Source organism: Amblyomma americanum, chromosome 1 (assembly GCF_052857255.1).
Source record: "Amblyomma americanum isolate KBUSLIRL-KWMA chromosome 1, ASM5285725v1, whole genome shotgun sequence".
Lineage (NCBI taxonomy): Eukaryota > Metazoa > Arthropoda > Arachnida > Ixodida > Ixodidae > Amblyomma > Amblyomma americanum.
Genome location: NC_135497.1, coordinates 42371921 through 42443354, shown reverse-complemented (window position 1 = coordinate 42443354; position 71434 = coordinate 42371921). Strand labels below are relative to the sequence as shown.

The 71434-nt window shown below is 44.1% G+C and overlaps 4 protein-coding genes and 1 long non-coding RNA gene across 5 annotated transcripts in view; 1 reads left to right on the top strand and 4 right to left on the bottom strand.

Annotated features, from left to right (window-relative positions):
- Positions 1 to 8500, bottom strand: part of eca (transmembrane p24 trafficking protein eclair) — a 9075-nt gene extending 575 nt beyond the window's left edge. Inside the window, exons 1-4 of the mRNA XM_077645523.1 lie at positions 8256 to 8500; positions 7597 to 7817; positions 5972 to 6118; positions 1 to 2353 (exon numbers count right to left, since the gene is read on the bottom strand). The exon at positions 1 to 2353 is cut by the window's left edge and continues 575 nt beyond it. Coding sequence (XP_077501649.1) covers positions 2204 to 2353; positions 5972 to 6118; positions 7597 to 7817; positions 8256 to 8394 — 657 coding nt within the window. The 5' untranslated portion in view covers positions 8395 to 8500 and the 3' untranslated portion in view covers positions 1 to 2203. The remainder of the gene's footprint in view (positions 2354 to 5971; positions 6119 to 7596; positions 7818 to 8255) is intronic.
- Positions 8501 to 19131: 10631 nt separating this feature from the next.
- LOC144112696 (uncharacterized) lies at positions 19132 to 47654 on the bottom strand. Its single transcript, XM_077645522.1, has 4 exons — positions 47193 to 47654; positions 45164 to 45291; positions 40372 to 40575; positions 19132 to 25615 (listed from the first exon to the last, which is right to left on the bottom strand). The coding sequence occupies exons 1-4, from the start codon at positions 47642 to 47644 to the stop codon at positions 25311 to 25313; spliced, it is 1089 nt and encodes a 362-aa protein (XP_077501648.1). The 5' UTR covers positions 47645 to 47654; the 3' UTR covers positions 19132 to 25310.
- A 766-nt stretch (positions 47655 to 48420) lies between these two features.
- On the bottom strand, positions 48421 to 49828 carry LOC144132321 (uncharacterized). Its single transcript, XR_013314777.1, has 3 exons — positions 49676 to 49828; positions 48863 to 48985; positions 48421 to 48508 (listed from the first exon to the last, which is right to left on the bottom strand). It is a non-coding gene; the product is annotated as an uncharacterized LOC144132321 (long non-coding RNA).
- Positions 49829 to 50048: 220 nt separating this feature from the next.
- LOC144128409 (uncharacterized) lies at positions 50049 to 52432 on the bottom strand. The gene is made up of 6 exons (XM_077661825.1): positions 52049 to 52432; positions 51273 to 51485; positions 50839 to 50886; positions 50719 to 50778; positions 50518 to 50574; positions 50049 to 50263 (listed from the first exon to the last, which is right to left on the bottom strand). Exons 2-6 carry the CDS (start codon positions 51394 to 51396, stop codon positions 50049 to 50051), a joined length of 504 nt encoding a protein of 167 aa, XP_077517951.1. The 5' UTR covers positions 51397 to 51485; positions 52049 to 52432.
- Positions 52433 to 56583: 4151 nt separating this feature from the next.
- LOC144112695 (uncharacterized) lies at positions 56584 to 62882 on the top strand. Its single transcript, XM_077645521.1, has 2 exons — positions 56584 to 57400; positions 58357 to 62882. Exons 1-2 carry the CDS (start codon positions 57252 to 57254, stop codon positions 60035 to 60037), a joined length of 1830 nt encoding a protein of 609 aa, XP_077501647.1. The 5' UTR covers positions 56584 to 57251; the 3' UTR covers positions 60038 to 62882.
- The last annotated feature ends 8552 nt before the right edge of the window (positions 62883 to 71434 follow it).

The window sequence follows — 71434 nt, the reverse complement described above, 5'->3', positions numbered from 1 at the left end:
TTCCACATCTTCATCAAATGCACTGCACAACCAAAAAAAAGTTCATTCCCATTGCACCACACTTGAAAAGCACTGGCACAAAGCACTCAAAAGAAGAAAAAAATTCAGATCAATGAGAACATCAGCTGAATAACAGCATGAAGTGATGATGACTATGTCAGAGAACCTGTATTCCTAAGTTGGGTCTTTATAAAAGTCCTTCCGCTTAACATCGACCTGAACCAATGCAAGGCTTGCTCTGTTCAAATTTGCTCACATGCTCGTCAGCAACATGAGCAAAGTGCAACCATATTTTCCTATCCACAAAGCACCCTGAAGGCCGCATTTTGGATTTCTGTAATTATTTCCTTGCTGCAAAAAAAGTTTTTGCAAAAAACAAAAGGCAACAGAACGCCATAACAGCTAAGAACTTATACCCCTGTCACAAGGCATTCGTCGAAGGCATTTCCAGAAAAGGCATCTTTTTTCACCAAAGGAGTGAAAGCTTAAAGGAGCAGCGACGCTGCTACACAATGCAGCCCAAAGGTGAAACAGTTGTTGAGGTTTTAGTACCCAGTGCTGTGCTCGAGCCGGCTGAAGTGAGTGTTTTAAAATTAAAGTGGGGAATTCTGTTCATTCGTTTAGCTCTGACAATTTTTAAAATTCTAATTGCTTCCTTGAAAGAGCTGCGACAGCGGTTCCCATCATCAGCAGCACGTTTTGTGTATTGCCTTGGCCACCAGGGGCACTTGGCGTTGCTGCAACACTTTACTGACTTAAAATATGGGCATAAAATTTAAACATCCATACAAAAAGCAAAGCCAGACAGACATTTCATATTTATCGAAGATATTTTCAAACATTGCTGGCTGCATAATTTTTTTTTCATTGCTTTTACTTTTTGACTTTGGATGGCACTGCCATCGCAGGTTCTTGAAGACCGTGCCTTTGGGCTCCAAAGGTCTCAGATGGGCGCCTTCGCCACCAAGGCCCTTAGCAGCAAAGGCGAAATATTTGTGCCATGTAGCTGCACTGCTTAAGCCTTTGGATATAGGGACCAGATTCTCAAAGGCCTTTGCGGTGCCCGTGTGACAGAGGTATTACACAGCCAAACTTGAACCTTCAATGCGCACTTCTGCGCATCATGTATGCCCTCGACTGTACTTTACCAAGCAATATTTCCAGAGCTCACTAACGTGGACAAACTCCGAGAGCACAAAAGAAGGGAAAGAGAAAAAGAAAGACCCCAAAGTGCAATTAGTGACCACTTGAATTTGAATCGGCTGCAAAAGTGCCACACCAAACCACTTTTGTCAGAAGAAACAATATGCATATTGTGCAATAACTAACCACAACAGTGAATAAGAAAAAAAAACCTGTATCATGCGAGATATTCTATTTTTCTGCAAATTAAATGGCCATATTGTTATTAGAATTTTTAATTTTAATTTTTTTTAATTGGTTTTCTGGGCGGGAAAGGAAATGGCGCAGTATCTGTCTCATATATCGTTGGACACCTGAAACGCGCCGTAAGGGAAGGGATAAAGGAGGGAGTGAAAGAAGAAAGGAAGAGAGAGGTGCCGTAGTAAAGGGCTCCGGAATAATTTCGACCACCTGGGGATCTTTAACGTGCACTGATATCGCACAGCACTTATTTAGAATGCAATGTTTCAGTTTTGTAGGGAAGTGAAATGATGCACCAGTATTTTGCAAAACTAAAGCTCTAATAGCAGCAGTACCTTACAAATGGACAAAAACAAGTGGCACTGCTGAACTAAAAACTGCATGATGTGCAGAAAAACTTAAAACACTCAATATTACAATGGTTTACTGTCTACTTCCTCATCAACATGAAAGACTTCCTTCAATTATCTTAAATAGCAAAACTAGTAAAAAGAAAAGGGGGAAGAGGTACACTAATTGAATTTAATTCAAACTATGCTGACACAAGCTCAATTTGCCCAAACTGACAGCAAAAGAAAACTGCAAATATGTAGGCCTTCAGCTGACAAGTCTGCCTGGTTCAAAACAATATTTATTGCAAATGATGTCACCAAACTGTTAAAGTGCTTTCCACACCTTTCCTTTTCATAGGGAAAAAAAAAAAATGCACCGGGCTGCCAATGATAAGCCACCTCAATGTGAGCTGTGAGACACCCAATTTTCTAGGAAAGGCTTCCACACATGAAGGGACATCACTCCAAAAGGTGCACAGCATTCGGTTTTACACAAGCTTCTTGGCTTCGAAGAAGCTCTTCAGGTGTCTCATCTGCCAGAATCCCATGAGCAGTAGAATGATAGTTTGTCCAGCTGACCACCATAGGACTCTTGAGTTGGTGCTTTCACTTGTCTGCCGGAAACGTTCCTCCCGGAACTGAAAAATGACAAAACAAAATTCCATCACTTGAGTGCACTGAGGTGGCTAGATCTTTGTCAAAGAGTGTGCCATGTGGACGCAGACCACAAAGTACACCAATACAATTCAATGGTAAAAAGCAAATGTTATAAGAGCTCCGCACAGACACACACATGCACGCACGCACACCAAATCCTGTAGAACAAGCAGCAATAAATATCAATGTGCAAAAAAAAAAAGAAAAATGCCAGCTGAGTATTACTCCGCTATCAGGGCATGGATCAGCATCCCCACACTGCTTCTTACAACTTGCATGAAAACTTGAGCGCAGTTAATGAACTATTCGCAGTACCTTAAACATGTAGTTCTGATTACTGAAACCATAAGCAGGTGATTAGAACAAGCACAGCGTAGGCAAGATATCCTCCTCGTAAGGAAAGGAGTTTAAACATTAGAGGAGTTTAAAAGAACTGGTCCAGGTAAAACGATGTCACAAGATAATTGAGTCATGAATAGGTGAAACACACGCTTCAGTTTCCCGAAGGAGTGAGTGGACAAGTGAACAGACAGTGCTGCTTCATGAACTGCAGCCCAAATCCTGACAAAGCGATTTCAGTACCCAAAACCTGCACGCCTTCCTCTTCACTAAGCCCCTTAACACAGAAATTTTATTCCACAACGTAGCCAGCTTAACAGTCATTATCATTAGTAGCTATGTTTTAGTAGTTTTATTTTAGGTCTTGTTTGTTCTGTTCCATAAAGTTCATCCAATGACTTAGGGCCATTCCTCAAGGTGTATAACATTTTGAAATAAGGAATTAATTACTTCTTAGCATCCATATGGATGCAGCCACAAAGCAAAACACCTCATAAGTTTTAAAGCTTCAGTCTAAAAGCCTGCTTGTTTTGACACAGAACACACCCAATCATGTTCCATCTAATGAATGCATTATTTAGCAGAAGGACACTGAAGCGCGATTTTAAGAAAGCACTTCTCAGTTAGACTACAGGTTCTACGACTGTTTTACACTATGAATAAGAGTTGTCATTTTGTTTTCTGAAAGAACTAATGACAAGCCCTCACAGCTATCTAAAACACTACAAAGTTGCGAGTCATTGGAACGAAAAAGGTACCATATTTTCTGGTGTGCAGCTTTTTTTTTTTCCAATTTTCATCAGTGCATCCTACATAAAAATATTTTCAAAATTTCACTGTATATTCCCTGACCTTGCATTTTGTACTGTCCTTGATTCCGTGGGCCTTATGAAATTTCTGTTTCCACATTTTACAGCCAGCCAATCACATGAGATAAAGAGAATAAGAATACAGTGCATAGCTGGTGCAACGCGAGCACAAATTCAGCTAGGTCATCTGGCAGGGTCGTTTTGCAAGCGGACAACGGGCTCAGTCTCAACTCGTAACAATAGTCATAACCACATGCTTCAGATGGGCAGGATCAATGGTGCATGTGCATCCGAGCTTTGCAGACAAAATAAAAGTTTGCAGCAATTCTGAGGAGGATTATTTATTTATTATTTCCAAATACTGTTAGCCCCTGCGGGCTGTTACAGGGTAACAGTTTCAAAAAAGATATACCAAGTGTTTCAGGCAAGCCCGCCACTAATTTTTAAAAATGGGGTTTTTGAGGTAAAGAGAACCTTTCTACGCCGTCTCGGACATGCTGCACTGCCGTTATGCAAGGGGCCGGGACCCCGTCACACTGTTTTTCACAGCTTTTAGTCCCTCTCGGTTTCTTTTTGAATGGAAAGAAAATAAAGATGAATTGAAATGAGAAAGAGGTAGTAATACCAGTGTTGGCAGACGCCAGAAAACGGGCTAACCATGTTAACTAGTAAGGTGATCAACTAAGTTCTAACAGTAAACTTCTTAACTATTACCAATAGGCACCCGATTGCAATAAGATTTGGAGCCGGCTATTAGTAACAGCTAAATCAGTCTTTAGAATTTCAAAAACACGATTACTCCCAGTACTGTGGCTCAACAAATCTACTCCACTTTTCGCACCATTAGAAAATCACCAAAACAACGCCCACCAAATCACGTCACTTCGGGGCACACGTGCCATGATACATCCTTTGCTCCGCCCGTGCTGGAGCAGCGAAGTGGCAAACAGCGGGGAGCACCGCAGCAGAACGCATTGTATTGTACTGGGTTTTATGGCACATAAGCAACTCAGGCCATCATGCACCAAAAACCCAATCGCGGAGGACACCCAACATTTTGAAAGCAATTAATTGCTTTCAAAAATTGGGTGCCCTCAGCGAAAGTCCTTGACCGGACAAGGACTCCTAGGAGCCCAACGAGCAAATAATGACCTCAGCCTTCTTCTCAGGCCTGAGAAAATGGATGAGGTGCATCATGAAATGCGTGAAAGCACTGGGTAAGAGCTTTTGGAATTTATAGTTTTTGTGATATTATAGTTTAAGATCTCTGCTTCTATGAGGAAACTAAAAACAGATGAAATATCTACAAGTGGATTACCTGCTAAAAGTACACTGGGGTGGAAAGAAATGTGTTCATTGTAAAGTACAGTAAAATACTTTTTCCTTAGCCGTTCGAGTTCTGTACACGAAAGTAAAATGCAATTTACAGTGAGCTCACCTCCGTATTTCTCACAGAGGTATGCCTTGTTTTGCCAGTAGAAAGTTATGTGTTAGGTGTGTGTGTCCCATGTGCATGCGACATAAAATTGCCTCCATATAACATTCCTGGTACCTGCATGATCATCTCCCAGGATGGGTTTTAGTAAACGTAGTTTGTTATTTTCTTCACTATTCTATGTAGACTGCCATTTTCCTTTATTTTTTACTAACTTTATGCAATCTGGATAGGGTATATGTACAGTCCTGACTTCCTTATGGCGAGCTTCAGCAGTGCACACGTCAGCACTCTCGTTACGATTAATTCCAAGATGGCTTGGTACCCAGCAGAACTTAATTTCATACCGTTGTGTTTCAGCAGCTGTTACGTTATGCATTATATCTCCTATTAAAGGTGTTCTTACATTTGTGGCGCGCAGTGCTGTAAATACACTAAGCGAGTCCATGTAAATGATTCTGTTTTGAATGTTCTTTTTGACTAATTTCGCTACAGCCATGGAAATGGCATAACATTCGGCTGGGAAAACTGACGCGCACTGAGGCAACCTGACTGCCTTTTCCCCGCAGAAGAACGTTTGAACCAAGAGCACAAGCTGTGTACGACACACACAAATGCTCCCTGTTACAGCATCAGCCCCATTAAACTTGTAGCAGAGGGAGTGACTTAAGTCTCAGACACTCAAGTCTCAAGAAACCCACACAGCATTCCCTTAGACTCTAGTCACCTGCCCAATGTACTAGATTCAAGCCTCAGATTATGCCACGCTTCAATTATTGATGTTCATTCTTGACAAAAGCTGCAAGGCTCTCATTTGTAGTCTACTGCATGACACGCATCGGAACCTACAAAAAGATTATTATACAACAGCAGCTCACTTCTACGTAAAATTTTTTCCCCGCAGCCAGATTTTTGTGCTGTGGGTAATGAAGCCACTCTGTCAAAATAAATTTTTCTCTCAATTTACCCATTTCTCCAACCACAGTGGGCATTAACTGCCCAATTGTTCATCTTACCCTCTGGTAGTTCTGCTCTTTGGTGATCTGGTCGACCTGGTCCAACAGTTGCCGCACACGCAGCTGCAGCTCTGTGAGCTTCTCCTTCCGTGCCACGCTGCCATAGTCGACAGCATGCTCACCAACTTGAATGTCAAGATGGACCCTCTGCACAAGCAGAACATTATCAGAGATGGCAGAAAGCACCAGCACAAAAGCTGTGCACCATCAGCTACAGTACTCCAATGCTGCAAACTAAAGCGAACATGCCAACATATAGACACAAACCAAACAAATCAAGGATGGCCAGTTCAACCCAAGAGAAATTATCGTTTTTCAGCATTCCACTCGTAATAAAAGCATGGAAGTTCTGAGAATAACGCCTTGGAGGTGCCAAACTACTTTTACATGTAAATGTATACACAACTACCACCAGCTAGTGCCAGAACTTTGAATAACACAGCACACTTTTATACTGCACACACATAATTTATATACCAAGAGGCACTGTAGTTCATATACCATACCCTGCTAATGCCAAACTGCCTTTCTACACAGATAAGCACCAGCATGTCTCAACCGTGAATGAAGTAAATTTATGTTCCACTCGAACAGTTTACATGCTGAAGATATTACAGTTCACTATGTGGGCTTCGCTAAAAGCACGCAAACACCCACGTAAAAGTACAATGGCACCTATGCACCACCCCTGCACCTCCATCCACTGACCCCCATGTCAGAACACTTAACATGTATTTATACACATTCCACTTAAACAACTTAAAGGGAAATTGAAAATCTTTACAGGGTTAAGTTGAAATTCTACAAATTGCCAACAATACACGTGGGCCATGCATAACCTGCCTTCAACCTGCTTCTAAGTCCACCACACTCAGTTCACTTCAGCTTAAAATATCAGTCACATAACACACCATTAGCAGTGCTGCAGCACTTGAAGAAAACCCGGTGTGTTGCAGTGCTTTAGAGTGCAAGTGATTCATTCATCTTCCACACTAACCATACTTAAATACATGGCATACGCGCATCTGTAGGAATATAGTCTATATTCCAACACTAACAAGACATCTGCAGCTTCTGCACACAATATTACTGCCAGCATAAAGGTTTCTGCACTACACTGTACAGTTTGCAACAAGGTCTAAAGAATCTGCCACAGCCACTCTGAATTATCAGTACAAGTCCCGGCAATGTCAAAGCAGGTGCTTTGACAGTGCATTTCATTTTAACTTCAAACTGCATATGAGCCCCAGTTAAAGCTGTTTTTTCTTTTTTTTTTTTTCTACGGTGCAATTTAGATCCTGAAAAGCATTGCGAACTGCAAACAGCAACAGCTCTGCCATTTGGGGCACAAAGGTAGTTCAATATAGCACAAGGGCATATGTCTTCTTTCGCCGACTGGAGGACACACTACATCGTACGAGCAAGTTGCTTACAACAATGAGCGCCAGCATAACCGCTCAATTAATGTTCCACCTCGATTCTGTTCCACTAACAGTACTCGGGGGTGAAAGCGCCAGCTACACGTCATCGCTCAGTTGGCCAGATGCTGGCTTTCATGTGCGCCTCGTTAAAAAGCCATCAGGAGACAATTTCTGCAACAGTTCTAGAAGTAGAGCATCCCTTACCAGTTGGCTTCCACTGAACCAGCTGGAAGAGTTGGAGTACAGACAAATGACGTGTTCACCTGGCGAATGCGAGGTGAAACTGAAGCGACCCTCTGAGCTGTACACCTTCGATAAAATAGTCTTATCCTCTGGGTCACGAATCTCCACGTGCATGCCAATCCCAGGACTCGACTGCATGAATCCGCCGGTCTTCGGATCAAACAGCTGGCACTTATAGTTTCCTAGAAAGCGGGGAAAAGTAACAACGCGAGCACTTTTAACAACGCCGGTGACGTGCCTCTGAAAGTCAAGAGTTGTAAGAGTGCATCCAAAGCAACAGCCCGCGGAAAAGGAGAAATCGTTAGCACCGTGATTTGTATAATGTGAACAAATAAGCTGAACATGCAATCTGCAGCATGTAGCGAGCTGCCGCGGTAAGTGCTACCCGCCCCAACCGGCAAGCTTCAGGTGCCAGGGCATATTGCGTATCAAGGGGCACATATGTACTGCGTTGTTGAATAGGTCAACGCAATTCCTGGCTCCATTCTGCCACGACATTCACAACAGCGAGATAAGGAAACCATTTCAGAGAAATAAAACGTTATATAAGGAACAAATAAGCGTTTCCGCTGGCAATAAATGCGCAACACTGACTGTCAAGACAAAGTGCGTGAGCTCACCAACAACAAGCGTTTCCTCCGGCACTTCTTCAATGAAGCATTTTCGTTCTGTTTCGGCTATATGAAAATAAAGGCCCGCTGAATAATGTAAAAACGACAAAATTAAACAAACGATAGGATAATGCTTGGCGGCAAACATTGTGGAGGTGATACGCCGGCCCTAAGAAATGCGACGGACCGCGGTCCACGTTAGATAACCAACAAACCGGTCGCCACGTTTGACACACAGGGTGGCTATGCAACGCTAGCCGCGCGGAATCCGCTAAATACGTCGCGAATAGCAGCACTGACGGCTATTCTCCTGGAACCGTAAGTTAAAAAAACAAGCGCTTTAAAGTAACAAACGAAAGGTTACAATGCATTGATTTGCGTATTTAAGATCTACACCGTTTGGAACAAAAAAAAAATGCTCGAGTTGAGATATACGGTAAACCATCAGCAACACAGGCGCGGCGCGTCATCTGTGATTTCAGTACGTGCAACACCACTGACTGTTGCGTTATTATCGAAAAAATTCTCTTCGCCTAACCGCTTATCCGCCGCGGCGGTTCAGTGGTTAGGGCGCTCGACTGCTGATCCGGAGTACCCGGGTTCGAACCCGATCGCGGCGGCTGAGTTTCGATGGAGGCGGAACGCAAAAGGCGCCTGTGTGCTGCGTTATGTCAGTGCACGTTAAGGATCCCCAGGTGGTCGAAATTATTCCGAAGCGCTCCACTACGGCATCTCTTCCTTCTTCCACTCCCTCCTTTATCTTTCCTTACGGAGCGAGACTCTTAACTCGGGTGTCCGTCGAGATATGCGAGACAGCTACTCGGCCGTTTCCTTTCCTCAAAAAACAATTTTCATTTTTAACCGCTTGCTTGCTCGGGCTCCAATTTCGCATAAAAGTGGCATTTGGCGGTCAGTTTTCGTTTAAACTTCGTTTGGGTGGGGTACTTGCCTGATTCGGTCAGAATTAATCAAAAATATCCATCGTCTGCGGTGACGGAGGACCGAAACTGCAAGCTATCGCAGCAGCCGTACTCGTAGCGCCATCTGTGCGGCGAAACGCTAAGGGGGAGAAGGCGGCTGCGCGGTTGGTTTGAAAGTGCTGTCTCGGCTGTTTTGTCAAAATTGGGCGCAGATTAAAAAAAAAATTGCACACAACTGCACCCCTCCCCGCATCTTGCGTTTCTCCCACGAGTTTCTACGCAGCCTTCCTGCACGGTGGAGTGCTCGTTCGTCTGGAAGACGCATGATAACGTTACTGGCATCATTACTGCGATGCCATTAATGATGCCATTACTGGCATAATTCATGCTTTATATGATTAATATGGAAAGAAGGCTACAAGGAAGCAATCTCAGTTATAATCTGTCGTACAGATTAGGCGGAAAGGTTGTTGAGCAACGACTACCGGGTTTAATGTATGCGGACGATGTTGTACTGTTAGCAGATAGCCAGGAAGATTTGTAAAATCTGGTTAATTGCTGTGAAAATGAAGGAGACACTTTGTTTCAGTTTTAGCGCAACTAAGTCAGGTGTGACGATTTTCAACGATACAACTGATCAGGTGCTTACAATACAAGGCCATGAAATACCCCGAGTGGCCGAAAACAAATATCTTGGGGTTATGGGTAAACGAAGGGCAGAGGTACACGGAAAAGCACGAACAGTCTCCTATAGCAAAACGGCGAAGAGATGCCAGGATAATGAAACATAGGGCATTATGGGGGTACAACATATATATGATGTGCTGAGAGGTATTTGGAAAGGAATAATGGTGCCGGGGCTTACTTTCGGGAATGCGGTTCTGTGCTTATACGGGCAGAAGTTCAGTCGAGATTAGAAGTAAACAGAGAGCTGTTGGAAGATTAGCACTAGGTGCCCACGGGAAAACCACAAACGAAGCAATACAGGGGAATATGGGCTGGACATCGTTCGAAGCCCGGGAAGCTCAGGGTAAAATTATACGAAGAACGCCTGAGGAAATTGGACGATAACAGGTGGGCAGCTAAGATATTTAAATACCTATACAGAATGAGCGTTGGCTCACACTGGCGGAAAAGAACTAGGATGCTAACCAGTGAGTATGCCAGACACGAGGACGGAGAAAGAAAGATATTAAACTAGGGGTTAAAATGCTGAAGGTAAAAACTGGATAAATTCAAAGGAAAAGAAGCATAGTGCAGAACTATATCGATACTGGAAAAGGCAGATCAGGAAGGAAACGTGTTATGATAACTCAAGAGGCAGTGCCCTACTCCTTGAAGCTAGGCCAGGGTGTCTTAGAACGCGCAGCTACAAAAAAAAGTTTAACGAAGAAGATGACACGTGCTGTGTGTGGTAAATCTGTAGAAACAATAGAGCACCTCATGCTGAAATGTGATGGTATCCATCCCGATGTCGATGCAGGCACAGTCACTCTTCCTGGGGCCCTAGGGTTTAGAGATAATCATGGTCATGTCAATAAATCTGCGGTGGGAATTAGCAAAAAGCGACTGGAAGACTGGTGGCTCAAAACCAGAGATGTGACATAAGGTTAGAAGCGTAGGAAGACGTATTTAAAGAAAATGGCGAGTTTTAATAACAACTTACAGCACAGTTAAACAAAAATAAAGGAAAAAAAGCTGAGCATGGTGGCAACTGCCATCACCCCGTTTCAAAGGGGACGCTCGATCCTGCCTTCCATCCATCCATCCTGCGAAAGCTCGCAGTTTTGGTTCGCCGTCGCCACAGACGATGAAGATTTCCGATTAATTTTGACTAAACCGATTCAGTCAAGTACTCCACCCAAACGTAATATAAAACAAAAGTGACAGCCAAATGCTGCCTTTGTACAAATTTCGAGCCCTAACAAGCAGGCGGTTAGGCCGAGGGAATTTTTTTTTATTTTCTCTGACGCAACAGTCAGTATGCAGGGTATGCACTAGGTGCTCATCCGGTGAAAATTCCAGCCAGGTACGCCAGGAGGTTGGGGATGTGGGGATAAGCATACAAGAAGGGGCGGTTATGCCATGAGGGGTCAGCTCGCACTGGTGTCTTACAGTCATACCATATGTTCACAAATTGTCAATTCACATCTAATAAAGAAATATGCGGTATGCTCAGTCATTGGAGTGGTTTTTTTTCTGCACTGAACAATTAAGCTAAGTGCCTTGTGCCGGCGGGTCAATAATGATGAACCACTACAAGGCCCATGTGACACGAACTATCAAAATCGCTACACTGACTGTCAGTGCGGTGTGGTGTACACCACACCAGTGTACCAGTGTGGTGTACACCACACGACAGTGTACACCACGGTACACCACGGTGTGGTGTACACTGTCGTGTAGGAAAATATATGTCGGCAGACGAGCGAGCACGCCAAATTGCAAAAAGCAGGCACAGGCAGCAATCTAGCCATGCATTCCAAGGAATGTCCTTCAAAAAATTAATTGTGGTTCAACCCAGCTGAATTTAGTAAGATGAACGAAAACTCTGTTAAGCAGGTTATCCAATCTGACGAATTTCCGTATCGTAGTTATCATTAGATTCCGCTTGACAGCGATACATCGCCGAAGCGCTAGATCTGGCACGTTGCTCATTCATGGCTTTGTGTGAAGGTAAGCACAGTACGCCACACGCTCACGTGCGAGCCAGCGCCAACAGCTCAACGTGCGCAGCTGGGGCGAGACGTGGCTAGTCACGTGACATAATGTCAGAGCCAAGCCGCCGCTTCTCCTGGTTTCAAGGTCAAATTTCATAGTCACATGACCTTCAGCATTGTACGGAAGTAGAGCTTTCGCTCTACCCCTCTCCTGGGCAGCACACACATCGTAAATAAATACAGAACGAAGAAAGCCAGGGAAATCTTCGAAGCACTAATCATTGAGCAGAGAGGCCAGAGTTGCAACAGCAAGCCATCTGTTAGACTTCTTGAAAAGGAATGGGTTATCTATCCATTTGGCTTGTGCAAAGCACCTGCAGTGATTGCACCTTCTGTATCGAGGTTATTTTTGTTTGTGTTTTTGCTGTTTAGATGTTTTTTCCAGCTATATATTTCGCTTCTGGCGGAATAAAAACAAGTTGATAGCCAGCGCGTTGTGCCGTCGTGTTCAAATTTCTTCGTCCTGTGTTTCTGCACTGTCTTTCCTTCTTTAACACTTTACTGGACAGCATAATGATGAAAAATCTTGTTTGCACAAGTAGATGAGGAGTACAAAAACTGTTCTCAACAAATTTCACAGTTTTAGTACAAATAGTTAAGTGGAAAAAAGTTTATGGTTTATGGGGGTTTAACGTCCCAAAGCGAATAAGGCTATGAGGGACGCCGTAGTGAAGGGCTCCGGAAATTTCAACCACCCGGGGTTCTTTAACGTGCACTGACATTGCACAGTACATGGGCCTCTAGAATTTCGCTTTCATTGAAATTCGACCGCCGCGGCCGGGATCGAACGCGCGTCTTTTGGGCCAGCAGCCGAGCGCCATAACCACTCAGCCACCGCGGCGGCATATAAGTGGGAAAAAATTGGGACATATAGATATATATATATATTTGTCCTCCCGGCACTAAGTGAGGGTAGATAAAATGGGATGTATTTGTGCCATTGACCTACATGGGTTTCCTCACTGAGTCAGTTTCTTCTAACCACTTCACAACTTGTTCGCTTGTTGTTGAACATATGTTCGCACTACTTCTCCCGTCGTGGAACACCAACGGCGCCTATGCCTTTGTTTGACTTTCACAAGGTTGTGTTCTTTGCCAATGAGCCGAACTTCACCCTAGACGCCAATTATGTTTGGCCATTTTTTTTACCCTCTATGTTTATTCGAAAGGGCATGCAGTGTTTGATAGATTTACAAAAATGTGCAATTCTTTAGATGCCCGGTCCAAATAGTACTTTGCAACTTCCTTTGCAAAAGTCTTTTTGCAGCAAAGCTGTCAGCTGCTATACTGCTGCATTTTGAACCATGCTGTCAAGTGGTGATATTGGTGTTTTTTGAGACTGTCATCTTCTAGAAGGGATTGTATATATTATTTGGCAAGTGGTGGCCGCAAACTGCTTCGGTACAGTTAACAAATCTCAGAATGGTCCAGGGAGCTAAAAGCAGCAGCAGTGACTGTAAAAAAGGTGCTAGGAAAAGGCTAAAATATTAATTGGCCAACATGATTGGCCTACAGTCAAAGAAACTGCTTGGATTTAGCATGGTGTTTGAGTGCAGGCCTTATTATGGTCCAAGGCATTTCCAATGATTTTCCATACTTGGCCTTGCTTAGAATGGCCAATGGTTGGCTTGTCACCACATCCAAGCACAAACTTTGATTGGTGCCCAGCATTTTGCCAATCATGGAAGGATTGGCCGCTGATGATTTGCCTAGCTTGGGCCAATAAAATTTTTCTGCTTGGGTTCTTGCCCTTTCGACTCGCGGCAAACGGTTCGAAACTCCGCCAAAGGATGGATCTCACAGAGCGCGGCCCGAGTCCTGAGCAATCGACAAGTCCAGCGGGAGGTAGATTTTCAAACCAGAATTCAGTGGTTCCCAGCGCACATGGGAGAAGTATCGCAGACATATCGCAACCGAAACAAGATGGCACACGCCAAGGCGCGCGACCTCGCGAACCGCGCCGGCAACCGTCGTCCTTGGGACAGCACCAAAGACTGCTTGACCAGCTACTGGCTGGCCCGCTGAACCTTCCCTCTGCCCAGCGACAAGCTGGATACGACGCACGCGGTGGCCCTCAGACAACTGCAGACGCTCACGTACTCCAACCCGGAACGATACCACAGGCTCTACCCAGGCACATACCTGACACATATATGCAAGGTCTGCCACGCTGGTATAGCCACTTTAACTCACATGCTCGGGGACTGTAACAAAAACCCGCACGGTGCTAACTCCGGAACCCTCCCACTGTAGTGACCAACACTGGACCGTACAGCTGGCCCGCGAGGCAACGGCGAGGCAACACCTCGACGTCCCCACGTGGGAGACCTAAGGCCCCATCGGCGAAAGCTCTGCAGGACCTTAAAGTTGTTACCAACCAAACCGACAGTACTAAGAGAGAGTGACTGTTGAGGCCAAAATGGGCAGCACCTTGTGCTAATCATAAGTATGGGACAAAACATAACACACTGAAATGATGTGAATGGCTGTGAGTGTTGTCACCACAAAATGAATACTGAAAGAATGATAAATGAAAAAACCAGGGTCGGATATTGAAGTCAGCAGTATTGACATATGAGTATGAAGAAAGCATCCACCCAGCAACCTTATTTTGACAAAACTTATGACGGTTAATTGAAGTCATGCTACTTGGATTTCATTTTATTGACGGACAATTCTAATAAAGACATTACAGTGGATAGGGCTGCGTGGTTTGTCTTGAAGTCAGCAAGACAAAGAAAAAATAATTGTATTACACCCAGTGTCTGAAATGCCTTACTACATCTACAAGCGACCTTGACTCCAGCAATACAGCAAACCAAGGTCAACACAGTAGCTCTACAGAGCTAGCCACATTAATTTTTTCTGCCTTTTCTCTACTGCACGTGGCAAGTGATGCAATCAGTTTATGGGTCATTCCACGTCAAACGTCCCAGACGTTGCTCTTGACCATCTCCAATTTATTAAAAAAAATTGTGGCAACTTATCGCAACGTGCATAATCTAAGTGTAAAATATTTTGCCCCAAAAAATTCCTTCGTGAGGCGAGTTTAGTTTGAACGTTTCAGAAAGGTGTGAGGCCAGGCACCGCACAATAATAGATAAAAAAATCGAAATTTTTAGATAACACTCCACAAATTTTTAATGACATTTGAGGAGATTCTGACTTAAGCTTTTTGATATGATTCAGATCATGTATCTTTCGACGGTATAAATATCTTTTTACAAGTCAAATAAAATGTAAAAATTATACTATTTTGACGTTTTTTTTTACAAAACATCAACTTCCTCTCGGAAATTAAGAAATGGTGATCTTGCTTCCCTAGATGTCTACTGTCTATAAAAAATGTACAGCTGATGGAACTGAATACATTGAAGTGAAATGCAATAATAAAGTTGCAGAAAAGTGCGTTTTGAACCATAAACACCAATTTATTTCATCTTGATGTGGTCTAATTAAAAACACAAACAAGTAATGTGTAGTAGAACGGTTTATTGCCTTTCATTTCTGTAGCTTTAATCGAGGTAATTTGTGTTTACAGTGAGAAAAAAAAAATGGACGTTGAGCTCTCATGCCAAAAGTTGCGACGTCTCAACGCTTCTTCACGTACCGCAGAGCACGGCACCCAGCATGACACCTTTATGGCCAGATAACCAATACAGTTTGCCCTCATTCGCAGTCGTGTATCTCTACAGAGCTGGAGTTAAGGCAGATATCGCATGACATTTGGCGGGTTGTATGTGATATAAGTGAGATCGTTTTCACTTTCGAAGTTTGAACAGACTTTGCTATGGCGCCAGGCAGCCAAGAGCAGAAAAACGAGGGTATTCAATGAGCTGTCTCGTGTGGACCACAAGGAAAGCATGACCAGCTGGCACGGCAGTCGAGACACCAGTCCTTTATGTCCGAAAAGATTGCGAAGAGCGCGCACCTCGGAGTGCACATAATGGAGCAAAGATCCTCACCACGGCTTCGGGTAACGCGAGACACGCTGGCGTCGAGGACGGCCCAATCGCGCGGAGATGCCTCGCTCTCAAATGACCAAACATGCCGCAACCGCAGCACCGGCATGCAGTGTCGCCACCTCTACACATCTGTCATGGCTCTGACATCAAAGACTGAGTGCGGCATGAACACACTATAAATAACCACGGCCGCTCGATCTCCCGTGGAATAACAATCTCACCGGTGCATGTATGTACAGTGCATGTCACCCCCCCCCCCCACATCAAAAGCATACGGCCCAAGGGGTTTGCTTGTGAGGCCCGCTGTGTGCCTTGTTATGCATCCTCAGCGACTGCAAAACCTCGAAAGCGAATGCCTTCGCGTCCTCAATCCTCCCAAGCTTTTGACTACTAGATGTGCTAGGGAGCCCCGCTAACCAGCTTAGGAGCAAACCCGTTGAGCTCTATGCTTTTGACAGGGGCTGTACATACATTTCGCCTGGCCAGTGTCGACGGTGCTCTGCGGTGAATAGGCGAAAAGAGAAGACAACTTACGGCACAAGAGCCGAGCTTCAAAATTTTTTTTTCTCCCTTTAAACAACAATCACCTCGACTAAAACTTCAGAAATGAAAAGCAATAAACTGTTCTAGTAAACCTGCCATTGTTTGTATTTTTACTTGAACCACCTCAGGATGAAATAAATGAGTGTTTATGCTTCAAAACGCAGTTTTCTGCAAATTCAGTATTTTATTTCACTTCGACATATTCAGCATCATCAGCTGTAACATTTTTCAATAGGTAATAGACATCTAGGCAAGCAAGATGGCCATTTCTTAATTTCTGAGAGGAAGTTGATGTTTTTTAAAAGAATTAATGCCAAAATAGTATAATTTTTATATTTTATTTAAACTAAAAAAACATTTATATACCGTATAAAAATACATATGACCTGAACCATATCGAAAGCCACAATGCATACAGTTTGTAAATATTACCTAGAGGAAAAGCTGGCACCACCGTCTATGCGAGTTTCTGAAGGAGCTACGAAAGAGCACTTCATCTACTGTGGGAATGTCGGGAAGACAGCAAGGCGCACTTGGCTTGGCCCTAAAACATTACGACTGTAGAAATATAAATTTTCGCAAATTATATATTGCAAGGAGACATTGCTTTGCAATCACTATGTCCTGTAATAAAATATGCTTACTGTACATTGCAATAAATGAGCAGAAAAGCAAACGATAACCGAATTTGATCATGGCTAGAGAGGACTTTCTCTTCATGCCGCCAAATGCAGCTAACCATAAAAAATAATTTTTGCGTTTAAGAGACACTTTTCACAGCCAATATTCTTTCAAAAAAGTCGTTAACGCTTAAAATACTATGCTTTAGAAGCCTCTGTTTTTGCATTGTGAAAAACAGAAACGTTTCATTGGTATAGTCTGCTATTGCGGGACAGGTCCTATGTAGTACATGCATAGGCTAAGTTCGCGCCGTGAGAAACTTGCCCGAGCCCCCGCTTTTCTATGAGAAACTAGTTTGCGTGCACTAAGTGCCGGCTCTCGGCATGTCCTGGTGCTGCGCTTCCAGATTTTGCCAAGAAAAACATGGATTAAGAAGTGCAAACCTCTAGCTACCACAGGTAAGTTGCGGCCGTGTTCATGCTGACAAGTGCAACATGCACGTATTTGTGTGAATGAATTCATGAAGTGGAAGTCGTTCCTGCATGCAATGCACGGACACCGCCAGTCTTCAATATGAATCAAACGCAATCCTTGGCGAGTAAGGTTATCATAAGTTTCGCTTATCGAAGTGCTTAATTTTGCGCTTTTAAATTGACTCCGAGGTTCCTACGAGAAATGTGCAGAGTGGTCACAGCAGCGGACTGTTGCGTTGTCAGTTCGCACAAAAAAAACTTCCCTTCTTTCATATTTCAATGCACAAGTAGCACAGGTTTCCGCTGAGCAAAACCCAGCTTGCTGCATATAAATCCATGGCTCCCAGTGAGGGGGCAAACAGAATTTAGGCCTAGCAGGCACAAGACACTGTGATCAGCTCACTTTGAGTCAAGCACCTTCGGATGTTTCGCGTCTCAAATGAACTGCGTGATTAGCTGCAGTACACAACCACAAAGCTCACAAAACACCAGTGAAAACCACAATAGTGAAGCCGAAACCGTACAAAAAAAAAATTCAATCCGTAGCACAGTCAAAAAGCCACTAGATGTCAATCCAGTTTGCTGTCTTCCCAGCATGCCTCGGGCATCCATGGTGGATGAAGTGAAAAGCCGCCAGCTTTCCTAAGGAACTCTATGCCAGAATGTGTGTAAATTTGTCATTCAAAAAATTGTGGAGTGTTTTCTAAAAAAATTTGGATTTTTTATCAATTTTTCAGCAGTGCCTGGTTTCACACCTTTTCGGAAGACTATAGTTCAAATTGACCTCACCTCATGAATAAATTTTTTCAGCAAAAATACTTTAGGCTTAGATTACACAGGTTGCGATAAGTTTCCATGAATATTTTTGAACAAATCGGAGATGGTAGAGCGCAACGTCTTGGACAATTTGCTGTGGAATGAATGACCCTTATATGTTGTTGATGCGGAGACAATGGCAACACTAACCACTGTGCTGAATGTGCAACCTAGCCGTCTTTCCAATGGTCTCAAACCTCGTCTCGCCCCGCAGGCCACACTGACAAAGTTTTGCCTCCTAGTAGTTAGAGGGGGCAGAGGAGAAAGAAGCAGCGCAAAGAAAAAGTAGACAGTAAGCAAAAGTAAAGAACAATAGATTTAAAAGACAAAGTGTATGTCAGGCGCTCCAGTGAAGAACACTTGTCAACCAAACTTTCTTTTCAATTCAGTTTTAAGAGCGTTAGGTCTTACTACTTACACTTGTCAAGGAGGTGACGGTCTGCAATGAAGGTCAAATTTACCAAAACAGTAACCACATGACCACACTATATCACATAGCAACAGTGGGCACGTAGCATCTCATTTGACACTTATACTTTCGATCCATTATATATATATGTGCCAGTATATTGACCATCAAAGTGGGACCCCCCCCCGGGACCATCATTTGCACAAAATTTCGGGGCCACACCCATTTGACGCGAAGTGGTGTCAGATGACTTGGCATGTTCCTGAGGATAAAATTACTAATTGAGATGAAGGCCAAAATATGTGTGGGATTTGCAACGATGACCTTCCTGCCCCCAAACCGTGCATTCCAAGAACCTTCAGACGGCCATTATGACCGAACTGTTAATTGCAGGGGGCTCGAATGGTGTCAAACAATTTGTTGCATTGTGATGAACATGTTAATAAATTTTATTAACTGATATAACAAGGAAATATACCGGATATAGCAAAAGTGGCTGTAAATTGCAATAGTAGTGCAAAATCTGTGAGGTAGATGACACTGCTTGTCTCTTAGAAGGGATGTTTGGATTTGGTCTTCTCCACATAAGCTTAGCACACCGATGTGAGCACTTGAAGCTCCCGTAGCTAACGTTCTTAAGTCGAACACTGAGGCAGTGTTGGCGGAGAATTTTTTTTTTCTGTTGTTTGGAAAGATTCTACGCAGTTCTCATGGAAAGCTAGATATTGATGTGGGGAGGAAAGACCAGACATCAAGGAATTATTTATAGCCATACATTTTCGGAAGACAGAAAAGGGGAAGTAACCAGAGGGGTTCATCTGGAGCAATGGCTGAAATATCCTTAGCACGCCGCAACTAAGCCTGCGGGTCACACGTTTCAGACCCCTGCTCTAGGCATTAACCCAGCAGCAAAGATGTCTATGATGGTACTTTGTCAATGCAATATATATATATATATATTTTTTCAATTTAAGGAAGCCACATGTCCCCACCAATTTATGCGAACCAATGAAGCCAAAGCTAGGCCTGCTATTTTCAGCACCTGCAATGACACTGGTACATTTGATGAGCAAGCAGAGGGCTTTCTGTAGCCCTTGAAACTGTCATTGCTCATTTCAAGCAGGCACATTGCAATGAACACTGCTGCCTGCTCCACTTACTCAAATGATGCTGAGCTTAACCAAACTGCATCATCATCTTCATGTGGTACTTCTGAGTAGCATTGGTAGCATACATAGCACACTGTGAGCATTGTGGTTAAGCTGGCCTGTTATTTTTCTTTAGGAATAAAATGAAATTCACTTTGCCCACTGGAGGAAAAATTTTACAACATTAAAACAAGGTGTTAACAGGTGACAGTCCATGGGCACTTCATTATATCAAATACGTTGTTATCGACTCAAGGCCCCCAGTTTCCCATGATTCCACCAGAAATCGCGGGTATCAGCATTTTTCGTGGAACTGCATGTTACCCTTCTCTTTTTTGATGCTATTGCTGTTACGGGCATTAATAGGAACAACAATATGATGGGAAAATGACTATTTTCCTTATTTTCACGAATATAACATGAGAACTTGGGGGAATACTACAAGAAATATTATTACAATTACAATGCAATCTCAAACTGTCCAGGCCAACCACAGACGAGGGCCCACCCAAAAACGCAGATGGCAAATGAAAATGTGTAAGGAGCAGATATGTCAACATTATTTAAGAGGCAGTGCTTCAGACACGTGCATCAAGATAGAGCGAAGCCACGCCTCTGATGCTTTAACACATGCAGATTCCCACGCAGCAGCAGCTGCCACTGCCGTGCCGCCCCTACTCAGTGCTTCAAGCTGCCCAGACCTGCAAGTCTGCCCCTCTTTGCTTACTTTACTCCACTCGACTCTTTCAGTGCCTTCTCTTTCTCAGCAACTTGAGCTGCTTCCTCTCCATATCCACAGCCACCTCCTCCCTTGAACTTGTATGCTCTGCGCTTTGCTCCAATGTCGTTTTAAAGCTGGGTTCTCCTAGCGGCTTTTAAGCTTCCTGGCAAAGGTTGCTTTAGCTACATTGAAAAACTGAGAGAAAAAAAAAAAGCACACCTTATTTCTACCTTGCTTCCAAATCTAATGCGAGTTGCATTTTGAAGCATTATTTGATACCTCCCGCAGAATTTCATGAATTATTTGTTCTCAATTCGCGGAATTTTAAATTTGCCGCCGTAGAAAGTTGGGGGCCTTAGTTAGTCTACACTGCTATGCCAGGGTTTAAATCTATAATTATTCAAAGTCTTGCCTGTAATTGTGTAAATTACTCCATGGTGCATGGCATGTTGTGAGTGCCAGCAAACATAGCTTGGGATGTACATCACTACAGTATTACAATACCCAGTATTATTGACAACCCAGGAATTTAGGTCAATGAACATAAAATTGCAGAAATAAAAATGGCAGTGTAAACACACCTAGGTTATCAAATAATGCATCTGTGCAGCTGCATGTGTTGAAAAGACATGCTGCTCTATAGCCGACTGGTTTGCTGGCAATACATTATTCAGTAAGGTCTGGTGCATGCTGGAGTGGTGCTTGTTTTGGTGGAAGATCTTAAAAAAATTGCAAAATACAAATTTTTATGAGAAAAGGAAAGGCAAAGAAGTAACTGTCCCACTTTTGGTGGGCACCTGGACCATGCAGCGAGGGAAGGGGTGAAGGAGGGAGTGAAAGGATCAAGACAGAAAGGCACCATAGCAGAGGGCTCCAGATCAACTTAAACCAACTGGGATTCCTTAGAATGCACTGACGTTGCACAGCACACAAGCATCTTTGCATTTCACCTCCATCAGAATGCAACTGCTGCTGCTAGGGTTGGATCCACGGACTCTGTGATCATCAGCCGAACATCACTGTCACCAAGCCATTACAGCAGGTAGTTTTTCAGCCTGTACTGAAAGGAGACTGGCCTTTGGACGAACACAAATTTCAACATTTTTTGATTCATAATGAGGATAATATGGGGTCTGCACAGTTAGGGAGGCCAGGTAGCTAAATTGCATGCAGATGTGTTGTGCAATCTGCACACTAGTACCTTGCAAGTCAATGCATGCAACTGCTGAAGCTAGTTAGCAATGAGCAGTGCTTTCTGAGTGAAAAAACCGCAAAATACAGAAAATAGGACAGAAACACAACTAGAGCACTGTGATTGCATTTCCATCACTGAAAAAAAAAAAAGTGGTGTGATTGTGTTTCTACACTTGTCTGTTGCTGCTGCAAGTTTTCCTGCCATGATCTGCCAGGCCCAAGCTTTCACACTTGTTTGCAAGTGTTCTCAACTGAACATTTTAAGTTCAAGCAATTCTGAAAGTCAAGATTTTACCCTGATGGTGGCAGCTCAGGTCAGGTTGATTGTTTTATCACAGTGCACAAGTTTGGTCCATGTTGCTGTCCATGCTTACACAGCAAAGTTTGGCAATACATAGAAAAATAATTTCAGCCACTTACCCTCAGGGCATTATGAGTGATCAACACCAGCTGGTTCCCAGAATAATTAACACAATGACGATGCCACGCATGCCTCCCACTGCTAATGAACAAACACAAGTAGCCGCAGTAGCCTATGAATGATTGGGCGGGTTCGTGGCTGAGGGGAAGTATACTGTGCATCATAGTCTGGGTTATGTTCTCCGGTTCAAATTCGGTTGCACAAGTTGGCCTTCGCCAGAGGTGGAGACCAAGGTAGAATGGCCGTGGCCCCGAGCCAGCAGCTTTGTACCTATTCATATTATAGTTGCCTATTTTTGTGCTGCAGAATGGGGCATGAGGATGGAATGATGATGGCGATACAAACAATGCTCAACCATGGAAACTTAGATTAATACAGATAACTACAGATACCGCTGTAAGAAGTTTGGAGTGCACTGGTGTCTATGTCCAGACATGTAGATGCCACAACTGCCCTCTTCCAACCATTTGAAGTCAGTACAGTTGTCCTAGGGCTTTCCAGTTTGAAGTTAATTATCATTCGCAACTGAAAAATTAAGATTACAGAATAAATTTTTTATGCTGGGTTCTAATACTACCATGGCAGCAATGAGGAATGTTTCACACTAGAGAAGCTTAAAGCTCAGCATCAAAATACCGGTTCCGAGAAGGTCTGCATACATTTTATCAAACTTGCTAATAAAGCAGTAAGGAGGAGAGCTGGGCTAATTACATTGAATTCATGATGGAAGTAGTATAAAGTACAAGGACACAAGAAGGACGACACAACACAAGCGCTTGTGTCACTCTTAACACCTAACAGTCCTAACAGATCTGACAGTTGTGCACGGATTGCATTTTATTAACACAATTCCATCGCAGTTCTACTCTGACATGATTACAACTGTAACCACATTTTGTACGTCACTACAGGTAACCAGCAGGAATAAATGCTGTGAAGAAATGCATAGTTGGAATAACACATACCACTTTTTAATAAGTATGATATGTATTTTGCAGGATCCAGTCGCAGCAAACATATGTACATACTTTCACAGGTGCGCAGTTCACATGTTAGAAACTCTAAGCAAAGCACTGACTGACAGGCCGAGGAACTAAAAATCTATGCAGATACATGCCTGTACTTTATCCTTGTTACTTTCATGTGAATAGACTTTGCACCCACAAATACAGCCCCTTGTTAACCTTGTAAAAGCCCATGCCACTAAGCTCTTGGAGGTGAAATGTACCTCCCAGCAACCAAAGGTCAGTTAACAAAGACAAATATTAGTGTAAACAAACATACACAAATCTTGAGTGACACTGCAGAAACTCTGCACATATGATATGACAAAAAAAAAAATGCTGTGGCCATACACTTCCTGTAAAAGATGTGCATCACACAGTGTAAAAATAGTGAAACATAAAAAAAGCCATATATGACTAGGGCCCAAAATCTTAGGTCATGAATTGGACAGATGAAAGTACATATGTTTACTGCCTGCACCAAGAATCAATAACAAAAAAAAAGGCGCAGTTAAATTTTAAGCGTTGCTTCGCTCAAAAATATACACTGCACAGCAATGTAGTAAAAGATGCAGTGTCTTGACTGACATCTTAGGTCATGAATTGGACAGATGAAAGTACATATGTTTACTGCCTGCACCAAGAATCAATAACAAAAAAAAAGGGCGCAGTTAAATTTTAAGCGTTGCTTCGCTCAAAAATATACACTGCACAGCAATGTAGTAAAAGACGCAGTGTCTTGACTGACATCTCAGAACACAAATACAAGAAAAAAGGTAAATCATTCGCTGTCTCAGCGACCAGTAGACATAATGCACAAACTGGAAGCTGTCCCTCCATGATGCTTACTCTGCGAGGAACAGACATATAGACACTTCAAAACTAGCTTTCAGTAAATCAAATTAAGTTTGGAACCATGCTTTCACAGGATGCCAAGACAGCACAAACATTCCTCAGTACATCAAAGTAGAATGGACAAAAGCAACATTTTTGTGAAAGCATGGTTTGTGAAAAAACAGCCACAGTATGGGCTGACAAAAATAACGGGGAAAAAAAAAAACAGAATATGAGCACACTGTAAGATTAAGCCTATTCTTATCAACCTTAGCAAATTGAAAAGTCTATAATGAGCATATTCAGAGCTTTGAACTTTTAGCTCCTTGAAGTAAAAGTACATAGAACAAGCAGACATAAAATTGATTTTTGCCTCTACATTAAGGCATAACATAACTAAAGTGCACAGTGCAACGCAGCACCAAAAGTGGCACGCACACTGCACGACACAGAGCACAAAGACTGCATAGCACAACATATGCCTATAACAGCCACAAGTGCCATCACATGATCACCGTACACACATTTGTCTAGAAGAAATAAGGCTTTTAAATGTTCCAAGTTTGGCATTGGAAATTGCATTGAAATCTTGTAGACTTCTGGGCCCTACACACAGCAGTACTACATGGTATGGTACCTATCTGTAAAACCTAGCCTCGCTTATACAATTACAAAATCAACATGACCAAATGAAAGCTGGGCAGGCTCGAAGGCACAAACGAGACAGGCTCCTCTTCCACCTAGTGAGATGATCCTTCTTATTTTTAATAAATTCATTATCCCAGACACCTAATTCAGGAATGAACAATCATGGCTCAGCTCGTTCCGCCCAAAAATGGGCCCTAAGGTGTATCCACATCAGTGACTTTGTTCACAACCGGGCATGTACTCCCTATCACAGTTTTAAGAAAAACAGCCTTGTTTGATCCTGCGAACCAGCCCCGGCTTTCTGGGTGTACACACAAGTCTTGCATTTCTGGCTGCCCCTAAGCCTGTTACCACCATACCACACTTTGATCCGCACACAAACATTTGTGTCTTCAGTACTGCATTAGGCCCACTCACGGCTTAGAGTATCTAAGGTACCAGAATAGAACCAGATGCTTAAAGGCTTATATAAATTGCATAATATGGTAAAACTGCATAATAAGCAACACCCAACTGCATCTGGGCAGTTGCTTTAGGAGAGCAGCACTGGTAAAGCAGTCCAGCCTCTCTGACTGCACACCAAAAGGTAATGCCGCTGCCAACAATTAGCCAGTGGCCACCAGGCCCCTAAGACGTGGTGGAAGACTTCATAGCCATTAAGATCTGGGCGAAGCCCTTGTTGAGTCTATCAACCAGCGCCAGCTTGAAGTTGTCGTGCTCCTGCTTCAGCCGGTTTTCCATATCAAGCACAATGCGCACTCTCTCTTCATGACGAATATCCTCTTCGTTAAGAATCTGCAGTGCCATAAGACGGTGCTGCTCGATAACAGTTTTGAGAATGTCACGTGAACATTCTGAAGGCAAGCTCGAGTGTGCGTGGGGATAGCTGTCGCTGCCTTGGCCATCATCCGAGTGGTCCCCGTTCACTATGGCTACAAAAACAGCACAGAACAGACGTTCTTTCAGAAACAAAACATACAAACTGTAAACGTGCAAGCCTAATTACTACGTTAAAATTGTTCAGCTAACATGGCTACTCCTGAAACTAAAAGGCCATTCACTTACAGTGAGTAAAAAGGTTGAACTCATAGGCATGTGAATGCCTCAAGACACCAACGCCAATGACGTAAAGGACACCAAGGAGCAATTACTTGCTGTGCACAAGACTATTCTTTTTCTGTAAAATAGTGTCAGGTACTATTTATAGATGTAGAGATTCAAAGTGTTAGAGCACACAGCAAACTATAACCAATATTACACAGTAGCAACATTACACAGTAGTAGTAAATTTTTAAGACCCCAGAGGCAGCGTGTTCAGACAACACATCATGAGAAATGAGGACTTTTGATTCGAGGAATCAGCACAACACTTCATCACCACAGATGCTGATCCAGCAATTTGTGCACTCAAGACAATCAATGATATTGCTGATGAAGTGAAAGCACAACAGAGATCAATGACCAGTAAAATGGCAGAATGCTGCATGCCCCTGGCATCCTCTCATATGCTGTAAGCTCCTAATGTGAGTGGTGTCGTGACAGCATGTTACTGCACACCCTAGAACAATTTGCTTCAACAAAATTACACACAAACTTCTCTGCACAGCAGTAATGAAAATAAAGAAACATGAACATGCTTCCTTTGCTTTGGTGCTAGTGTTCTAGCTCATTTTGAATTACACAAATTTTGGAGAATACAATATTTTCTGGAGTCCTCGGAAATTTGTACTATCAAGGTGTTTCTGTAGTTGGCTGGCTTTTGTGAACTGAGAGCTGCACTTCAGAAGTACTAGCAGAATAAAGCAGATCCCTTTTCACCCCAGTTTACTCCAAGGAGAAAATGCATTTGTAGGTATCTTATGTTTTTATATTAAAAAAAAAAAGCAAAGCTTTTTGACAAGCTATGATATATTAAATACATTTTAGCTCTTTCTCACAAAGCAGACTACAAAGCACACTAATTCAACTTTCATTTGGTGCACGATAACCTTAGTCACTTATATGCAATAAAACTCAACACAACACACAGAATGGAGTAATTTAATGAAATGTTATCAATTCATCAACGAAAACTGCCATCATTTTTAATACTTGAAAACAACGCTCTGTGCTTCCTAGCTATGCAACTCTTCTTTTCTACTTTTCCAAAGACCACTCTACAGCTACTATGCACTCAGGTCTAAAATGTGCCTCCTGGTTTTTGAATCTGTCTATTTGAATGTTAATACAAGACACATTACACAGGCTTTCACAAAGCCACTTTTACATGACCTTGCAACCACAACGTGTAATAAGCGATCATATTTGCCTCTTCAGTAAAGCATGATATAGAGTAAACTTTGCTCTGCACTGCCGAGTGATCTGAGGGTATCTAGGGCAGCTTGTCTCATGCTGGAATCCATAAGATCGAGTGAACTTGCCAAAATCTTTAGATATGAACTGAGGTTTGTTGTTTGTCCGCATGACGTCTAGAATCCCGAAGCGAGCGAAAAAACTCTTCACAGTAGCAATGACTGCTGGTGATGACATAGTTTCCAGTGTGACCACTTCGGGGAATCTGTAGTAGTAATTGATGATCACGGCATAATCACGTCCTCTGAACTGGAACAAATTGACTCCCAGGCGTTGCCATGGTCTCTGCGGTGTGGGTGTTGGTATCAGTGGCTCGGAACGCACGACACTAGTCTTGGCACACTGAGTCACCAGATGTTCGATATGCAGGTTGCAATTTGGCCACCAAACGCACTCTTGGACGTCTTCTTGACAGCGGCAAACACCTTCGTGCAAGAGTTGAGCAATGACTTGATGTGAGCAAAAGCTTCTTCTTGGCTGTGACCCCAAATCCAGGCATTGTTCTTGTTCAAGAATGAACGAATGGGTGCAGTGACCTCAGACAGGTATGGTATGAAACGTGCTACATGGCTGACCATTCCAAGCAATCAGCGAGCTCCAATGACGTCGACTGGTGACAGGATATCGTTGACAGCCTTGACCTTATCTGGGTCGGGTCAAATTCCCTGCACGTCCACGACGACTCCTAGGAACTTGACAAAAGATACTCGGAATTCACATTTCTCTTCGTTAAAAGTGACCCCAGCTTGATTTAGGCAAGCCAAGACATCAGCTAGGTGTTGGTCGTGCTCCTACCGAAAACTAGTATGTTGTCGATCGTATTGACGACTCTGGGGATGTTCGAGCAGCTTTGACATGAAGCGCTGGAAGAGGGCGCTGTCACGATGCCAAAGGGAAGACGTCTGTAGCAGTAGCGGCCAAAGGGAATGCTAAACGTTTCAGTTCTTCACTCTCGTGACTTAGTCTGATTTGGTGGAAGCTGGATTTTGCACCAAGCTTGGAAAATACTCGTGCTCCATCGAGCTGGCATAAGATGTCTTCAACTGTCGGCAAGACATAGCGCTCGCGCTGGATGACCTTGTTAAACTTCGTCAAGTCTACACAGAGCCTGCACCCTTCCGACGGCTTCGGCACTACGACAGGGCCTGATCACCATGCGGTTGGTGTGTCGACTTTTTGAATGACTCTTTGGGTTTCATATTGTCCAGCTCTTTCTTCACATGTTTGAGCAGAGGGAGGGGTATCCGCCTTGAAACGCTCAGCGAAAAGGAACGAGCATCAGGAAAGACGCGAATGTGGTATTCCTCCTGCACTTCCTCAAATCCACAAAAGATTTTGGGCTGGGTTGACGGAACGTTCTCTATTGAGTCTACGAACTGAACGACACCCAAGTCTTCGATTGCCGGTAGTCCAAGAAAGTGGGTAGCCTGATTCTTGAAGACATACAATGTCTTGACAGTCATCCTGTTGCGCCACTCCAAGGTAGCAGTGAAATTTCCCAGTATGCGTAACCGAAGATTTCCGGGACTGGATACCCCGGCTTCTGCTTCCTCCAGTAGGCGAGACAATCCTGGGAAAGATGGCAAAACTAGTTACTTCTGCTCCCGAGTCTGTTTTGAACTTTGCAAGGTGCCCATTCACGCATAGGTCGGTGTACCTTGCTCGATGTGTACTGAGCGCCTGAAGTTCGATAGAACCCAAGAGCTCTTTTCTCTGCTTGGCTTTGCAAACTTCGGCGAAGTGACCTTGCTTCTTGCAGAAATGGCATGTAGATTTGCATGCCAGGCATTCGTTTTGCGGCAGCATTAACCGCATGTTGACCCAGTAGGCTGCGCTGACTTGCTTTTGCATGACGACGTGCTTGGCGCTATCTTTTTGCGTCGCGCCACATTGACGTTTCAGCTGTAAACATTTGCACTCTCGTGGAAGCTTGTGCGGCAGAGACACTCTTATTCGGGATCTTCATGCAGATGCACTTGGTACAGTGCTTCTTTGCCGTGAGTTTCGTGCTGCGGCACAAATGATTGGATAGCCTTTCATCCCGCAATCATACAATGAACTTGTTGTGAATGAGACGGTCTTCCATTTTGGGGCTTTTGTACCTGCATTGTTTAACAAGATTGCAAAGTGCCGCAAAGAAGGCATCTACAGGCTCTCCCTGATGCTGTGTTCGGCGATGGAATTGGCGGCTTTCGTAAATTTAGTTGACGGAGTGTACAAAATGTGTCGCTAGCTTGTCCTTGATGACCCAAAACGAAAGAGTTTCCGGAGTTAACACTCCGAGTGACAACAAGACGCTGCATGCTTGAGGCCCCATGCAATACAAGTGTGCGCACCTGTACCTCGTCGGAGGCTGTGTGAGACCAGCAGCGAAAGCGCAGTCATTGTACGTCGCTACCCATGTTGGCCACTACCCCGGGCTTGTGAAGGTGAACGGCGGAGGGGGTTAAGTCCGGGCATACTGACACGCACAACATTGGATTGCCCTTACGTATTGCTACATCCATAAGCACCGCATTAGCCAGATCCCACTTCTGACACCATGTTATGCGCTGCTGAGTGATGAGGCATTGGCTAAAATAGTAGCGATTTGGGCCTGTTGGTAGGTAATGATGAAGTGTTGGTAGAAGACACAAGGACACAGCAGACAAGTGGACGGGACGAGCGCAAACTTTCAATAGATTTACTCATGAGAGTCGTCACGCATGCGCAAGGCCTCATTCATAAGAACAATGAAAATAAACTTAAAGGGCAAGAGTAGTGGGATGGGTGGAGACAATGAATAGATAACAAAGAATGAATAGATAGTGTATGATGGCTCCCGTGACGTACTGCGTACTTCAATAAATGTGTTGAAAGTTTGCTCTCGTCCCGTCCACTTCTCTGCTTTGGCTACTGTGCCCCCCAACATGACAAGCCTGAACAAGAAGGTTTATTGCTGCTCACAGGCAATATATGTACACATTCAGAGGAGCCGATGGATGGATGGATGGATGGATGGACGGACGGACGGACGGACGGACGGACGGACGGACGGACGGACGGACGGACGGACGGACGGACGGACGGACGGACGGACGGACGGACGGACGGACGGACGGACGGACGGACGGACGGACGGACGGACGGACGGACGGACGGACGGACGGACGGACGGACGGACGGACGGACGGACGGACGGACGGACGGACGGACGGACGGACGGACGGATGGATGGATGGATGGATGGATGGATACGGCTGAACCTTTTAAATCGGGCGGTGGCTCAAGCCACCTAGCCATGACTTATGAAATTTTACTCTTGTCTTGATTTTAGCCACCAATCAGATAACCTTCGCTTGGTTACTTCTACCCACTTAAAATCTTCTTTCCCTTCACTGTCATTAAACCCCAATGCCTTGGATAAATCAGCCCAGCTGCTTTCCACTGTAGGGTGCCCTTTACAGAAAAGTATCAAGTGTTCAGCCGTTTCCTCCTCCTCTCCACACGCAACGCACAACATGTATCTCGTGGTACTTGACTCTATATGTCTTAGTCCGCAAAACTCCCGTCCTGGCCTCAAACAACAAAGAGCTTCCCCTACAATTATCATAGATATTTTCTTTGGCAATTTCCTGCTTAAAAATCCTGTATGTTCCCAGTGCTGATTTAGTCAGCATCCCTGTTTTCCACAGAGCTCTGTTTCTTTAACCTTTTTCTTAACCGATAATTGCTGATTTGCCCCTCTACTGCTGTCCAGATATTTGCTTGTAAATTTTCTAGTTCGCTTTCTCCATTTCGTATCAACATTCCTTATATACAGGTATCTGAAAACTTTCCTAGCCCACTGCTTTTCCTCCATTTTTCTCAATCGTTCCTCAAATGCTATCTTACTGCTAGCTTCTCTGCTCTCGAACGGCACCCATCCCATATCACCCTGTAGCCCCTGATTTGGTGTATTGCCATGTACTCCCAAAGCTAGCCTCCCTACGACACATTGTTTAATTTCTAACCTTGCTTAAACATCTGGTCTCATGCACAGGGCCGCATTACCGAAAGTCAGGCTAGGAACCATCACCCCTTTCCAGATCCCTCTTACCACTTCATACCTATTGTAATTCCACAGTGCCCTACTTTCAATGACAGCTGCATTCCTACTAGCTTTATTCAATACATATTTTTCATGCTCTGTCAGATACTCAGCACCGTTATTTGTCCACACCCCAAGATACTTGTACTCATCCACTAGTAGTACTTCTAACGTGAACTCCTGTATTCTATGCTCGCCGACCTCATCATTAAATATCATGACTGCAGATTTTTCCTTACTAAACTTGAAACCTAATCTATCTCCCTCTGTACCCTTGCTCTCAGTGCCATCTAGTGACAACGAAGCCAAACACAAGGTGTCAACCGCTACAAAGTCGTTACAACAAACCTTGTGTGCACAATGATTTCAGTCTGTTGTAAAAGAGGTCTGCAGAATCCAATTTCTGTTACAAAAGGTTTTTGATTCATAACCACAGATGAGCCTGCTAAAACCAAAGTGATCTACAAACCATGACTAGCTGCAAACAAGAACTGATTTATTCTATCTTAACATCTCTGAAAGATGCTAGGAAGTTTAAAATCAGCTATATGGCTAAAAGCCTCCACCATTAGAGCGAGCTCAGCCAAGCCACTGTGCACATCCATGCAATGCACTGCCCTTCGAGAGGTGCATTGCCATGCAAGCATGGAACGCTCACAGCCAATGCACGTATTCGGGCACACACCACAATGGTCTAAGGGGATGCAAGTAAGATCTGTCTATCAGTTTTAACAACCTCCAGAACGTGCGTCACCAGAATCCGAAACCACAAGACTATTAGCAGTGGTCGACAATTAACTGGTTTACTTTGCCGCTCACAAGGCACTGTGTTAACGTCCTTCACCTCAGTAAGCACCAAACAGTTGGCCTTAAGATTATGCGGTCACTTTCGTTACTGTTGCTTTGAGGTGTCCCAACCTGCGCATGTGCCCTGACATCAACATCCCATGGGAGAGATGCAGTACATTGCCAAAGCGCTTAGAAGAAAGTTGGTGACTGCATGGGAGGTTGATGAATGACATACCGAACAGTACGCTACAGGCATTGTTCCTTGACCTGCAAGGACAGCAGAGGTTGGAGGAGCAGCGACTTAAGTTTAGAATCGGTTTCTTCCTTTAGCAAGTGAGGGCTGCAAGTTGGGGATCAGTCAACTTAATGACTCATACATGGTAATATATGGTAATAATAAAACAGCAGTTGCCATCGTTGCTACAGCTGTTGCCGTGCGTTGCCAAGGTATACTGAGGAATACTTGAAGGAACTGACCGTTGAATTTCAAGCGTCCAATTTTTTTAATGGCAATGCGAAGCTTACTGTCTAATACCCCTGTCACACGGGCATTTCGAGGGCCCTCGAACCGATAGTCTATCGACTCAAAGGCGATCGAGCGCTGCCACACGGGCAGTTTCAATGGCGATCGAGTCAATAGCCTATCGAGTCAACGGAGTAGCGCAGAACTTTATCGAGATTTCGAGGGCCTTCGAGCGCTGCCCAAGGTTTCTAGCGTTGCTTCGAGCGGCGCCAAGCGCACTTTCGTACACGACACATTCACGGTGCAAAAACATGAACAAACATTATTCGCATAAAATTTAATGCAAGCAGTCTGTAAAATTATTTTAAAATTATATTAGACTTGTTTTAAGTGCATTAAGCGCATTAATTTTGCATTGCAATCTTTGCGTTGCTTGCGTACTTAACGTTGACAACATGGCGGCACCCTGCCCGCCCGCTTCACAGCGATAACAGCTTCGTCGCTAATCCCTCAAAGCAATATCGTGTTCTAAGCTGTTGTATTCGCCTTCGATTTGCCCATTCTTACCCTCGCATAAGGTTTCAAGAGACAAATAGCTCTTGTTTTTCAGATATCATGGCGATTTCCCAGGTATTAAATTAAGCCTGACGAAGCAGCGCTCCGACGCAGTTGAATTGGCTAGGTTTTGGCTCGTCTTGTATTAGAGTGGCTACAGCAGTGTCTGTATATGTCCGTCGCGTACGTGCAATTAAAAGGGTTTTGAACGACTTTCGCGTATGCGTGTAGTTCAGCATTTAGTATACATTTATCAAAAATTTTTTTGTTATTTTTGCAAAATCCAAAGTAGCGATTCTGGCGCCACACATCCGTGGCGTAAGACACGAGAACCATTTCAATGGCCATTGAGATTTGCCGTGTAGCAGCGGCGAGTTCGATGGCGATTGAAAATCTCGAAGACCCTCGACTCGAGGTTGATTGAAACTGGCCGTGTGACAGGGGTATAAGGTGCTTGGTTCCACAAGGGTTTTGTTAGAAATGTTGTAGAATATTTTTACTGAGAATTTTTCTATCAGTGGATGCCCCCAATTTATGTACACCGATGGGGAAACCATGATGAGGAAGTGTGATGCCAATTGCATGCCAGCATGCAGAAGTGATGTAATCAAAACTAATATAAATCTTGCCCATCAGACAGTACTTAGGCAGTTTTAATACAGAGTAGCAGCCATTTCAGTTTTCACACCCAAACCTGTTATGGCAAAGTGACGTGCGCCTCATCATCGAAACTTGTAGTGGACCGTGGTTACCACTTCATCCACAAAGTGAAAATCACTGTGGCGCTATCTATACTCCATTTCATACAAAGCAGTCAATCCTGCCAAAGCTAGCGTGTGTGTCTGTGCAGGCTAAGTCCATGCTCAAAAAGTGGTTTGCCACACAATTAAAGTGAAGACAGGCATATTTAGTTGCGACAAATCTCAAGTACCGTGGCTGGCAGCCTCCTGCTCTCAAGGCTGGATTTTCCAGGGTTCAAAGGGTACAGATGAACCGGGCCCTTATGGTGGTTTGGTTCAAAAAACAGTCCAATAATTTTGCTCCTGATATATAATGATTGAAACAGAGCTTATGTATTGCAATATCAAATGCTTCAAAAAAACCTGTTTGTCGCATCGTATGCCTAATCCCAAAGGCAGCTTCATCGTTCTTCATTCAAAATATAAAACTTTTCACTTGCCCGGAACCTATGGATCGCACAAAACGATGTAACGGTCGGAGTTGATCCAGCTGATTGACACACTGAACAGGCGGACTGGCACCTGAGCAGGGATAGTCCAACAGTTTTGGAACGTGCAATCCACAGGTGCATAGACAGCAGTTCAGATTTGATATCTCATTTGGTGCGCTGACAACGACAAAAATAAAATCACTAAAATGAAGCTGATGCACAAGATTTTAAAATTATATTGTACTTTCATGGTAGTGCAAACAATAGTCAAAAATTATATTGTATAGAACTCTCCCAGCATAGAAGGAGTGGTGGTTTCGTTCCTTGCTCCCGTCGTCAGTGTCGTCTTTTCCGACTTGCGGGTTTTTTTTTTTGGGAGAGCATCTAAAAGGTTTATGCATAAGAAATATTTACAGGATTGGCATTTTGCAGTGAACTGTATGTCTGGCCATTCTGCGGACTCTTACCGCAGCAACTTCAGCGCAGGGTCTGTCCACCTAGCTCGAGAATGAGTGCGATGGCAGTTAAATACCGTGCCAGTCACGTCCCTCTCCACTCCTAAAAGAATAGTAATATGTCAACTGTGTCTTCAACAAACTTCCACTTTTTAGCTTCTGTATTTGTTAATATATCGATCTCTGGACTCTCCGCTCTCCCTCATTGACTGATTGATTGATTCTTTATTGAAAAATGTGGCTGGCCACGAAGGCCTATTATCCACTTTACCAGTGGATTGCGCAATACGCGGCAGAGCGTGTGCAATCACGGACCACCGAGTTGAGCATGATATTTCGACCGGGGCCAGACGTGCACAGTCCGTCCGAAGGCACTTAACACCTCTGCCGCGTTCAGCGACCCTCCCAGTAGCAGCTTTTATGATGCTCACCGTGGTTCAAGAAAACGGATTAAAAGAAACGGCGCCCATCTATAGACAGCAAAACGAGTGCAATGGGTCCCTGCCCAACTCGCACACTATCTGTAGTCAGATAAGAGAATAAAACAGCAACGTGCAGAACCTCGCAAAAGGCTCTGCGTCAAGCAGCGCTCCTGCACATAGCGGCGCCGACGCAAAGCTGGTCCAAAGGATGACGAGTCTTGTTGGTGAGCGCGACCACCGACCAGTGAAACTTTTATGCTCTGCACTCTTCTCTGTTCATTGTATTCGTCGTAGTCTAGTTGCTTAAGAGGACAGTTACATCATCTGCTCACCTTAAATATGAGAGGTTCAAAATTACATTTGATATGATTATTGGAAAGAACTGGAAGTGCATTTAATATATTTGATATGGAGTAACTGACATGGGCAGTATAAGGTATCTTCTAAGTACCATATACACGTTTTCTATGTGTTGTGAAGCCGCTGGTTACGTGATTTTGTGAAGATTAAGGCACATCCCACTTCTCCTTTATACCTTTAGGCTTTTCATGAATATATTAATATGCAATTACTGATCAACTACTTGTAACTTCCTAAACCTGGTTTGCAGGCTCTGTGGCTCTGTACCATGCCGTGGAAAAAGAAGCTCCATGATGCTCAAAAGCACCATTTGGCAACAGTGAAGAAAAAGCGCCTTAGCGACACTCAAGAAAAAATGCCTAAGGTTTCTAGCTATTTTGCCAGTGAGAAGGGCTCGAGCAGCAATCCGTCGACCAGTGAGACCAGTGAAGGTGGTCAAGCAGACCATGCACTCAGCGAGACACTTTGTGCTGAAACAGGCCCAAGCAAGGCACTCCAGTCAATGCCTTTAAAGTCGACCACGTCAACGAGCATGTTCGCACGCAGCGATGAAACCTGCTCTGCCAGGAACGAGCAGCATGACTGAAACAGACCAGGCATTCTTTTGTGAGGGTCCTTGCATGTCCACGGATCCCATTGGCTGGTTTCCTCTGCATGCAGCCACTATCAATTTTTGGGTGGAACAAAACCAGGATGTGTGTGAAAATGCTAAAAACACGAAATGCGATCACCTTTAGCCAACTGACGCGGCACCGAAAGGCTACCACTGCCACTTCCAGCAAGAAATGTTCTATGCTCATCGCACCAACAACAAAGTCGTCTCATGCGAATGGATGGTGTACAGTCCCTCCAAGGGATCCATATACTGCTTCTCTTGTACCCTCGTGTTGGCAAGAAAGGACCAATTTACGGAGCCAGGTGGCTTCAGTTCGTGGAACAAGGCATATGCGAACCTAAAGGCACATGAAGAAAGAGTGTCACAGACAGTGCGCGCTTGACATGTGCAAGCGACGTTCAGTGAGAACCTCCATCAGTCGATCGCTTGAAGAGCACTGCTCGGAACTGGCAAGTTACTGGAGAAATGACTTGCAGCACGTAGTAGCTGTTTTGATGTTTCTGGCAGAGCGAGGGCACTCTCTCAGGGGATCCAATGATTGAATCAGATTTTCCCAAAATGGCAACTTCCTTGTATGTCTTGAACTGATCACCAAGTTTGATCTTTTCCTTGCTGCACATATAAAGAACTTTGGGAACGTTGTATGCGGCAAAACATCCTACTTCTCCTCTACAATTGTGGAAGAGGCTGTAGAAGCTCTTGGAACTGAAGTCCGAAGGAAAATCACTGTGAGATTGCCAGTGCCAAGTGCTTCTATCTTTCGGTCAATACTACATCTGATGTGAGTCATAAGGACCAGCATAGAGTGGTCATTCGCTATGTGGCCAACGATGATCCGGAAGAAAATTTTCTAAAAATCTTGCCGTGAACTTCCAAGACTGTCAGTCATGGCCAGTCATATGACAATGCAAATACCATGGCTGGCAAGTACTCCGACATGCAGGTGCAATTGAAAAAAAATCAACCCAAAAGCTAATTTTGTACCTTGCGCTGTCACTCACTGAACCTGGTTGGGGCGCATGCTGTAGATTCTTGTGGGCATTCCGTTAGTTTTTTCGGGTTTTTGCAGTGGATATGTTTTCTTTGCTGTGTTTACTCATCGCTGGGCTGTACTAAGGCTCACTTGAAACAAAACAAGACATCCCCAAGCAAGTACCAGATACGTGGTGGTCAGCTCACGCGGATGGAACGAGGGCTCTTGTGGCCGGTTCTAAAGCAATCAAAACCGCCTTGGTGGAACGATCTGATGATCAAGATGAGCGAACAGAAATGAAGCACAAGGCAAAGCCTTTGCTGAAGACAATGACCACGTTGGAATCAGTGCTTATGGCCGAGTTTTGAGATAGTGTTTTGCAACGCCTCAATGCCACCAGCAAGGCATTTCAGAGTCCAACACTCACACGGAATTTTGCCACAAACCTGATGAAATTGTTGTGTGATTATGTATCCGGCTTCAGAGAGAGCTTCGACGAAATTGAAAATCTTGCAAAGGAAGCAAGCACCCAAAGAAAGCGAAAACAACCGATAAGGTCCAACACCTCTGAATGTACTAGCATGCCACAGTCACAAGACCCTTCACCTAATTTCGTCCGTGTAAACTTCGTCATGACTGACAACCTCCTGCACGCCCTCACAGCTCGCTTGAGAGCTTGAACTGAAGTCTGCTTGCAGGCTGCTGTTATTGCTGATTGGAACATGTTTTCCCCAGCACAGCGGCAGCTTCAGGCAATGGAGCTCGTGAAAAACTATCCTTCTCATCTGGCTGCCACATTTACCGATGAGCTTGAGCAGTTTATTTCTTTTGTGAGCAACGCAGGCTGTACTTCTGTGACAGACATGCTGAAACTTATAATTCAAGCAAAGCTTGAAGTATCATTCCCAGGTGTTCATATTGCTATTCGAATTTTCCAGTGCTTGATGATCACAAAATGCACAGGTGAACAATAATTCAGCAAGCTAAAATTGAAGACTTCGATCAACAATGACTGCCAGCCGCCTCAGCAATCTCGCTACTGAGCATGAGACGGAGATTCTCAGGCACATCAATGCTGAAAATCTAATCAACACTCTCTCCCAGCTAAAGGCCCGACAACGCTTGTAGAAATGTAAACACTGTTCTTCATTTGCTTAAAAGAGGAATGAAAAGAGTAGACATGTTATATAGATACAAGCTGCATTTGAAAGTTCAGTTTCAGTGAAATGTTTAAACATATTTTTGCTTCTTTGTGTAAAAGTAAAGAGTTTCTTTAAAAATGTAAATTCATCCTATAAGTTCAAAGCAGAAAAGTTGTGTGAATTATGCAAGTTTTTCCTTCTCTTTTAAAACTAGAAGTTATGTGTAATTATGAAATTATGAGTAAAAATCTGTGCAAAAATGTAAATAGGTATTTTGATTATTGAGCGTATTAATAAAACTTTATTTTTGTGCGAGTGCAGTACTGATCTCATTTTCTATAGGTCCCACCTTTTCAAAAATATTTAGCTCCCCGCATGATGAAAACGTTAGGAGTAATAAACATTATTTGTTGTACTTAAGTCAGCATACAGAATACAATATCACAGTTTATATAGGAACACTGCCTTAGGAAAGCTTAACTTCATCTTTCTGGACGAATTCACAAAACAACATGCTAGTTGGTAGTGTATTTATAGTAAGAAGTTGCGAACAGCTTATGAACAAGGACCATCGGTCTGCTTCAACTGTGCTCACACGCAGCCAACCATTCTGCGCTACCGCAGATTACTCCTCCAGAAATTTATTTTTCACGAATGCGCGTTCTGATTTTTTAGGAAGGACGTTGTGTATGTCCTGTCATTTCGTAGGATAGTTCAATCTCGATGCCAGTCTGTCCACATACTTTACGAGAAAGCATAATCACAGGTGATGTTCATAAATGGTCCGCAGATTCTTCGAGTAAATATGCCGTGTGTTCTTTGTAGCAAATTCTAAAATGCGTCAAGTCTCAAGATTGGCAAAGGGGGTGGGAGAGGGGGCGGTGATACGGGGCGCCCTTATCTTTTTGAACCAGGCCTGGGTCTTCATCACTGTTAATCCAGTCCTGCCTGCTCTTCGTTTTACATCTTACCAAGTTTTCGTCCTGCAAGTCATCGAGACTTTGAGAAGTGTGAATGACACGTGGTGGTATGATATGCAGCTGGTAGGGGGAATCACTCTCACTGTGTCCGTGCTTAAAAAGTAGTTCACACTCAGTGAAAATTATAGTCTGAGGGCCCAAACACTGAGTGCCTCACAGCTTCAACTGTAATTCCCGTGGTTTCATGCCATTCTTTTGTTTTCATCCAAACACTCACCAGGGCTTCCAGAAAAACGAATGATACACGGGGGAGTAATATGGCTTTGCGGGCACACTATTTCCGCGGCATCCACAGTATCGCCTGCTATGTATGAAATGGAGTATAGTGGCACAAAATCTAAAGGCACTTACTTCATTGGCAATGTAAAGAGAGCACTGCTTTTCATAGATGGGTGCACTGGAGGGAACATAAACAGTAATAAGACATGAAGAACACTGCTGAAAGAAAAAGCACTGTGCACATAGCAACAGATGAGTAATGATGATGATAATTAATTTTTATGGCACAAGGGCAGCTTCGGCCAAAGAGTGCCATGGCACAAAATGTTTTCTTTTAAACAAGGTGGGAACAAAGACCAATTTTCCATGCATTTCGCCCCATAGAAGCTGAGCACCAAGACAGGGGAAAGCTTGCACCCATTGTATCACTGGTGGGTACCCGTTGGCACTGAGAATCGAACCCCAACAAATGAGTAACATTTTACTGAGGATCGTCATGTGGGGATACACTGATGATGGCAAGGTTCAACCAAAATAAGGCATTTCAGTTTGTTTTATGCTATTTTAAATGCCAAATTAAATTATAAACCCTCGTTTCTTTCACACTGCAGTGCTCTTTATATGAGGCAAGATCTTCTCATTTCCATCATAACCTCAGGACACATATTGATCAGTGGTCAGTTCCTTTAAAATTTAGCACTGTTTGTGGCTGAAAAATCAACTGTAACGAAACACAAACCAGCTTAATGGCCTCCTAACTCCCTAACGAACACATTTTTTTCTTAAAAATGGTACCAAAATGGTCACTGAGTACCTATACTGTCAGTTATCTGCGAACCAAAAAAATGCTTTGGACAAGCCCTATTCGTCTTATACTGGGCATGGAGTGCCAGAAAACACAGCCAGGCTGGACTTGCCAGGTGCCAGACGTGATGGCCGGCTTATGATGAGCCTGACTCGTCCATGTCCGCAACAGGGTTAATTTAGTTCATTCTATCCAAATGTACTCCAAGAATGAACCTCCAGTAAATGATCTACCTGCCTTACTCTTCACAGAGATTACATGCAACATGCAGAATACAAAAAGAGATGGAAAGAGAAAAATGGTGAGCATTCCCTTACAAAGTGCAGACTTGTTTTTCCATGCTTCAGCGGCAGCCGTTGATTCATGAAGAGGGCTTTTCCGGCCATCGCCAGCAGAGGTACTCTCAGGGACACTTGGGTGGTCAACTCTGACGATAGAAATCTCAGGCAGGGGAACATTGACCACGGTCAACGTAGTGTCAGGTGGAATTAACCGTGCCTCAGCATTTGGCAACAACGGCTCTGGTGGAAAAAAACAGGAGGAAAAGGCAAAACCTATAGCACACCCTATCTCCTTTATACAAATAACACAATCTTCATCTTCATTTCAAACTGCCTCACAGTGATCCCACACATCTGAGATACTCCTGAAAGATTCCACTTTAAAATCCTCCCAATAAAGTTATTTTAGCATTCGGCAGCACACCTAATAAGCAAGTGAAGCTGCTGTGTACAGGTGGCTGCAATACCTTTAGGATTCGTAAAAAGAGTAAATTTTTGTTGCACAGAACAAACTTTTTATTGCCTGAAATATAGAGGTGTTACGAGGGTTCTGGCTGCACAGCTCAAAGCTGAACTTATCAATTCGTGATTATATGCAATGGTTGTGAAGAAATCTAGTTGCTTCATTGTTCCCATGCTCTGTAAACTTCCTTCACTTGTGCATAACTGCTTGGGTGAAAATCTTGAACTGGGAATGCAAGTAGTCGTAGATGGCACCGATTAGGACCAGCTCGTTCCAACTAGAGATCTGCTGGCCTCAGGTAAAGTTTAACATTGAATGCAAAGTGGCCAGCAGTTGGTCTCATTTACAGGCCAACGGGGAAGCAGATGGTCATAGCCTGGAAGCTAACTGCAGCTTAAACCCAGTTGTGGTAAGTGAGCAGGGTACTTTCATTTGGAAGCAAAGGAGGAGTTGAAGGATTCTGCCAGGTACCAGTCCAGGGCAGCTGAGAATTGCACATTTCTAGCTGGCACCAGCAACGAACCCACTGGACACTGACTCCACGTGGAACCAGATGGGGCCGGGCTGCCCTATGTGCACTGTTGGTTATGACCAGTCAAGGTACAATTGTGCACTGCACAATTTCAGCAAGAAATATTTGGTTTCAGACTCTACATTTCGTGCAGGCACCAGCTTTCCTCATACCAATACCAGTTGGGCTTCTTTAGAGCCCATTCTGACAGACATCGGTTCAAAAGAAACCATTCTGAGGCCCACTCTGCCCAAGCCTGCTCGGGTAAAACCATTCCACTTGGAAATAGTGCAGTGAAGCATTTTAACTGACACCATTTGATTTTCAGCTTTATATTTTCACCTCAGTAAATAAATATATCAACAGAAGCAAAGCATAGGCTCCTGAAAAAAATGCTCTTTGCATTAATGTGTTGAATAACCAGAGCCATTTGCTCATCCAAAAGCACTGACAGTAACTAACAAAACAACACTCACTTTATCTGAAGCATTGGCACCAATTTGTGGTCTCACTTTTACACTACAGAAGGGTAAAAAAATGGTGTTTTCTTCCTTGCAAATTCACAAGATTCACAAATGCACACATCTATAACAAAATGTACCACATCAGCGAAAAAGAAGAATGCAAGACAGAGCACGTCCTGTATTTTATTCCTAGCATTTTTCAAAACTGTTTGTGCAGATTTCCACTGCTATGCATATCTTCAATGTATTTTAAACCCCACCCAACTGTCACTTCTGCTCCAATGATAACAGCTGCCTTTTCATACCAAACTGCCACAGCATTCATGGCCAATCAAAGAGACGCTCTTCTCACTTAGCATTCTTGGTCAGTGAGGCGTTCAAAGAAACAGGAGGATCCTCACAACTCACTGAGGCTACCTTTTTAGAATGTGTTCAGAACCATGTGACTAGAAATTTAGGGCAATGTGCCTAGCCCCATTCAATAGGACAATCTCCATTTGAAGAGGGCATCACAAGAAGTGGCAGCGCATCACAATTAAGAAGTTTGAAGTCAACACATCTGCAAGCTTGCCACCTGTACAAAGAAAAAAGAAAACTCCTCAAACCACAATTAGACAGAAGAGACAGGTGCAAGACCTGAAGCCTTTGAATTTGTGCACTTTCAATCCCCTCCCTTCTAGAGTCTTTGCCACCACCTCAGCCCTTTAGCCAGAATCTCTTCTCCAAAGCTTTAACACAACACTGGCTATATAAAGTTCGAAAAGGCAAGTAAAACAGAAGAACTTAAGTTACAGTAACTTAACTAGCAATTTACACAAATGCAGCCAACAGTGCTATACTGCACCGATTGAGTCCACCAAAGAAAAAACTAAACAAACACGCTCCCTATTTTGCGATGCGAGTTTACTAATTCCAAAATTGCTTTACAATGGTACAAAAAGCCTAAACTTGCTATTGTTGGTTGTAATAAAAATTCCAATATGTTTACGGTCTGCTGCATAACACGCTAAATTAGCGGTGTGTGAATAGTACTTTTCTAAAAATGAATCGAATACGAATAGTGCAGCTTTGCCTCCAAACTTAAAACGAATAATGCAGCCTCAAGCCGAATTGAATATGAATCAAACTTTTTTACGGATATTTGCCCATTGTGCAAACTTTCGCATATAATAAACTGCACATCTCCAACCAAAATTTTAACTTTAACCCAACGTTTCGAAGCCGACATTGCCCTCAGTCACCCCTGATGAAGGAGCCGAGTTGGCTTCGAAACGTTGGGTTAAAGTTAAAATTTTGGTTGGAGATGTGCAGTTTATTATAAGTCTTCAAACCCAACCAGACAGGCAAATCGGTCAAAATGTTTAGTTTTCGAACTTTCGCATATAACAAATAATTGTGCGACACAGCTGAGAGCAACTAGCAACGCTGCAGTGTGGCACTATAAATGAAGGAGGTATAGCTATAACTGTCAAAAGACACAATACTGATCTCCACTAGGGGGGTAGGCAACATGATGTCACTATAATAAATCTATGCGCTTCATCTCATACCTATTACAAAAGCAAATTTTAGTAACTAAGTGGGCAGCAAATAAGCTAGTGCCACATCTCAGTAGATTACAGAGGCGAGAGGTATGTATGAGTCAGTGACTCAAGAGGGCAGGCATCAAGGCAGGATCTGCTAGCTTGCTCAGCCTGCATGGGCTCTGCTTGATCACCCAATCTTGGAAGCCATACGAGCGATGCTACACGAATGCCACGCGACGCCACGCCTCGGCACTGAGCCATTTAGTGCAGACCAATCATGGCAGCTGCTATGCGGTATTGGAGTGGGCCCTGTTTTTGAAATAGTCGTTGGATAAAATTACAACATGCCTTATTTAAAATTCGTGCCAATTATAACTATTCAAAAACAACTATTTGAAAACTTAACAAATTTGATTCATTTCGAATAATTATGAACATGGAGTATTTGATTCATTGAGCAGATTGAATATGAGGACATTCGATGTGCTATTCAAAAATTCAATATTCGCACACCTCTATGCTAAAGTGAATGAAAGCTACTGCTGTGCTGCCGCCTGCCTTTTGCAAATGGCCAAGACCAACAGTGAAGTCTAAGACCTACAGATTGTATGGCAATCTGGGCTACTGCAGAGACAGCAACAGGCACACGGTCACGTGCCTAGCGCTGGTCACGTGACCAGATGTTGATGGTATACGCTGTGAATCCACCAGGGACGGCTCCATGTAACAGTTTTCACTGTAAAAAGTATACCATTAATAACCATCAACTCCTATCTTTTGGGCAGATCAGTTCTTATACCCCTTGTCACACGGGACTTCTTCGTGGCCTTTACCGCAAAGTTGTCTTATTGCACTAAAGGAGGAAAACCGAAAAGGAGCAGCGGCGCTGCTACACGGCAAATCCAAAGGAGCTAGAACGCGGCCTCCGTGAATGCCAAAAGTCGCCGCTGTGTGTGAAGCGGCGCTAGTAACATTATGAAATTAGAGCAGACGGTAGCACTTCAGCTAAGAGGATAAGAGTTCTTTTGTTTATGTTGCAAAAAGTAGCTATCACGATAATAAACGAGCGTTCTGACGGTAAGAAACAGATATTTTTAAACAAAAGTTTCTTTTTTTTTTTTTTCACCATTCCTGGTCAGATCACGGTAGGCGCACTTTTCCATTCTGCTCCTCGTTGTGTGTGAGAAGCGTGCTTTGTTGCTTATGTCCTTGTGCGTATTTCAAAGAAATTAGGTTGTGCCTGGTTAGCGTGCTGCCGTAATCATGAACAACGAATTGCAAGACGTTAGTACGAAGTGTGTAATTGCCATGAAGAGCAAACGAAGGAAAAACAGCAAAGCGAGAAGCGCAAGCACGTGTGTGTCGATGCGGCTGCTGAAAAGCGTTCCAAGTCCTTTCTTAGCAGTGTAGATGTCTTAAGTCATAGCCTCTTCTACGGTTAAGTGCACTGTAACGCAAAATTAACCATTGAATAAGATAAATTAGATATTTTTTTACGCTTTAAAAACTAAAAATTGCGTCAATTTTAAATTCTTTGAGCTCGCTAGCTGGCGCTGCCGCCTGGGTTGCTCCTTCAAGCAACTTTAAGGCCGCTGACGGCCGCTTTTGCGGCTACGGACCTTTTTCTCAAAGGTCTCGACGCTTTGCCATGTAGATGCGCGTCGCGCGCCTTTGGGGCAAAGGACCTTAATTCCTAAGGCCTTACAAGTGCCTGTGTGACAGGGGTATTAGAGGCATTTCAGTCAGCCTTCTTCTGTCAAGCATGCTCAGAAGCTTGCCCATGCACAGCTGATTAATTTGAAGTATAAAAATATAAATAAATATACACAAAAATAAGCATGAAATGTTTAAAAGAGAAGTGTACTTGGTAGAATTTGCCGAGCTTGAACAGGTGCGCGACGAGATGGTTCATCCCGAAGTATCCTATGCACGCTGTCCCAGAATTTCCAAGGACCTCGCAATGGGTTTTCGAGCCGTAGCTTGCCTTCACGCCTGCAATGGAAAGGGGGACATAATGTTTAAAAAAGCTACATACACTCAAGGTCTCACCTGCAAACACTGAAACAAAAACTAAACCGGAGAATTAAAAAATAAAATTTCAAAAGAAGAGAACCAAAAAATATGCACAGATATGCACAGAAACACAGCAGAGTGTAAATAACAGGGAACAAAAAGTGTCTGTCACTGGCTCAGCAGTGGTTGAAGTTTTCCACCATTCTAAGTTTTATTCTAAGTTGAAGTTTTTATTCTAAATTTTGCAACAGTTATCAGAGAACCCTCGAAAAGGACTGATGTGAGATCCATAGACACACTAACAGTCACAAGAAATGACTTTATCCATATAATTTTTTTCCAAAGAATCTGCGCTTATAGTGCATCACAGCAGGACTTCACTCCTTGTACTGGGTTACAAAAATAGACACTGACATTACAGACACTTGGCAGCACACTGATGCACACCAGATTACTTTATGGAAGAGACTCATCTACAACGGTGAAAGTAATTCCGGCTGTCTCGTGGCACAATGCTCAGCTGAAAGCAGTCAGTTTCACTCTGTCCCTGTCCAAGCTTGCCTGAGGCACTCCACTATAATCCAGCTTGAAAAGCTGATCCGAGATAAATATTTTCTCCTCTGCAAAGTTCATTTAACTGCATGAAGATACAAAAGGTATATACTCAATGTCTGCTGAAGTATAAATAACACTACCTCTAAACGGCCTGAAGGACCATTGTATACCTGTCAGAACCCCCACAAATTGGTTGAAACGAGTTGCTATACCAGCTTGAAATGGGCATAAATCAGTTACACTCTCAGCTCTCTGCACCTGGCAAGGCGGCCGTACACATGCAGCCAAGTGCCCAGGAAACGTGACAGAAATAAACACAGTTTTCGTTATTATGGAACATGGCACCAGCGCACTTGCGCTGGTACGTACCATGTTCCATAATAATGCAAACAACCAACTAGCCCAGCTGTCTACCCTTAGCGACAATTTTCGCTTTGCCAGTTCACTCGAACGCCGGCGTTGCCGGCGTTCGCACTCGAACGCCGGCGTTCGTGGTCTTCTCTCTTAGCCCTTGTCTCTTGCGCTAGAAAGAACGTAATTACGCTTTGCCAGTTCGCTTTGCCAGTTCGAACTGCAAAGCGAAAATACGTTCAACACGAAAACCACTTAGACAGCCAACGAACTGCAGTAGACGCATCGCACGCATGACATCAAGAGGATCTTAAATCTGAACTTAATGCGGCACTCGTGGCTTGCAAAACAGCACATGACAGCAGCAAATCCCTGTGCCCCGCAAATGTAGCTTCGCCAAACGAAACATTTCTCGACGACGCTATTTCTGCATAGAGTTCGAGCCGCGACGCGCAAATGACAGCAGACGCGCCGAGAAGCAAAACAATTTCACAATGCGGCCGTACCTCCTACAAGAAGAGTGACTCAATCAACAGCGCTGCGAAGCGCGCAAATTCCACTCCAATCGATCGAACGCGTCAAATTCCACTTCAGGGATCGAACGCGTCGAAAATGGAACGACTTAAATTGGTGCAAACCGTCAGAAAGAAAACACCCGGTGGTACTACACACCACGGAAACTGCGACCCAGTCGGCGTTTCGTTTAGACGAACTGGCCGAAAATGAGCAGCCTCCCATATATACACATATACGTTAAGATCGAAGGTCAAAATAGCCCCATGAATTGAGAATCACGTCGCACTAAAGATGAGACGCTACACCGAGCCAGGAATATGACAGGTGACATTCAGGGGAAAGAGGGACGCGTACGGGTCAGGAATGTTCGGCTCGCGCGGCCGGTCCGCGCTACGAAGCTGAGATTGGAACAGCTTCGATGTGCGCGGGCAGTGCAGCGGCAATTGTAGCGGACTGACCTGTACAAATAGGCGAGGTTTGTGATCCTTCCTTGGATCTCGTTGGCGTCCCGCTTGAAACCCAAGCTTTTCATGTGTACACTCATCTGCTCGAAGATGGGCCGACGCTTTTTCGTCAGCTGGAGGTCATGGCGGAACGAATGCCACAGCTCTATGAGCTGTAATGTCTCAACGTCGCCCCAATTAGTCGTGCGAGTTCGAGACCGCTGCTTGCTGGAGGACTCTTTCGGCACAATCTCCATCGCTGCCATCTTATAGCCGCTCTCCGCGCCGAGTGCGTTCGTACCGGCAAAACGCACCAGGATCACAACCATGGAGCAGAGACAACTACCGCCGCGACTCCAGACGGTGGTCGGGCGAAATAATAGAAATAGAAAAGCGGCCGACTCGTATGACGGCTGCGTCCGTCGCCGGCTGCCAACCGCTACCATGCAGTCCGCGCTGTGATTCATGCGTTCGCGGGCGTATGCGCAGCGCGTGACAGCAACGCGCATAGGAGGGGCGGGCAGTGGTCGCGTCGTGCGGTATTTTTAATCGACAAGAAATTACTGCTCCAAATTTCTTTTGGCTGGCATGAATGCTGAATTTAATCTTTGTGACGCAGACAGCCGAATGTGCTGAAAGGGTCACAATGCTACACGGAGTTGTTTTCCGTCCCGTATAGCCCAGGTAGCACCAAAACGTTATAAGAACGTTATTTCTTTCAGTCAAGTGTTAATTCAATGCTCTTGATGTCATTTTTTTCTAACGTTACTGATACGCTACACAAACGTTTGTCTAATGTGTTTCGATCTTTGTTGAAGCTTTTCAATAACAAACAACCTAAAAAGAGCAATTTTGAAGGACCGGACCGAGCAGTTGTGATATGCACACCAGCACATTCAGTCAACTCATCGTGCAGATTGCTGCAAGGGTGACAAGGCAACTATAAAGAATGCCCTGTGCTTACCTATTCAGACAACCATATTAAATCCAAGAGATATCCATATAATGCACCCCTCAAAATATTTAATGTGCAGAGGATCTCCATGATTACCCAGAATTGGTCCATTGGGTCTTCCAGAGATGTCCCTATTGCCTCACAGTGGATGTCCACATGGACATTCATTATGATATGTCTATAAGGTGTTACCAAATCAATCTCTGGACATTGCATGGACATTACTAAGATGTACATGCATGCATTTTTTCCATAGCTAGGGATAGCTGTTGAGCAACAAACACAGCGTAGAATATTATAATTTTATTTTTAAAAAAAATGCCTCAAATTTCTGAAGCAAGTCCTCTTCACAGACTGCCATTCACATCTGCACCTCCTGGAAAATAAGAAAGATAAAGTGAATGAGCGAGGCATTTGGGAAGTGATAGACGACAGAAAATAAACGTTCACAGCAGCAAAATAAAAACTCAGCATGCACAAAAGAAAGTTTTCTGAAAGCTAACTGTGAAAAAAGAAATGAAGGTCTACAGCCTTTATGTGACAAGAGAATATGCCTATTAGGATGCCCACAGTTAAAGAAAAGCAAAAAAATCCATGTGTTGTCACTGTAACAGAGACAGTTAGGTCACTTGCATTCATTTCTTTTTCAATTAAGATTGAAAGTCTGATTTTCAGGTGTCTGGTATGTATGCACACCTCTTTGTGCAAAATAGCGGTTAAATTTCTGTACCTTATGTTGCAAGCCTTTCCTGTTGCTGTTTAAGCTGGCATGGAGCGTGTTGCAGCCATTTCTTTATAACATTTTGGACATCGTCCACTGTGGCAGCATACCGCATGTTTGACCTTGCAGCCACTGAAACAAATACAACAGCAGTAGCAGTGGTGGTTTATTATGACAAAAATACGAATGAGATGATGTTGCCACCCACGCAATTACTTTCTAATGTCTCACGCACCTGACCTACAGCCGGTGGAAATAAAGGAACAGGGAGAGCATAGCAATAAATACAGAGGGAAGCGACGGCAAGAAAGGACAGGGGAGAGCTTTATAGGCTAGTTACAAAAAAATCTAAGAAAAGGTGAACAGGCTTGCCCGCATGTGTGCAAGTGTCCAAAACAACAAGCTTACGTATTGAACAACTGAATAAAGAAGAGCCAGCCTAACCTTTCCCAAAATAACACTTTGACAAAAATGGCAAAGCAGCAACTGATTTTGCGATGAAGGTATGGAAAGAGTTGTTTTATGTACCTTTTAAGAATCGATTGCCTCTAGCTCTGCAATACTATATAAAGAAAACCTTTTGCAGATTTAAAAGACGCCATGCAATCACTCAATGTGCAAATGACATCTCTGTACTTGCTTTTAATTTCTCACGACAGCAAGTTTTTGGAGAAAGATTTTGCCAAAATAGATAATTCAAAGTGCTGTAGAAAGAAACAATGAAGCTCTATTTATGTCTTCCAAGACTCTAGAAGGTTAAGAGGTTGATGCAGGACAGCATTACAATCTGATATCTTTGAAAAATTCTGGAGAAGTACTTACAAACTATCAGTGGTGTCACGTTGAGAATAGAAAATTTATCTTTTCCTTTATTTCCTATCCAACTGTAGTTCTTGGCCACACAGTTTTTCATCAGATAGTTCAGAATGTTTCTTGTAGAAACGGCAACATTTTCTCCACCGAGAGATTTCAGTTCCCTTAGCTGAAAAAAAAAATGCATCCAATGAAATGTCTTGCTGAAAGAACTTGAGGTTTATTTATATTATGCCTTTTTCGAGCTTTCTTTGTAAAAAAAAAAAGTTGCTCATGCGACAGATTTTCTACAGAAAAGTTCTATGCCTCTAAATTATCCAGTTCAACAAGTTCCAACTAGCATATCTCGGAAATCAAAAGTAGCCCCTTATCAAACACCACATTAACAATGCTTAGCACTTACCAGTTGATCCTTAACATCTGGGATAGTGTTGTCAAAAACCCTCCATTCCTGGAGGTCATCAAACGGTTGGCACACCAGTGTCAGCGCTGCCTCCTCTTCTTTTCTTGACCCTAGCATGTTCTCCAGTGTGTCCCTGTTTTGCTCCACTATGAGGCGGATGACCTGCAGCTGCCTCATAACTTGCCTTTGGAACTCTGACAGCAAAACACAACAAGAACATATGACTAAGAGCGAATACAGTTGCCATCAATGACAAAGCATATCAAAACAAATGTTTACACCAGTAAAACTGACGCAGTTCATAAGAAAAAAAAGGGCAGAAATATCAGATCAACTGCTTGGCACTTAACCTTATATGCATTTAAAATGCCTTGCTATGTGACAATGTTTACACTAAGCTTCAACCATTACCAAAAAAACTGTGGCTAAATATTCACAGTGACGATACCTCGTTCTGGAATAGCTGGAGCTGCTGTGGACTGTCCTTGATTAGGCGTCGCATATGCTGTTAGAAAAAATCAAGACCAAATTACCTCGAGTGTCAAGAATTTGCAGCACTACACGCAAAACTTGTGCATGTTACTGCACCTTTCAAGGCTTACTCCTTTAAGCCTATGACAACAGTGGTTAAATATTCAAAAGGTGATACCTTGTTGCGGAATCAAAAGATCTGCCATGTCCTCCCCATGATCTTGTGTTGCTCCGTGTGCTAGAAATAACCAAGACATGGTTAGCTCTCAACCTCTAATAACAATTTTACCCTTTATACCTGTTGTTTCTGGAGCTGTCAACATTGGTTTGGCCAAGGCAATGCAATCTGAAAATGAAAAGGTCGAAAATTGTAAGTTCTGGTCATGCTTCATAACAAGTAACTGCGCTGGTGTGTGGAAATGAGTGCATATTTCTTATCCTGGAACTGGAAGAGTAGAAGACCATGCATGAAACTCAATGGCAAGAAGATATGATTGGGTTATGGGGGTTTAACGTCCCAAAGCGACTCAGGCTATGGGCTATAAGAGACACCGTAGTGAAAGGCTCCGGAAATTTCAACCACCCGGGGTCCTTAAACGTGCACTGACATCGTAGAGTACAAGCAGATATGAAGTGTGCATTTTAATGACAGTGGAACCAATAACAGTTCCGAATAATCACCCTAATTATGCAACCCTTTAAAGTTCAGTTAATTTAAACCTTACCACTGACCTGAAAGAGTAGAGGAAGGAAAGTCACTTGGAGGTGCTGGGTAGAACTGATGGTCCTTTCTTGGACTTTTTCGCTGCCCGTCGTCTTCAAAGTTCGACTTGGATATATAGCGATGGGGTCTCATTCGTCGCCTTCAACTCTCATCTTCAGCTGAAGACAGGTCCGATGTGAACTGGCTCCTAGTCAGCTTCAATCTAGCCAAATCATATGAGGCTGGATAACATGAAAAATGAAATTATTTAGCCATTCTGAAGAACGGCTGTCCCTTTATAAAGACTGTCATTAAATACAAAAAGGAGGTTTTTCTAAGGCAGATTAGGCAGAAACAGTGGCAAGCCTAAATGCTTAATACTTGCTGCACATAACTGAACAAGATTATTTCCTGCTAAAGAAAGAAAACACTGCATGTGTGTGTTGTCATGTTCATAGCACTTAGCGTTAAGGTGAGCTAAAGAGGATTCTGAGCTCGTCTTTTTACCGTGGGAACACAATCTATACGCTCCAAGCATTCGTAGAAACTTCGAATGATTTGTTATCCCGTGTAACCGATTTCCCTATTAAATTGGATTAAACGTCCCGGCTCCTGCCATTTTTTTTTTTTCAGCTGACCATCGAGAGTAAGAGGAGTTAATCAATGTGTGGAATGCCTTTCAGCTAGTCATGTGACAGTCTCGATTTCGCTTTTATTTTGTTTTTAAGTTTCCGTGAATAAATAGTTTCAGTCGCAGACAACATGGCAGCAAATTAGGCGCACGGAAATAAAAATATGCACGTACCCTGCTTTTGCAGCTCACTCCATCGATGGCCGAGCGGCAAGCCGCCATGCGACTCTTCCTACTCTCGGTGGCCAGTTAAAAAAAAAAAGGCAGAAGCCTGGACGTTTAACACGATTTAATATGGAAGTTGACTGCACAGGACAATAATTCCAAGTTTCTAAGAATGCACAGAGCATGTAGATCGAGCTCCCGCAGTAAAAGGAGAAGCTCAGAATCCTGTTTAGCGCACCTTAACACTACAGCACACTAGTGCTATAAACAGTGACAACAATTAACACACAGGCAACATGAGGTGCTTTCTCTCGTTAGCAGCAAATAATGAAATGTAATGTGTTCTAGGCACAAAAGCAAGGGCACACAAAAGTGAATCCTAACAAAGTCCTAATGAAATAATAAAAGTTTCCAACTCACAGAATATTCCCTTTACGATGACTTGGTGCCGTTGCCAATCCTCGTGTGGCTCTGCTTGCTCCTTTATTAACTTCTTTAGCCTTTCCTGCTTTGCCTTTGGCCAATAGCACATGTCTTCTGTGACCCACAATTGTACCTGATCTCTGTTGTTTCCCTAAGTTCATGCTAAGTTGATGGCATTCACAATAGAATTGCAGAATTTCCCTGAACCGCAGAAGCGGTTGCCTAACCTCTGAGCCGGAGGAGCCTGGGTGAGGTGTCTGGTGGGTATGCGCTCGGGCAGCCGCGTCTGCAGCCTAGTTACCTCTAAGGCCCTGATGTCCCGGAGTCCAAACTATGCGTTTGGGTGAAGGGTCCGATTTCCTTACTGCCAGCTTTGGAATATATGGTAAGCTAAAGGTGAAACCTCGCCAGGCAGGTAGTGTTTGCAGGCTAAACGCGAATCTGTGATGATTACCTTCGAATTCGGGTCCGAGGAGGCAAGCGCAATGGCTACCTCCTCGGCTTGCAATGGATTTGGAGCTCGATATGAGAGGCCGTTAACGTGTTGGTCCTGGTGAACTATGGCAGCCGTATAGAATCTAATAGGCGATGGCCCTGCCACGTCAACATAGTACTACATATAGCCTGGTTGGATCCGTGTTGGTGTTGGAGGGCCAGAGCGCGTGCCTCTTGTCTGCCTTCGTGTGTCTGCGTGTCCATGTTGCGCAAGAGTGGAAGGACCAAGAGGTTGTGACGCGATAGCTCTGGAATCCACTGGAGTGCACTCGTGTTGGATGTGCAAGCGGTCTAGCAGGCGGCGCCTGGATGCCGTCTGCGAGAGTCACGTATACTGGTTCATGAGGTGGGCCTCCCGTAATTGAGCACCCCCAACGCCGACAACTTAGTGTTGGATGTGACCATTGGGAGGTCCAGTGCTCGCTTTGTACCCTTTCTAATGATGGTGTCGATTCATGTCTCGAGTTGTTTCGTAGCACAAAGGTAGGGAACGTAGTAGAAGATCTTGCTGGTCACGACTGGGCAGGCCCGCTTCGTTCTTGAGTTGCATTCGACTGTAGACAAGTTTGAGGCTAGCTTGCGACAGGGATTCGAACCGACGAAATATGCACCTTCAGTTGTATATCTTCCCAGACTCTTTACCTCTTCCCTTAAGGCGCGGTTGAGGGGTCCACCCAGATATGAGACAGCTAGTATGCCATTTCCTTTCCTCAAAAAGCAATTTTCTATCCACCTGATTTAATATCTGCTGCTGGTCCCTGAACCCAAGATATTAAACTTATTTTTGGAATATGACGGAGTGCTATAGACGCACTCGGGCACGGGTCGGCCGGTATTGCACTGCCTCCAGGATCGGCCCGGGGCCTATTAGCGCGCGGCGCCTTTTATATCTATCTTTCCCTTCTATCCTTTAAGTCTCCTACTTTCAGCACGGGGCAGCGAGCCTGGCTCGGCTTGAGCCAGTAGGCAGGCCCGTACTCTTTCCTTTTCCTACTTCCTCTCAGCAACATCAGTCAGTCACTCAAATTGTGACGCAAGCGTTCGTTCGTTGTACACCGTTGCGGATGGTGTCATATGAATGATCTCTCGTTGCACATAGCATACGTCTCTTAGTCAGGTTGGAGGCGCTAGCTCGCGACAGGCATTCGAACCGAGTGTTTGCCCTCTGGATTTTTTGCACTTCGCCTCCATGGAAACGCGGCCGGGGTGAGATATCTGGCGTCGGAACGCTATAAAGAGAGAGAGAGCCACTGCGGCGGGTGCAGAAGAGGTAACGTGGGCGTGCCCTTGATAAGAAATACGATAGAGAGCATGCAGTACGTGTGGAATGCGATGAAAATGCATCGGAAGCGAGGAACTCTGACCAACACGCGCCCAAGAGATCTCGAGCTCACAAAATAAAATACCAGCTAGGAGCTTACATATATACCCAGGAATTCTGGACAAAAGCATTTTTGAGCGGGAAACCGTTTATGAACGCAGTTTTTAACGCAACAGCGTGAAGGAGCTCGTGTCGCAGAAAAGCCGGTGTCGTCAGCGTTGGCCGTGAGCGAGAAATGGCATCTGGGTGGACACCTGAACCGCGCCGTAAGGGAAGGAATTTTCCTTCCTTTACGGCGTGGCACGGGTGCCCAGCGAGAATTGTGAGACAGCCGAGGCGTCATTTCCTTTCCTTAGAACCAATTTTAATTTCATTTTCCTTCCCTTACGGCCCGGTTCGGGTGTCCACCGAGATATCTGAGGCAGTCGTCCTTAAATTGTCCAACGGGCCACGCGTCGCGCCGAACGGGCGATGGCGTTCCGTGCACCCCTTGGCAACGCTGCAACACGCTGTCGCGTCTCACTCTTAAAGACGAAGCTTGAGTGTCCTCCAATTTTTTTTAGAGTGTCCTGACGATCTTTGGTCTTATTCGCCCTTGGGCCAAACTCCCACCTTACCACAGCACCTAAAATCGGCGCACAATTGGTTTGCGAGGTACGGCTGCACCGGAAAGGAAATTGGTTTTCGGGGTAAAGAAATGGCGCAGCATCTGTCTCATATCTCAGAGCACACCCGAACCGCGCAGTAAGGGATAACGGAGGGTCTGAGAAAAGAAAGGAAGCAAGACGTGCCGTAGTGGAGGTCTCCGGATAATTTAGACCACCTGTGCATCTTTAACGTGCACTAACATATCGCACAGCACACGGGCGCCTTTGCGAACGCAGCCGCCGCGGTCGGGACCGGAGTTCCCGGGTTAGAACCCGACCGCGGCGTGTTTATGGAGGCAAAACGCTAAGGCGCCCGTGTGCTGTGCGATATCAGTGCACGTTAAAGATCCCCAGGTGGTCGAAATTATTCCGGAGCCCTCCACTACGGCACCTCTTTCTTCCTTCTCTCACTCCCTGCATTATAACTTGCCTTATGCGCGGTTCGGTGTCCAACGATATACGAGACAGATACTGCGCCCTCCCCCGGGCCCCTCCCGGAAAAAAATTCTGCCTCCGTGCCTGCGCTCGCAACTCGTGGGCATAACCAAAATTTGTCGGTCCACAATAACGATATATATTTTTAAATATTTCAGAACATCTTAAGTGAAACAATTGGTATATTTGATGCGCCGTACACACCTCATGCCATTCGATGTGCACTCGTGTTGTATCTTCTGAGGGCACCACCTCTGGCAAATTTCGTGGAGGCTATAGTGTATGCATTGTGACCACACTATATATAGGCACCAGAGAATAGCTTTCGGGAACAGTTCAAATGAAGTGCGGCCGAGCATATCGGATATAGCTGGCGAAAAGTGCACGAGTACGCTCTATAAATGCGCTTCTTAGAATGAAGACACAGAATTTCAGAAACCATGATTAAGCGTGAAAAAGAAAAAAAAAAGCACTATTCAAGACGCTATTTCATGTAGATTAGTACACTATATGACGGCGCGAAAAAGACTCCTCCAGGAAACTTTAAAGGAGTGTTGGCTTCATGCAGCGAGTTGAATTTTTCAGCTCCGGAAGTGAAGCCAATTAAAATTGCCTCCGAGAAATATTCACATGCACCTTCATACGTTTGCTTCGACGGTATTATTCACGTATCGCCAAAGGCGACATGAGAGCGCAGATCACTTGTCTTACTTCGAGCGCTAAAGATCGGGTCTCTCCATTAAGTCACCCAGGTCATGCGCGCAATTAATCAATTGGGCAGCTATAGCGCTTAAAAGATTTGCTGCGCTTCTACTATTGGGAAGGCCGTGCAGTCGATGCAAAAGCGCTGTTCCCACATCGGCATAATCGCAGAGTTTCATTCTCTGTGGTCAAAAACTAAGTGATTAAAGGTTACAAAACTGAAGTTGAGTATGTTCCACACTCTGCCAAGTGCGCAACTCGCAAATTGCAGCACGTCGGGTATTCCAGCCGACTTGCAAACTTGATTTTTTTGTTTTGTTTATTTTTAAATTACAGTCGCAGTTGGAGGTCGCTCTGCATAGCCCTGAGCGTACAAATATCGCCGACTTCCCAACGAGAAAGCGGCAAAAAAATGAGACAACCACAATGCACTGAAGCAATGCACAAACTGTTACTGCACGAAAACTAACACTTGGTATCGCACATACCAACCGCACGTATATTTTTTGACGCACATTTTTTTTTTCTTTTGTGAAAACGCAGCCACAGTGCAGCAAGACCATGCAATACTTATTATTACCTGCAAAAGCAAATCTTTCTAAATATTATGTTCGAAAGCGCGCAGTCGCACGCGCCTGCGACGCCTGCGATAACATCGCAGAAAAGGGCGTCGCATCGTTTCACAAATGCCGCGGGGAAGCCAACATGTCTACACCACTCACGCATACCTTACTGCTCCACAGCCGACCGCTAAGAGCAGCCCCAAATTACTGTGACTCATTAATCCGCAAAGTCGCATCACTATATATAAAGAAAAATCGGAAACAAACTACAGTGGCAGGAATGACAATCACGCACGCCACGAAACGCGAACAGAACACCCGCAGCCTCCTTCCCCGCAGGCAGCGTATCAAATGCACACCGACGCAATGACATTCGATCGCCGCATACCAAGAAAAAACTAGGCGAATGAAGGCTACGCTAGGCATCCGCGACGCCGCCCAAACTCGCACGCTGCTCGCATAGTCCATCTCGAGGTCAACAACAGACGAGAAAAAGTGTATTTTTCGTGAAAAACTTCGAATTTCTCGCAGGCACGCCGAGACGCTCGCGAGGCAGGCTATGCGCACGGTGCGCATGCGTGGTCGCCCGTGTCAAGTCCCATGGAACGAACTGCTCACTGATCGCGATGGCGGGCGCCGCAGAGGACGATGGCAAACTATTAAAGGGATCTAAAATATCAGTTATGGTAGAAGATGCTCTAATCGACGTTATTATAGTTTCCTTTAACTATAGCGGTAAGGTTTTCCAAGGCGCACTGCTTGATGTCACCAAAAAGTGAGTAAATCGACGTTCGTAAAAACCCTCCGGGGCTGCTTCCTCCTAAGTGACGAGGCCAGGTAGGCCTAGTTGCTAGCTGTCTGTTGCCTCTAATTTCGCAGCACAGCGCGATTTTAGAAGCAATTGACTGCCAGAAAGTACTTCTCTGTGTTATTGCGGACCTGTTGATGCCAATATCATTGATGTGCGGTCGTTATTTGAGAATTTGGTCATTTTGAGCTTGTGCATGCACAATGCATGGACTCCATGCCTTGTTCGCGGCTGCACTGCGTTGATGCGTCGTGCATAGCTTGTTCCTTTTTTTATTTAGCGGGCAGATTGCATTAATTGTACTGTGCATAGCGTTATTTGCACTGACTAAGTAGCGATTGGTTTCTTTGTGTGTCTTATTCAAATACGCCCAATATAGCCAGTGGCTAGTACTTTCGAAATATCTGGGCGCGTGAACAAAACACTCAACTCCACGCGTTTTTCTCTGCGAAATTTGCGTACGCTTAGAGTGGTGAATTGAACAGCGTTAATGCGCAGTGTCGCGGTGTGCGCTACTGATTTGTCGGTATTTCGGTGCTCTGTGAAAACCCAACATGTTCGAAATTATTCGGAGCCCTTCGCTGCGGCGCCTGTTATTGTTCGGATGTTTTCATACGCACTGCAAAAGCAATGAAATCGTTGACCATGGTGATTTGCTTTGCGTTGCTTATCAATTATTTACTCAGCACTAAGAGGCGTGTATGCGCCGGGGACTTGAGCAGTTGCATTTTCGTTTAGTTTTCGTTGTTACCCTCAGCTTGTTAACAGGACACGTAGCGATGTGTAGTTATGAAAATGAGCGTCCTCGTGTCGTGCTGTGCTGTCGTATCCTTTTCGGGCTGCAATGCCCATTAGTGTACCGGCGAGTGTTGCACCCATGTTGTTTGTGTGTTGTGAGTGGTAACATCTCCCGCTTGTTTCAGGAACATTCCGTTTGGCATCAGTCCGTGGGGTGCATTAGGAAGCCAGGATCAAAGGGGCAGCAGCACACAGACCCTTGGCGATGCAGTGGTTGAAAAAGGTGACAAGTTTCATGCATTAAGACAGAGGCACACCTACTTCCAAGAAAAGTCCACTGAAGAGCTCCCTCTGTCTAGTCGGTCCTGGGCGAAATCTCGCAAAGCAACAGGACGCAACAGCCGCGACCAAAGTGTGCGCATGCGTCGGCTGCGCCCACGCCAGGTGCTTTGCTCACATTGCCGGGCCATCTGCAATGAAAATTCAGAAAACGTGCAACTTGCAAGCATTAAGAAGGAGTCGCCTCCTGTACTTAGCTCGCTTGGCTGTGTGCCTGTATCCAAATGTGAACCGGATGTTCCGGCACGTATTCCTTCAAAGACTGGCGTTGCGAATGATGATGACACAATGATCATACAGACATCACCCTCTCCCCGCACGGAGGAGTCGCCCAGACCGAAGCATGCTGTGTACGCAAGTGTAGCTGAAAGCCTAGACTTAAAGAATGCGCAGCTGCCAACACAGGCAGGAGCAGAAGAATTTCAATCCAAAAGTGAGTACCAGGCTGTTGCACTAATGCCTCCAGCAGTCAACCGAATGATCTTGCGCAAGCGTAAGTGTGATGACACCGAAGATCTTCCACAAAGTGCAGGCCCTATGGAGCTTGCGACACCACACAGCAAACTTGTTCCTGTTCGAGCTGCCCTCACAAAAACCAGCCCTGTGATCAAGATCTCTTTTGCCAATCCTCAAGGCAAAGGCACAGTCGTTAAGATTCCAGCCAAGCTTCAGTCTACTGGTGCCAGTGACACTGATGGCGACAGCAGCATAGAGTGTTCACCTGTGAGGCCTAGAGACACGAGCAGTGCCCGGGCTGCCAAGAAGGCTCTCAAAAAGGCACGCCGGGACCACCACAAGGGTCCTCTTCTAGCCCCAGCTTCGCCTAGCCTAGCAAAGCACAAGGTCAAGCACCACAAGCACAAACTGAAGCGCAAGCGACGGCATCGTGAGACCCCACCAGATGAACCCCGGAACGATGTCGAGAACAGTCCCAGTTATGGGCTGGAAGGTAGTGAAGCAGCAGCACCAGCAGAAGCCTTCCTGGAAGAGGGTCGTTCACATAAGCTATCTATCAGCTTGCGGCGCCTGGGTGCCAAGGCGTACATGCGTTGCAGCCCGAAGTACGATGATCTTCTAGCAAGCAGTGGCTCAGGCAGCGAGTGTGGCGATGTGCCCGAGTTCCCCAAGTTGGACCCAATGCGCGACATGGACAAAGTAAAGCCACTGATGATGCGCATTAGCACACACACTGTGAAGCGCTGCACTCTTGATGGGGGCCGAGAAATGGCTGTAGGTGACATAGTTTGGGGCAAGATCCATGGCTTTCCATGGTGGCCAGGCAAAGTGCTTGCCCTGAGTGTGTCACAGCGTGACAATGGGGCTGCTGTTAACCAGCAGGCCCATGTGGCTTGGTACGGCTCCTCGACTTCTTCCTACATGCCGTGCCACCAGCTGAGCCCCTTCCTCGATGACTTCAAGACTCGCTACAACAAGAAGAAGCGAGGTCCCTACAAAGAAGCCATACGGCAGGCCACCTTGGAGGCAGCTGCTTGCCAGGAACTGCCACCAGATTTAGCCTTGCTTTAAACCCGGTCTGAGTCCAGCCTTCTCTTTGTTAGGCTGTTCAAGAGAACTCTTTGACCCCTCCCCCCCCCCCCCCCCCCCTCCTCCCCTTCCCATGTACTTTTCTACTTGGCTGCAATCATTGCTGAATTCTCTTCACAAGTCCGCTGCATAACAGGGTATGAACGTGATTCAGGGGTAATCTTGAATCATCACAGTATACATACATATATATATATATAAATATATGTTATATATATATATGTGTAAATAGGCTCTATTTTTGTTTGCCGGAGGAGTAGCGTTTATCACAATGCGCCACTGGCTCTGGGCAGGTTCCGTGGTTTCTAGTCACGAGGGCATATGCCGTTCACTGGCAGTACGTAGATGCTGCCCCTCTCCGGTGGGCCTGCTGGTCCGAGCAGTCTAAAGCCTGCTGCGGATCTCATGTCACTTGCAGCCGTTCCCCAAAGCTCTTGCGAGGATGTCGAGTGCCTTTTCATATCTTTATGTAGTTAAACTTTTCTTGGGTAAAACCCCATTCAACGTATACATTGTGTGCTGTATTCTGCTTTTCACCAGGTGTCTGGACGTTCTTTTCTTGCTTTGTAACTCTTGACTGCCAAGTTTACGTCTGTGCAAGCTTGCGCATTACCATCCATTTCTCAAGTGCGTTAAGCTTTGAAGGCCTTTGATTGTGCCATTTGCATTTGTGTGTTGATGGTAGTCTAATTCTGTGACATTACTGCTTTTGGTGTTTCATATTCTCCAAATGATCATACAGTAACTTACAACCCAGTGCTCAAACTAGTGTCATTGTCTGTCACCAGAACCACTTGTCGCCACTATGGTAAAAAGAAGGTTGTGCATTAGATTTTATAGAAAACATGTTCAGCGTATCCCGAAGTATGCATTTTTTCTGCAATAGTACAACCAAAGCAGCCAATGCGGCAGCTGTCTGGGGCACCATTTCAGGGAGCTTAGACAGCTTGCAGAAAATGCTGGCAGTGCCCCCTAATATGCACTACTGCCATCAGATGCTGGCATCAGTCAAGAAAATTGTCTGTAGTGCATTAGTGCCCTGTGTTTTTGTCATAGTATCTGCCTCGGGGCTGTCTGCTCAGGCACAGGGGGCACTCGGACATGATGAGCTTGCCAGAAGCCTGCAGCAAACTCCCGTTTCGACCCGGTAGTACTTTTCAACTTTGCGCAGACGATCCTGTATACAGCCTGTGCTAAGCTGATCGTGGCCGGCCTTTTCTGTGCCAAAGCAAGCCATCCCTCAGCTGCGATAGCATATTGGTCATGTGGCATCATTGGCTTCTGAAACTGAAACTGAGAAATGAACGTAATTGCCTGTTGGTGGTAGCAGCTGCTGCTTGTAGCAAAACTGTTCACCTGCTAGTTCAAAAGGAATGGTTCAGTTATTTATGAAATGGATTTTTGGAGAGAACCTGACCAGCAAGCATCCACTGAGAAGTGCCATCTCATGTGTATGGTTGCTGTTGGTACTTGTGCCACTATTTGTGCATGAAAACACCAGGTTGGCTTTGGTCTCTTTGGTGTGTGTTGGTATGTTACTGGTTGTTCATTGGAAACAGGTGTTATGGTGGACATTGCAAGCAGAAATGTTCTTGAACTCAGCCGGACAGTGGTCCTCATGTGCATAACAGCTGGACTGCAGCAGACTCGGTTGCATTGTGTGATGCCCCCTACTGTGATGACGATGTTGACCTTGGTGGATATAAGTCACTCATGCTGCGCGTCTCTTGCCTTGCACTGACCTGGAAGGTTGCCATGACGGATTCCACTGACAGTGTGCAGTGTCGACTCCCAAGCACTCAGTGCAGGGAGGTTTGACTTCTTTGTGTGCATATGCGTGTATGAATGTGTGTGTGTGTATGGTTTAGAAGTAATCTCAATGTATAAAGATTGTGCAGGAGGTACGACTGCTTGAAAATAAAAAATGTATTCACTTGGAAGGTTTTTGTCTCGGGTAGAGGAGTGCTGCTCAGTTGTTGGTTGAAGCTAGTTATGTGAGAGCAGTTCAAGTGTGCACAGTGCATTGGGCACAGATTGCGGCACATTTGTGGTGCTTTGATAACCACGTAAATGATAAATTAATGCACTGGTGCTTTTCTTTGGCCGCTTCAAACATTAGTTATGTTGGTTGTATCATAATGGTCTGTTTAGTATGATTTTTCTTTTTGGGTTACTGCATGCAAGTGCTGTGCACACAGCTTTGCATGCTTTGTACCTATAGTAGACAGCAGTACACCTCTTTGAAAGAATTCTTGTGCTAATATACAATCGGGGTTTGTCATGTTTAATCTGGCTGAATGTGAATAGGCGTTCTGCAAGACAAACCTTGCTGCCTGCTGAAGTCTGAGAAGCTTCAGTGGAGGATATTGCACAAAAATTTTTAATCTGCTATACCTACGCATTTATTCACACACGCTGTACATCAAATGGCAGCTGCCTTTAAAGGCTGCTTTTTGTTCTGAAGATTTCATTTATATATTTTAATATAATGTTCTACTGGTGGACAGCATTATTCTTCCATGATTACCCAAAGCTTGTGAGTACATGCTCTATGATACTAGCACATGCCCAGCTTTTGAAAAATAAATGGGGGGTGGGGGGGAGGACGTTGAAGGCTGTGTTGAGGAGAGTCTAGTTTTAGTTTCTTGAAACCAGCCTTGTGAATTCTAGAGTACTGTTTCCGGCCAGTGGCTGTTACAGTACTGGTACCAGTACTGGCAGTATATTTAGCTAGTCTTTAAATGGAAGCCAAATGTAAAAGGTACTCTGCTGCTGTACAATTTCGGCACACATTAAAGAACCACAGGTGGTCTGTTTCTCTCATGCATTCCAGCATGCATTTTTTTTTCTCTCGTGCTGTTCTAGTTTTGGTTTCAACAGCTCTGTGACGTCAGAAGTTCTGTATAGATCACGTGAGGTATGGAGAAATTGCAGTATGTGCTGCTTTTTCATATGTTGTCATTCTGGCTCTTGAGGCAGGCTGGCTTTGCAACTTTGATGCCACAGCCATTGTTCGGCTGTTGAAACTGCAACTGGCAAGGCACGAGAGAAATTTGTAAATTATTTAGCGTTCATACGCGAATACCACGTGGCAATCCGTGTGTAAAAACGCCTTGTGCATCGTTGCAAAGAAAACATGCGTCCAAAAATTTAATGTCTATATACCTTTAAGGACTCCGTGCAAAGACTGACTGTTAGGAAAAAGGCGCCTGTCCTGTTGTGCTCTTGTGCCTTGTTCATCCTTGTTCTTTTCGCGCCGTCCAGACATCATCCAGAAGGAAAAAGGCTATTTCATATCTGCAAGTACGCCAAGGGTTTTTTTTTTTCTTAAATTAAATGGCAAACTAGGAAGCACTTCAGTAAGAAGCATAGCTATGAATTAGGGAATAGTAGTTGCAGAAAAATTAGTTTTTTGACTTAAGCTCTACATTTCTAACTGATGATTCATTTGCTGTGAATTACATTTTGCTGGGTTCTAGTGAACAGTGTATGAAATGTTGGCCAGTGTTTGATGACTGAGGGTGAACTTTTGAAAGCAAGTGAGCACACACCGAGAGGATCAAGGTTTTCTGCCTGCTTGAATATTAAAGAAGGCATCTGCAGTAAGGATCAAGGCGGCAATAGTTAATGGTTTAAGCATGTCGTGACCGCTTTTCATAGTCCACTCAAAACTAAGTGACAGCATATTGCAGCCAAATCCTTGTTTTGTTGCCAGAGGCTTAAAACTGCTTCTGATTCTTTGTTTGTTACTGCAGTACTTGCTGGTTGCCTTTGCGCTGTGTTAAAAGGTGTAAGCTCCATGCGCTTGGGAAAGCCTAACAGTTATTTCCTTAGCACTGTTTTACATCCGTGTTTCAGTTTATTTCAGTTTTAGTTTATTTACCAAATACAGGATAAGGTCCCAAGGTTGCGGAACTGTCAGGGGGACCTCCTATACAGATTGTGAGTAAAGGATGTGTAAAAGGCAGCAGCAACACTTTGTTAAATATATAAAGTACATAGAAATTCAAAATACAGTGACATGGACCAGAAAACAATTACAGAGTCAGTGTTTTGAAGTTAACTGCCAATACAAATGCAAAATATGTGTGTGAACAAGAACATTAACAGCAGTAACAGCAAAAAACGGTTTGGATTAGAACAGTGAAAATGCAGTAGTCAGCATCAAATACAATTTAATACAGAACAGGAATGGAAAAAAAAAATATTCACAATATTTTATGACATTGGGCTAGTGTGATTACCATATGTTGCTTTAATTTTTTCTTCTATAATGTAGGTGTTCCATATGATTTCATTTCATTGGGTAAATGCTAGAAAGAAAACGACAAATAATGAAAGGCTTAAATGTTTTTATTTAGCAAAACATATCTTACTAACCTCTCTTATTTAGATGCTATTCTACTTAATGGTAGTTTGAAGTTTATTCATTGGTTTGTTGTACAGGTAAACACTCAATAAAGCAGGAGGTAAAGGCGCAGCCTGATGGGGGCTCCTGTCCTATCGAGCTGCAACGGCAGACAGGATAATATTTCATACAAAAATATACATCTTGTACAGATGGCAAACGTTGAAACTGAACAGAAAAGGAAATTGTAAAAGCACGAACAAGCATATTAAATGCATCTGATACACATAGCACATGCTCAGACAAAGTTAAATGATCGTATTCTAAGAACGCAACGTAAGGGGAAAGAAACTATAAAGTTAAGCATTTATTATTTCACTCTGCAGCAGTAATATTCTTAAAGACTTCTTTGAAATTCGTGCCCTGAAATCAATCCTGTTTCCTAGGTTATTTAAGAGCAGGGGGACTTGGTTGTTCACGTGTTGCATGCCATAGTTTGTACGTATGCATGCTGTTCTAAGTCTTTCTTTGCGTAAGCAGTACCGACTTGGTGTCTTAAGCCCGACATTCTGATATAGCTTTTTTTTTTATGAATTGTGCTAGCTTATAGTAGTATATTCGACAAGGTTTAAGGATTTAGCAAGAGGGGTTCAGTTGGTAAATCATGAGGTCTACCTGTGTAGCTTTCAAACATTCTTAAAATTTTTTTCTGTAAGCGCAATGGAGACCCCACTCGATCCACAAAAGAGCACCTTTGAATGAATTTTGACGAAAATAAAGTTTTTACCACCACCTGTAATACGGCTAATCAAGCATAATTTTTTTACCCCATACTAGGCTGCAGTATAATAATCAGGAATAAAATAGTGTAGTATAATGTTTTCTTTAACCAGAGGGGTATCAAGTTTGTAAGCATGCAAGGGCATCCAACAATTTTACTTAATTCTGAACACAGCTTGTCTACATGTGTGTTCCATGATAGATTGTTTTCCAACTACACACTGAAAAATTTCTGGGTCACTATTTGTTCTATTTCAATATTAAATAATGTAATGGTTGTTTCAACAGGTTTATTAACTGGAGCAAAAATTATATATTTGGTATTATTTATATTTAGTTTTAGCCCATTTGTATGCAACCATGGTGAAAGTTTCTTCAAATATTCACTGTACATTTTAGATTTGCAAGCAAAATAGATGCAAAAAATACATTAGCAGCATCTGTGTACATAATCAGATGAGGGGAATCTGGTATATCAGAAAAGTCATATATATATATATAAAGATTAAGTAAAATTGTACCCTTGCGGGACACCACTGATTACATTTAGTTTGGGTAATACATCATTGTTGAATTTTACGTACTGGTACCTATTAGTGAGATAATTGCACATCAAATCTAGTACACCACCGTGTAAGCCATAATTACTAATTTTGGTTAATATTATTTCATGGTTAACGGAATCAAAAGCTTTACGTGGGTCAAGAAATAGTCTAAGTGTGAAAACTTATTTTCAATATTGTAGAGTATTTCATGTTTGGTAATTAGTAAAGCTTCCTCGGTATATTTGTTTCTGCGGAAACCATATTGATTAGCAGATATAATGTTATACTTCTCAATAAAACTTGTTAGACGCTTGCTTATAACAATCTCAAACACTTTGGACAAAGCTGGGAGGACAGAAATTGGCCTGTAGTTACATATCGCGGCCTCACCACATCCTTTGCTAACGGGGCACACATGGGCAATCTTAAGCTCATCGGGAAATGTACTAGTTTCCAGCATGCGGTTAATAATGTGGGTTAAAGGTCGGCTTATAATGTCAGCTACATGCTTAGAGGGATGTGCCTTAATATCATCAAAAACAGCGGCAGTTTCATTCTTCAGATTTTTAATTACATTTTCTATTTGTTTTGGTGACTGAAGCCATGACTATAGAGTTTGGAATGCTAGGCCTTTCCAGTCGTAGCACACTTGTCTGGCACATGATATTGTGATGGGGTATACATACCAGAAATTATCAAATGCCTATTTAGTTCTGCTGTTGCTATGAAAGATTACGACATACTTGTATTAGCTGGGGGAATAGTGGTATTAGGATTGCGAGTAGGTTCATATCTAAGAGTGTTAACTTCTTGCCAAATTTTTCTAGGGTCATTTTGAATACGAGCAAACAATTTTTCGTAGTATTCTACTTTTGCTTTCTTGAGTTCACCATTAAGTTGGTTTCGAAATTTCTTGAGTTCAAGAAGCTTTTGGTGGTCCCGGCTGCACAGAAATGAATGAAACATTTTGTTCTCGATTTTTTTGTAGAGGACTTTCATAACCCAAGGTTTCCTTATCTTGCTGTGTTTCTTCCAAATTCTAAACTGAAAGGATCTATCATAGCAGTTTTTTAATTTTCCTGCAAATAAGGTATAAGCGTTGTTGGCACCTGCTTCATTCATAACAAATTCCCAGTTTATATCAATTAGGAGAGACCGAAAGAAATCTAGAAACATCATGATAATTTGTCGACAGGATATTGACATAGGATTATTGTTGTGGTTTTGCCCAACAGAAGGAAGAAAAGAAAACATAGGAAGATGATCACTAACATCCGATGTTAGAAGGCCGGCAAATGAATTATCAGGGTTGTTTGTGATATATACATGCAATAATGTCGCAATATGATTTTTAATGCAAGTAGGACTTGTGACAAGTTTAGTGCATGAATAGCAACTGATGACATTATTGAATTCTTTTGTATGAGAATCATTGACAAGAGTATTAATATTCATATCACCCATTATAACAAACCTATGACCATGATTGAGCAGGTAATCTTAGCTCAAAGTCAGTCTTTTGCCGCTCCGTTTCGCTGGGCGTTCCTTCTTCATCTTTGTCCCTGAACGTGGATTCACTCTCTCCCCCTCTCCACCCCACCCCCCCCCTTCACTTGGTTTCAGTGGCGCGCCGCGCTGCCGGCAGCTGCTCCGCACCACGTGACCAGCCACGGCACCACCACGGAGCTCAAGGCCGGCCACGGAGCTCAAGGGCGACCACGCAGCTCAAGGGGTGCCACGCTGAAGGCTCGAAGTGCTAGCGTAATGTAGCTATTGCTGCAAAAAATATTCTTGTTTCCAGAGGGGGGTCAATACACAACAACCACTACATACGTTTTTAAGCAAATACAGAGATTTCAATGTCATCATCAAGAAAAGTGCATTCTGGCAAGACGTCATGGACAAGTTTTTTCTTCACATAGATGGCTATGCCTCCACCACGAGTGGATTGTAGAAGGACGGCAGATTGGACGAGTTGGTGTCCCATGGTAACAAGAAAATTCAAACAGCGCTAGACAACTGGACAAGAAAGAGGAGGAGACAAGCACGGCGCTCTCGAGTGCAGCCATGGTATTTGTAGCCCTCAACGATCCGAGGCGGATTATCATTCTTTGTTAACCAGGTTTCAGTAAAAAGTAACAAATCAAAGTTTACACAGTGGTGGTACCAATGCTTGAAACAGTCATTGTATGGCTGTACAGCATAATTATGTCCCCACGAGTAACATGTTTAGTTTCTCATTTTTTCAGTGTCATCAGTACAGGTTATGGTGAAGACCTGGTGAAGCTTCCTCTTTTCTAGCGACGACTTTGCCCTCAGCAGTCCATGCAAATTTCCAGCCGAGTTCTTCTTGTTTTTAATAGTCGCTCTAAGTAGTTGTTTGTTTTGCCTAGTCAAATGTTAACTGACGTACACTGGTTGTGCGCCAGTCTCATGCAAACCTAGCCTTTTGGTGTCGAATTGTTTTTTTTTTTGCCTTTGCCAGAAAGTCATTTCGCTTGTTACGTTGCTCAAAGCGAACTACAATGTTAAACTGGTCATGATTAGCAGTAGGTACTATGTGACATGCATCAATGCCATCATCATCCACCTCTTCGTCAATAAGCTGGCCTACCTTCTTTACTGCTCCCAGTGGGTCATCATCATGTGGTATACTTTTAATCTCAATATTATTAGAGCGTTGGTACTGTTACAGCTCTTCTAGCTGTTTAGTCAGTTTCTTGTTTTGGGACCTCAAGTTACTGTTTTTGTGTAGCACTGCTTGAAGCTCTTCTCTTAAAGCCTTGAGGTCACCAATGTCCTTCTTAAATTCTTTAACTTCTCTAGCGTTTCCTTTATCTCTCCGAGTTTGTCTTTCAGTTCGTTGTGCAAATCTTCCATTGCTTTCTTAGCCATTGCAAACAATCAACAAAGGACAACAACAATCGATGCGGGCAGTCTGGTTCAGCAGCAGTGCATACTAGATGGACGTAATTGCATAGGATACAGAGCAGATCTCGCCTGCAAGAGCAGAAAGATTAGGTGCATGTTCCAGGTGCACCGCTGCCGAACTGCAACCGTCCGCTGCTACGTACGAGCTTATGTAGCTGACTAGCGCCTGTTTCCCCCCTTGCGGGAGGCAGTTGCGTCACCAGTTGGGAGCCATGTCCTCAAACCGCCGGTCTGAAAGAGCCCCGTGATGCAGCTGTGCTTTACACGAAGCAAACGAAAAAAAATCCTCTCTACAGGAGCACATGAGCATGTTGCTGTGTTGTATTTTATGAAGGTGTCTTTTATCAACGGATAAAGCAAAGCAAAGCCATGTCGACTCGAGGATCCATGACGTAGTTCAGTAGCGCCTCTTGAGAACTATAAGGCTGGTTGTAGCGTTGCTTCCTCAAATGAAAGGAATGCGTCAGCTATTGCATTTGATGCTGCTGGTGCTGACGATCACATCAACTCGTGTGTGGAAGAGTGAGTGACCTTTATCGTGCTTACAAAATAAACAACAGATGTTCTGTAAACTCGTGAGCATGAAGGTGAAAGTCTTCCATTTTTGTTGGCAACCACCGCAACTTGGAATAAAGGTGAAGGGGTGTTGTTTCTACCATAACAGTGAGCCTTTCTTCTCGTCTCTTCTGTCACCAAGTGTGCACACACGCAACATATACAGGGTGTTTCACCTAAGACTTTACACAGTTTTTAAAAATAGGCTATTTGAGTTAGAAGAGCGCATTTTTCGGTATTTCGTCTGGTGTACCATCAGCCACAACGCGGGCACTCGACGTGCTTGTTGAAACCTGCCACAATGCACATTTCGTCCTAGGTGTGCACAGTGGCATGCAGGTAAACCCGTTGGTAGAATGGCTGCTGTTTGCATGTTGCAGTTGCAACCAATGTCACATACAGATATAATGAAGAAATTACGACACCGCTCCAGCTTCATTATACCTAGGTTCAACTGTAACTCCAACCCAGCTCTACAGTAGGGTTGGAAAAATTCGAGGCCACTTAAGTCTGCATGCTTACGTCAAGGAATGCGAAAGCATTTGTTCTGAGGAAAGGAAAGGACGCAGTAGCTCTCACATCTTGACATCTTGGTGGACACCTCAACTGCTGCCTAAAACATGCAACTGCTGAAGGTGCATATGCATCGGTTCAAACTCCTGTCGCAAGCTAGCCTCCAACTTGACTAATGACACCACCCGGAATGCTGTACGATGTACGGTTGCTAAAATTTTGATGCGAATGTAGTTGGCAGTACTGCCACCACACTGGGATCAGTCAGCCAGTGATGCCATTGCTGGGATTTGATCTACACCACGGATTAGGGGGTGGGTGGGGAACTTGGTATGATGTCGCATTACACCGTGCCTTGGTGTGACGCTGCATTACATCGTCACGTGACCTGGTATGATGTCATCAGTAATCATACTAATTAGTCTTGGCATTGTCTAATTATATTAATTAACATTAATTAGCCTTCTTAATTAGTGTTAATTGTGTGACGGCATCATCATCTCGTAGGGTCGTGACGTCACATGGTGCCGTTTCTTGCGGGCATGACCTTGAGATTGAGCCATCTAATGCTTTCGCATTCAAGAGTTTACACAAAAAATAATAACATAGCAGATTGGAACCGTCGTTGTTTCGAATATCTGGCGGCGCAAGGCAAGTTAGCGGTCGCTGTTACAGAAAAGCTGAACTTGAGCGTATCCTCCACTTAAATAGAAAGGCTGCATTGCAGTGTACAGCGTGGAAGCAGACGACACCCATTTCGTGCTGGCTCCGCTCCGTAGCTCCGCTGGTACTAAAGCCTGCCGCCCCCGTCACGCTCTTGCCCAGCCAAGCCAAGCTGGATGCTCTAGCCATTACCCCCTGAAAAGCTGCTCAGGGGGCAATGCCCTAGACAAGCGCTTGTGATGCGTTGACATCACTAATTCCTCCATTGTGACATCATGGTTGACATGGAGGATGCGGTGACGTAGAGTCACGTGAGAGCAGAGACGCCTTTCGAAGTCAGCGCAACGAATCATGGGAAAATCGTCTGTCAGCTACTACCGGTTTTGCGGTCTCGGTGCATGCGAGCATCGTTTATTCACTAATTTGTGATGCGGCATCGCTCCTTGTACAGCACCATCGTAAGATCAGCGCGTGCTGCGTATGCGGTTGTCCTGAGCGAAGAAATTGACAGTCCCGATCAATATTAACCTCGGCAGAACATCAGCGTGTTCTGTCATGGTTACGTCAAATTAGCGGTAATACAGGACGTGCTACGTTCGCCGCTATGGACGGGGGTGGCGCTGGTGAACACTCTCAAGGTTCGCTCACACGCAATAAACATAAATACCCACGAGAGCAGCAGACTGGACCAACGACTGGGACTGGACAGCCGTCGGCGTAGCTCAGTTGGTAGAGCACGGGACGCGATATTCGGAGGTCGTGGGTTCAGATCCCACCGGCGGCATGGCTCTTTTCTGCTGCTTTATAAGCAGTTTTCTTTAAGCGGCAGATTAATCTAAAAATTATTAAAGGTATTAAAGAAAAATTAAAGAAAACAATAGAAACATTCCCCTGTGCACCATGGTTTCGGTGACTGTTGGCTTCACACACACACACACACACACACACACACACACACACACACACACACACACACACACACACACACACACACACACACCCGCGCTGCGAAGTGCTGAAGCCTGTACAGTTTAGCAGACGAGA

Coding starts and splice junctions, on each gene's coding strand:
- LOC144112696 (XM_077645522.1), bottom strand. CDS start 47,644: ATGAATCACAGCGCGGACTGCATGGTAGCGGTTGGCAGCCGGCGACGG. Junction 45,292..47,192: donor AACCTCGCCTATTTGTACAG/GTCAGTCCGCTA, acceptor TTTCCATTGCAG/GCGTGAAGGCAAGCTACGGC. Junction 40,576..45,163: donor AGCTCGGCAAATTCTACCAA/GTACACTTCTCT, acceptor TTTTTCCACCAG/AGCCGTTGTTGCCAAATGCT.
- LOC144128409 (XM_077661825.1), bottom strand. CDS start 51,396: ATGAGACCCCATCGCTATATATCCAAGTCGAACTTTGAAGACGACGGG. Junction 50,887..51,272: donor TCCTTCCTCTACTCTTTCAG/GTCAGTGGTAAG, acceptor TTTCATTTTCAG/ATTGCATTGCCTTGGCCAAA. Junction 50,264..50,517: donor TCCAGCTATTCCAGAACGAG/GTATCGTCACTG, acceptor TTTTGCTGTCAG/AGTTCCAAAGGCAAGTTATG.
- LOC144112695 (XM_077645521.1), top strand. CDS start 57,252: ATGGCGGGCGCCGCAGAGGACGATGGCAAACTATTAAAGGGATCTAAA. Junction 57,401..58,356: donor CTGCTTGATGTCACCAAAAA/GTGAGTAAATCG, acceptor CGCTTGTTTCAG/GAACATTCCGTTTGGCATCA.